Source organism: Aquarana catesbeiana, linkage group LG01 (assembly GCF_042186555.1).
Source record: "Aquarana catesbeiana isolate 2022-GZ linkage group LG01, ASM4218655v1, whole genome shotgun sequence".
NCBI classification, from domain to species: Eukaryota; Metazoa; Chordata; class Amphibia; order Anura; family Ranidae; genus Aquarana; species Aquarana catesbeiana.
In genome coordinates this window covers 438,075,574-438,147,662 of record NC_133324.1, presented here as the reverse complement: position 1 = coordinate 438,147,662, position 72,089 = coordinate 438,075,574, and positions in this window count along the sequence as shown.

Genomic DNA, 72,089 nt, shown 5'->3' with positions numbered 1-72,089 from the left:
GGCAACTGCAGGTTTGAAATCTCCTTTTGCTCACATCCGTTTAACGGCTTCCCTCAAAGATGATTTGGTAGTGTGGGCTGATTTTTTGGCGACATTTAACGGGCGTTCCTTTTTTCAATCAGATTTTATCTTTGCTCCTGATTTTCGTCTGTTCACTGACGCGGCAAGCTCCAAGGGTTTTGTGGCAATTTGGGGATCGCATTGGAGCTGTGGGGCTTGGCCGGAAGCTTGGATTCAAATGAAGGCTACTAGGAACGTTGTGCTGTCAGAGCTTTTTCCAGTTTTAGTGGCTGTGGCGCTTTGGGGAGAGTTTTTTGCCAACCGGCGGATTCTGGTAGAAACAGACAATAAGGGGGTTCTCTTCGCTGTCAACTGTCTTTCTTCCAGCTCTCTCTGGGTGGTTAAGATTTTGCGGCATTTGGTCTTCTTATGTTTAAAATTTAACATCTGGATCAAGGCGAAGTACACGCCGGGGGTTTTGAATAATCTGGCTGACTCTCTTTCCCGTTTCCAGATGCAGCGTTTTCGGGAGCTGCTCCCAGGGGCGGACACGGAAGGAACGCCATGCCCGGCGTACTTGTGGGAGCTAATTTAACGAGAGTGATGGATGCCGTTAAATGCTCAGTTTCTTCCCGTACGTGGGCAGACTACTCCACGGCTTGGTGGAAGTGGAAGCGATTCGCTGGAAATGCGGGTTTCGATTGGGAGTCTCCCGAGGAGCAGGCTGTTTTGGCTTTTTTGGCTTTTCTAATGGAAGGCCAGCCCTCTTATGGTTCTCTGGCTAAGACCCTGGCGGGAGTGTCATTTTTCTTCAGAATGAGGGGTCTCCCGTCCTGCTCTAGTTTTTTTCTGGTAAAGCAGGCCTTGAAAGGCTATCGAAGATCAACTTTTGTCCCGGATGTCAGGCGTCCTATTGGTTTATCTCTGCTTAGGCGCTTGTGCGATGCCACGATGGGGGTATGTTTTAGCGGCTATGAGGCTTTGCTGTTTAAAGTAACTTTTGTGTTGTTTTATTTTGGTGCCTTTCGGGTTTCTGACCTGCTTCCTGGATCCAAGTTGAGCTCCTTGGGTTTGTGGTCGGAGCATGTGCTAGTGGACCACGGTCGCGTACAGGTTTTTCTGAGATGATCGAAAACTGACCAGCTGGGGCGTGGGGAATGGGTGACATTGTCGGCATGGAGTGACGCCTCAGTTTGTCCATTGGCGCTAGTTACCGGTTTCCTCGCTGCACGTCCGGCGGGGGCGTCTCATTTTCTCAGTCATCGGGACCAGTCTCCTTTAACTAGGTACCAATTTGCTTATGTTCTAAAACGCTGTCTTGGAAAATTGGGTTTAAAAGATTTTACGTTTTCCTCACATTCATTCAGAATAGGGGCAGCATCTGACGCTGCTGAAAAGGGGTTGCCAGCCAAAACCATAATGGGTTTGGGAAGGTGGAGGTCAAACTGTTTTAAGAGATATATCAGACCTAACTTGTCACTTTAATTTTCCAGGTTTTCAGCATTGTGTTTGGACTCTGGGCCACTCATACATATATTGGGCTCGGAAACGTGCGGCTCAACGCAGGTATTCTGTCAACCTATCGTTAATGCCGGAATCTTTCAATCTGTATTGGAAAGGAATAAGAGGTTTGCGGTGGCAACATTTATTTTTTCATTTGTCTCAGTTACATCAGGTTTGGCCACCGCCTTCAATTTTGATAGTCCATCTAGGAGGCAATGATTTGGGTTCAGTTCGTACTTTAGACCTTTTATTTATGATTAAGCAGGATCTGTATAGGTTTCATTTGACTTCCCCGGGTACGATCATTGTATTTTCAGAAATTGTTCCCCGTCTCGCTTGGCTGTCTTCCCCGTTTTCCAAAGTAATGGAGAAGATGAGGAAGAGGGTCAACCGGGCGTTGGCAAAATTTATGCCACTTTTGGGGGGGATTTTCTTATAGGCACGTGGATCTGGAAGGGGGCATCCCAGGTCTTTATAGGCAAGATGGGGTCCACCTTTCAGACGTAGGTGCAGATATCTTTAATCTCGGCTTGCAAAGCAGCATTGAGAGGGCCGCGTATTTGGGGTAGGCCGGCCTGGTTGCACAAGTCCGGCTGGTAGGGACGTATTTCTTTGTAAATAAAGGTTGAGTAGCCCGTGTTCTGAAAACTGGGCAAAGGTTTTGCTGTTAAATATTTACTTTCATTTGGAAAATTGGAATTATTATGTTTATTTATATGAATTTTTGTAACCAATAAAATTACCATGGCCAATTTTTGCCATATATGATGTATGTGTGTTTTTCCTATCAATAAGTTTTTATGGTGGTACCTAGGGAACTAAGGTTAGGGGCAAGGTGTGGCCTGCTGTCCCATACTTAAAAGGGGGCGCACCATTAGAGCCCCCTTTTTTGGGATGGCGGTCACCCAGCCCTGGTGATAATTTAGGTTAGCAGGTATTTAGTGTGCTGTGCCTTTAAATGCATACCTGAGTTACAGGTGGCCCAATCGGATCCCAGGGAAGGTTCTGGTATTCCTGGGAGAAGTGATAAAAGGGGCTGCTGAGGGTCTGTACTTCCTCTTGCAGCAGCTGGAACCGGAAGAGAAGAAACTCCCTCCCTCCCCGTCGCGGTGTATTTTATGTGGTTGGGTCACCCCGGATTCCGGGGGGACGTATTTCTTTGTAAATAAAGGTTGAGTAGCCCATGTTCTGAAAACTGGGAAAAGGTTTTGCTGTTAAATATTTAATTTCATTTGGAAAATTTGAATTATTATGTTTATTTATATGAATTTTTGTAACCAATAAAATTACCGCGGCCAATTTTTGCCATATATGATGTATGTGTGTTTTTCCTATCAATAAGTTTTTATGGTGGTACCTGGGGAACTAAGGTTAGGGGCAAGGTGTGGCCTGCTGTCCCATAGGATTGAGGGTGCTGCAGCTGCCAAAAGAGGAAGGAGGGCTGGCAGTGCCACATCCTTGGAGTTATTTTTTGGCATCGCAAATGCAACACCTGAGGGCCTATAATATCCCAGAGGGGGGGAGATATGAATAGGGAAATTATGCATAATTCATTAATGGAGGCATTGGAGGCTGAATCCTTTTTGTTTAATACCCCCACTTTTATGTTGATTAAAAAAACATGGGAAATAAGTAAAAAGATATTAGGATGCCAGGGCTATACAGAATTTTCCCCTATATGGGATAAAAAACATTTAAAAGAAGTGGAAAATGTAAAGAGGAGCAAGTAATGGGAAAGATGTGGTTTGAGGAGACTAGCTCAACTGTACAAAGATACAAATCTTAAGTCATTTCAGGAGCTAAGAGAAGAATATGGCATACCAAGACAGTCCTTCAATAAATACCTACAAATAAGACATGCGTTAAACACACAATTGAATGAAAAGCCGTTGGAATGGAGTAAGAGTGTAATTCTTCATAAAGTAGTAGATGCACGCTAGTCTAGAGGGTTAATAGAAGTTTATCGTAATGTATGTAAAGTGGCAATAAATGGGGAAAAGGAACTCCCTTGTAAATGAAGGCGGGTAGAAGATTTATGAGTTGTAACTAGATCCTGGACCAATGGTATCTTTGTCCCCATAGCAGAGAATCTCGCATTTGATGTTGCTTCATAGATCATATTATACCCCCCGAAAGTTATTTAAAAATGGGAGAAGATCAGATGCTAACTGTCCACGTTGTGGAGATCTTATCCATATGATGTGGAGATGCTCAAAACTTTTTAGATATTGGGGGGGGGGGGGGGGATTTTGGAAACCATAAAACAGACTTTTGGAGTGGCCCTCGAAGTAGATCCAATTGTGTGTATACTGGGTTATATAGGGGGAGGAGGTATAATTAGAAAAAGGCGGATAGCAACAATTAGATGTCTGTTTTTAGCAAGGAAACTAATAGTGAAGAGATGGACAGCAAGGAGCCCACCGACACATACAGAGTGGTTAAAAGAAGTAGATATCACAATTAAGAGAGGGAGTGCTGTATGTACTAAGAGAAGGAATAACGATGGATTTAAGAAGATATGGGGACCCTGGCTAAATAAGGCAAACTAAGAAAGGAATAGATAAAGGTTAATAACTAGGAGAGATGAATCCCTCCCCTCTTTTATTTATTTTTTCTCCCTCCCTAAGTAAGAGATATAAGCAAAAAATAGAACAATAGGGATGAGCTTCGTGTTCGAGTCGAACCCATGTTCGACTCGAACATCGGCTGTTCGATCGTTCGCCGAATTGCGAACGTTATGGGCCGTTCGCGCTAAATTCGTGTGGCGCGTCACGGCCCATAATTCACTGCGGCATCGCAGTGCATTGCTGGCTGATGATTGGCCAAGCATGCACTATGACCCGCATGCTTGGCCAATCACAGCGCTGTCAGTAGAGAGAGCTGTAATTGGCCAAAGCCAGGGTGGCTTTGGCCAATTACGGCTCAGGGCATTTAGTACACACCCCACACTATATAAGGCCGCCTGCACGGCGGCCCTGTGTAGTGTGTGTTCCGGTGTGCTGAGAGATAGAGAGAGAGAGAGACAGTGTCATTTGATTTGAGTTAGATAGATTAGGCAGAACAGTCAGTCAGTTAGCTGCACTTACAGTGTATTGTGTATATATATGCATCCCAGGTGTTGCATATATATATATACACTGTATTCAGTTTAGCTAGATCCGTTCCTGTTATCTTCTATCTAGACTATTTACATTTAATGCAGTGCGTCCTGCTCACAGTGTTCAGCTAGATCCGTTCCTGTTATCTTCTAGACTATTTACATTTAGTGCAGTGCGTCCTGCTCACAGTGTTCAGCTAGATCCGTTCCTGCTATTTACATTTAGTGCAGTGCGTCCTGCTCACAGTGTTCAGCTAGATCCGTTCCTGTTAAATTCCTACTGACCGGCAGGCTTGTCTGGTTACAGTATATAAAGCTACCTGAAGAAAATTACAGGTGTTCTATTTGATCCTATTAGTACCACGGTCAGGCAGCTAGACTATTTACATTTAGTACAGTGCGTCCTGCTCACAGTGTTCAGCTAGATCCGTTCCTGTTATCTTCCTACTGACAGGCAGGCTTGTCTGGTTACAGTATATAAAGCTACCTGAAGAAAATTACAGGTGTTCTATTTGATCCTATTAGTACCACGGTCAGGCAGCTAGACTATTTACATTTAGTACAGTGCGTCCTGCTCACAGTGTACAGCTAGATCCGTTCCTGTTATCTTCCTACTGACAGGCAGGCTTGTCTGGTTACAGTATATAAAGCTACCTGAAGAAAATTACAGGTGTTCTATTTGATCCTATTAGTACCACGGTCAGGCAGCTAGACTATTTACATTTAGTACAGTGCGTCCTGCTCACAGTGTACAGCTAGATCCGTTCCTGTTATCTTCCTACTGACAGGCAGGCTTGTCTGGTTACAGTATATAAAGCTACCTGAAGAAAATTACAGGTGTTCTATTTGATCCTATTAGTACCACGGTCAGGCAGCTAGACTATTTACATTTAGTACAGTGCGTCCTGCTCACAGTGTTCAGCTAGATCCGTTCCTGTTATCTTCCTACTGACAGGCAGGCTTGTCTGGTTACAGTATATAAAGCTACTTGAAGAAAATTACAGGTGTTCTATCCCAGCTTAGTGCAGCTACAGGCCATTAGTATGTCTGGAAGGCCAAGAAGGAGAGGCAGACAGTCACAAGCCAATAAGAGAGGGCAAGCAGGCTCTGTGTCTAGTGCTGGTCGTGGAGACGGTGCATCCTCATCAGCACGTGGCCATGGGACACGCTTGGCCTTTTTTTCGGCAGCTGGCCATGTTGAGCCGCAACATGCGGAAGACTTGGTCGAGTGGATGACCAAGCCGTCCTCATCCTCCTCATCCTCTCTCACCCATGCCCAGGGTGCTTTGTCTGGCAAAGCAGCGGCCTCTTCCCTCAGCTCAATGTCATCAGTGACTCCTTCCCTAGCTCCACCATGTCCTCATGAGGATTCCCTCGAACTGTTTGACCACAGTGTTGGGTACATGCTCCAGGAGGATGCCCAGCGTTTGGAAGGCTCTGATGACGATACTGAGCTCGATGAAGGCAGTAACATGAGCGCGGACAGAGGGGGTGCCCAAGAAGGACAGCAATCTGGCAGTCATGCTCCCCCTGCTGCAGCATACTGCCAGGTTTGCTCCAGTGATGAGGAGGGAGGGGATGATGAGGTCACTGACTCAACGTGGGTGCCTGATAGGAGAGAGGAGGAGGAGGAGGAGGAGGAGGAGGAGGAGGAGGAGGAGGCGGCAGCACATCACCAACGAGGCAGGATGCCCTCCAGGGGCCAGCCTAAGGGCAACACATTGACTGCATCACACCCCAAAGCTCCACATGTGCAGGGCGCTGCAGTCTCTGCGCGTTATTCAAAAAGTTCTTTGGTGTGGGCCTTTTTTGAGACGAGTGCATCAGATCGCACCGCTGCTATTTGCAACATATGTCTCAAGCGTATCTCGCGTGGCCAAAATATCTCCCGCTTGGGTACCACATGCTTGACCAGACATATGTTGACCTGCCATGCAGTTCGTTGGCAAGCGTATCTAAAAGACCCACACCAAAGAACAAAGAGGATCTCTCCTTGCTCCTCATCAGCTGAGATTTCCAACCCCACTAGACCTTCAGTCCTCTCTGAGACCTGCAGTGAGAGGAATGAAGGTGTAGAATTAGGTGTGTCACAGCCAAGTACTTGTGGGCAATCTGCTTTTGGTACACCGACGTCAGATTGTACCAGGCAAATTTCCCTGCCCCAGCTGCTGCACCGCCGAAAGAAGTTTGCTCCCAGCCATCCACATGCCCAGCGGTTGAATGCTAGCTTGGCAAAATTGCTAGCACTTCAACTGCTGCCTTTTCAGTTGGTAGACTCTGCCCCCTTCCGTGAGTTTGTGGAATGTGCGGTTCCTCAGTGGCAGGTACCCAAACGCCACTTTTTCTCACGGAAGGCGATTCCGGCTCTCTACCGGCATGTGGAAGGCAATGTCCATGCCTCGCTGGACAGGGCGGTCAGCGGTAAGGTGCATATTACCGCTGACTCATGGTCCAGCAGGCATGGACAGGGACGTTACCTAAGTTTCACGGCGCATTGGGTGACTCTGCTGGCAGCTGGGAAGGATGCAGGACAAGGTGCAGTAGTGTTGGAGGTTGTTCTGCCACCACGCCTCCAAAATGCTGATTGTGACACACCTCTCTCCTCCACCCCCTCCTCTTCTTCTTCCTCCATGGCCTCTTCCTCGGAACCAGCGGTGCTCCGTAGGCGTTCAAGGGGCTACGCAAGTACGCAGGCCAAAAGATGCCATGCGGTGCTTGAGCTGGTGTGCTTGGGGGACAGGAGCCACACTGGGGCAGAGGTTCTGTCAGCTCTGCAGGGGCAGGTTCAGAGGTGGTTGACGCCACGCCAACTTAAGGCAGGAATGGTGGTTTGCGACAATGGCACCAACCTCCTCTCTGCCCTCCGACAGGGACAAATGACCCATGTGCCCTGTTTGGCTCACGTCCTTAACTTGGTGGTGCAGCGGTTCTTGGGCAGGTACCCGGGCTTACAGGATGTCCTGAGGCAGGCCAGGAAAGTCTGTGTGCATTTCCGCCGGTCATATAATGCCAGTGCTCGGCTGACGGACCTCCAAAAGGAGTTTAACCTGCCCAAGAACCGCCTAATCTGTGACATGCCCACCAGGTGGAACTCAACGTTGGCCATGCTGCAGCGGCTGCACACGCAGCAGAGGGCCATCAATGAGTACCTGTGCGACTATGGCACCAGGACAGGGTCAGGGGAGCTTGGTTTTTTTTCCCCACGCCAGTGGGCCATGATCAGGGATGCATGCACTGTCCTGTCACCATTCGAGGAGGCCACGAGGATGGTGAGCAGTGACAGTGCATGCATCAGTGACACTGTCCCCCTTGTCCACCTGTTGGAGCACACGCTGCGTGGAATAATGGACAGGGCACTTGAGGCAGAACAGAGGCAGGAAGAGGAGGACTTCCTTAGCTCTCAAGGCCCCCTTTATCCAGACAGTGTTCCTGCGTGCCCGCCGATCACACAGGAAGAGGACGAGGAGGAAGAGGAGGAGGAGGAAGATTGTGTCAGTATGGAGGTGGAGCCTGGCACTCAGCATCAGCAGCAGTCTTTAAGGGATCAGTCCCAAGAAACACATGGACTTGTACGTGGCTGGGAGGAGGTGGCTGCGGACCATGTCGTTCTTAGTGACCCAGAGGACTCCGGACCGAATGCCTCAGCAAACCTACGCTGCATGGCCTCCCTGATCCTGCAAAGCCTGCGTAAGGATCCTCGTATTCGTGGTATCAAGGAGAAGGACCAATACTGGCTGGCAACCCTCCTTGATCCACGTTACAAGGGTAAGGTTGCGGACCTTATCTTGCCATCGCAGAGGGAGCAGAGGATGAAACATCTTCGGGAGGCCTTGCAGAAAGGTCTGTGCAACGCGTTCCCAGAGACTGGGAGGTTACAAACTCCTGTTTCTGGACAACGTGTTGCTGAGGCTTCGGTCAGTCAAAGAAGGAGCGGTGGAGAAGGTGGCCGTCTGACCGATGCGTTCAGACAATTTTTTGGTCCGCAGCCCCAAGGTATGATCGGTTCCAGCAACCATCGCCAGCGTCTGTTTTACATGGTGCAGGAATACCTAGGGGCAAGATCAGACTTGGACACCTTTCCCACCGAAAATCCTCTGGGTTACTGGGTCTTGAGGATGGATCACTGGCCAGAGCTTGCACAGTATGCAATTGAGCTACTGGCCTGTCCTGCATCCAGCGTTCTTTCGGAACGCACATTCAGTGCTGCTGGAGGCGTGGTAACCGATCACAGGGTGCGTCTGTCCACCGACTCGGTCGATCGGCTGACCTTCATAAAAATGAATGAGTCTTGGATCACCACCAGCTACCAAGCACCTGATGCTGATGTAACCGAATAATTTTTTTTGAAATCTCAGATCCCTTCAAAGACTGCCTATGCTGATGCTGAGTGACTATCCCTGAGTAATTATCCTCTTCCTCCTCAATCATCACGCTGATAGCTTGTAAGAACATTTTTGGTTCTGGGCGCCACCACCAGTGCCTAAGGCACAATTTTTCAGCCCCTGTTTAACAGGGGCGTGTAATTACAATTTTTGATGTAATACTTTGCAGCAGGGCTCGTTCCTGCATTCCAACTAGAGTGTCTGTGAGGGGTTGCAGTGTTGTGGCACCAGCACCAGTGCCTAGGGCCCAATTTTTCTGCCCCTGTCTAACAGGGGCGTGTAATTACAATTTTTGATGCAATACTTTGCAGCAGGGCTCGTTCCTGCGTTCCAACTAGAGTGTCTGTGAGGGGTTGCAGTGTTGTGGCACCAGCACCAGTGCCTAAGGCCCAATTTTTCTGCCCCTGTCTAACAGGGGCGTGTAATTACAATTTTTGATGCAATACTTTGCAGCAGGGCTCGTTCCTGCGTTCCAACTAGAGTGTCTGTGAGGGGTTGCAGTGTTGTGGCACCAGCACCAGTGCCTAAGGCCCAATTTTTCTGCCCCTGTCTAACAGGGGCGTGTAATTACAATTTTTGAAGCAATAATTTGCAGCAGGGCTCGTTCCTGCGTTCCAACTAGAGTGTCTGTGAGGGGTTGCAGTGTTGTGGCACCAGCACCAGTGCCTAAGGCCTAATTTTTCAGCTCCTGTTCAACAGGGGCATGTAATTACAATTCTTGATCTAATATTTCACAGCAGGGCCCTGTGAGGGCTTACAGTGTTGTGGCCACAGCAACACCTAAGGCCCAAATTTCTGCTGAGTATATAGGGCAGGACCCTACTTTCAAACATCTAACTTACAAACGACTCCTACTTGCAAACGGAAGGAGACAACAGGAAGTGAGATGAAATCTACCCCTAGGAAGGGAAATTCTCTCCTGTAAGAGTTAATATGGGAAAACAATTTCTCCTTTCCACTGATGCTTTCCAATCCTTGTTCCACAAAAAAACCCAAATTTTCAAAAAACATTTTTCATTGGGACAAAAAAGTGAGGTGAAATCTTCTGAAGAGGAGGAAAGACAGCAAAACAAATGTCACAGGGGTGATAACCCTTCCCTATGTTTTCCAAAAAGCTTAGAAAAGATTTTTTGGCTGGAGCTAAACACGTTAAAAATGTTCAAAATTACAAACAGATTCTACTTAACAACAAACCTACAGTCCCTGTCTTGTTTGCACCGCCTGTATACTGCTGTTCAGAGTATATAGGGCCTGGTGGCCCCACACCTTTCCTTATTTTAATTTGGGTGCGGGGTTCCCCTTAATATCCATACAAGACCCAAAGGGCCTGGTAATGGACTGGGGGGTACCCATGCCGTTTGTCTCACTGATTTTCATCCATATTGCCATGACCCGACATGACATTAAACCCGCAAGCAGTTTTAAATGAGATTTTTTCCTTTAAAAATGACATTTGGTGCAGGGACTGTTCTAAACATGGGAAACACGCGTCACTTTACAGGCATACTATAGACACCCCCCAGGTACGATATTTAAAGGAATATTTCACTTTTTTTTTTTTACTTTAAGCATCATTAAAATCACTGCTCCCGAAAAAACGGCCGTTTTTAAAAGTTTTTTTTGCATTGATACATGTCCCCTGGGGTAGGACCCGGGTCCCCAAACCCTTTTTAGGACAATACCATGCAAATTAGCCTTTAAAATGAGCACTTTTGATTTCGAACGTTCGAGTCCCATAGACGTCAATGGGGTTCTAACGTTCGTGCGAACTTTCGGTCCGTTCGCGGGTTCTGGTGCGAACCGAACCGGGGGGTGTTCGGCTCATCCCTATAGAACAACAAGGTTGAAGTGGTTTATCAATGTAATAAATGTAATATTAAGAAATGTAAAGACATAAAAGTAGTGCAGTATGTTTATAATTATATATGTAAAGTGTTTAGGAGAGAGAAGATGAATGAATGTGCTTTTTGTAAAATGTTAAAATTTTCAAATAAAAATTACACGATTAAAAAAAATAAATAAAAAGTGTCAAAAAGTAATAAACACAAGAGACAGTTAAAAAAAATAGTGTCTCTCGATGTAAATTGATCAAAAATCACGCTGCCCGCCAACCCAAAAAAAAACAAAAAACAAAAAAACAAAAACGCTCCTGCCTCCTGGAAGGGCTGATCCACCTAGCTACGTCACCCGGTGGCACCATCTCATTATGACATCACCAGGTTACGTAGCTAGGTGGCCCACCCCTTACCTATATAAGAAATGTCAAAGCGCAGAGCAGGCATTCGGTGGAAAGCCTTCCAGGTGGCGAGAGTGATTTAATTTTTTTTTTTTTTGCATTATCAGGCGGCGTGATTGATGATGGATTTACATCGAGGGACGCTATTTTTAAAATTTTTATTTTTTAATAAAGGATTTGTTAAAAACTGTCTCTTGTGTTTATTACTTTTTGCGGACTGGGTAGGGGTACTATGTAGTGTGATACATGGAGGAGATTGAGAGAACTTGAGCTAGATTAGGCAGGTTAGTTAGTGGCATGCAGGCAGTTTAGTATAATATATATATATGAAGCCAAGTATGGTGACCTGAATTTATGGGAGGAGCCCGGGGGGTATTTAACCAGCCCGTTTGCCTGTGCTCTTCGTCGGTTTCCTGTGCGCGATACCACGTCACTAGGCCGACTCTTCGAAAACTCATTAGCGTCCGTGAGTTTCTGTGTTCTAAGTTTTTTGAGGCTCTCGTTTCCGTTCGCAGTTACGTAGAATGCGTCTGGCTCGGCTGTTGCAGGTAGGGTTTTCGGTTGACTTTTTCATTTCACACATTGTTAGATATCTTGTCACTAAACCTCGATATCAACTTACGAATCATTCGTAAAAACCCTACACATAGGCGTCTGCCAATCACTCGCAACGTTATCATACCAAACATTTCTTCATTTTTACGTACTTCACACCGACGCAACGACACTACTTAGTTTAGGCGTGTCTCACTGTTTTATGCTCCACAGACAAATCGATGTCTTTTGCGAATTTTCTGTACACCGATCGGTGCCATATCAAGGCTAAATCATTTCAAAACATTTCAAACCATTTCAAACCAATGCAATCATTTCAATCATTTCACTCTCACGTACTGCGCTCCGATTCGAATCCAGTCGCATCCACGATGCACCGATTCGTTCCGGTGTGCCCCAGTTGTTTGTTGCCTCATTTCAATACATGCTCCAGAGTCCGGTCGTTGTTAGTCGCAGGTTGCGGCTCACCGATTCATGTCTCTGTCATGGCACACCATTTGACTGTCACGTATCACGTTCCGATACGAATCCGGACGCATCCAAGATGCACCAATTCGTACCGGCATGCCCCAGGTATTTTTCAGCCTCATTTCAGTACATGCTCCAGAGTCTGGTTCATTGTCAGTCGCAACAGCGGCACGACCCATTCGTGCCTCTGTCATGGCAATCAATTTTATTTCACTGCCACGTACCGCGCTGCGATTCGAATCCAGTCGCATTCGTGATGCACCGATTCGTTCCATTGTGCCCCAGTTGTTTTTTTGCCTCATTTCAGTACATGCTCCAGAGTCCGGTCGTTGTCAGTCGCAGTTGCGATGCGACTGATCCGTGCCTCTGTCAGGGGCAAACATTTCATTAATTTCACTGTTACGTATCACGCTCCGATTCAAATCCAGTTGCATCCGAGATGCACCGATTCGTTCCGGTGTGCACTAGTTGTTTTTTGCCTCATTTCAGTACATGCTCCAGAGTCCGGTCTGTTGTCAGTCACAGTTGTGGCATGACCAAATCATGCCTCTGTCATGGCAAAACATTTCATTAATTTCACTCCATGGCAAAACATTTAGTTAATTTCACTGTCACGTACCGCGATCCGATTCGAATACGATGGCATCCACGATGAATCGATTCATCCCGGTATACCCCAGCTGGCTTGGTTTCATTTCATTCCCTGCTACACAGTTCGACTCGTAGCTTGTCGTCCGACTCATCGTTTATCGCAGTCGCGACATACCGATTCGTGGCCATATCACGGCAAAACATTTCACTCATTTCCTTTCACACACTTGTCGCTCGAGTCTAATCCACTCAAACCAACAACGCATCGATTCACACCCGTCGTTTCAGCCTTACAGGTATCGTTCGCATGTTGCCTGTCATTCCCCCCAAGTCCGGCAGTCACTTCATATTGAATCCTTCGTGCATTTTCTATTTTCGTAAACATGAATCCACGGATGTTCGACCTCTGATGCCTCTACAACACAAAAAAAAACCCCACGCCCCGTCCTCCTTCGAAGTTCAGTCATGGTCTCGATTCATTCGTTAAAAATCTTCACCTCACTGCTACTTCCCCTTATAGTTGCACAATCCCATTCATGTTGGTTTCATTACATACACTTTGCAATCGATTTGTATCAGGATTCATTACATACAATTCACAAAAGATTTGTATCGGTTTCATTTCATACTCTCCACAGTCCGATTTATATCGGATTAAATTCATACAGTCTATTACCGGTTCGTATCAGATTCATTTCATACAAACGATTCGTATAGGATTCATTTCATACTTACAACCGATTCATACCGGATTAATTTCATACACATCCAAGCACAACTTCTTACAATCATTACAAACACGCATCCAATCACAACTTCTTGCAATCGTCACAAACACGCATCCAAGCATAACTCCGTGCAATCGTTGCAAGCACGCATCCAAGCATAACTTCTTGCAATTGTTGCAAGCACACATCCAAGCACAACTTCTTGCAATCGTTGCAAGCATGCATCCAAGCATAACGTCTTGCAAACATTGCAAGCATACACCCAAGCACAACTTCTTGCAATCGTTGCAAGCACACATCCAAGCACAACTTCTTGCAATCGTTGCAAGCACGCACCCAAGCATAACTTCTTGCAAACATTGCAAGCACGCATCCAAGCATAACTTCATACAATTGTTGCAAGTACAACTTCTTGCAATTGTTGCAAGCACGCATCCAAGCATAACTTCTTGCAAACATTGCAAGCACGCATCCAAGCACAACTTCTTGCAATCGTTGCAAGCACGCATCCAAGCATAACTTCTTGCAATCGTTGCAAGCACACATCCAAACATAACTTCTTGCAGTCATTGCAAGCACACATCCAATCACAACTTCTTGCAATCGTTGCAAGCATGCATCCAAGCATAACTTCTTGTAACCGTTGCAAGCATACATCCAAGCATAACTCCTTGCAATCGTTGCAAACACACTTTCAAGCACAACTCTTGCAGTCTTCGCAAGCACATGCAGTAATACGAACTTCTCACAGTCACTACAAACATATCTTCAGTGACATAAACTCCCTTGCAATCGTTGCAAGCACACCTTTAAGCACAACTCTTGCAATTGTTGCAAGGCACGCAACTTAGTATCAATGTGGGAAGGTTCCGTACTACGTGGAATGATATATCAATGTTTATACCGTCAATATTGCACATATCACCCCAGGTAGTGACAGATGCCGCAGCCTCCACAGGCTTCGCTGCAATTTTTGGCCACCATTGGTTTACAGGACCATGGCCTCCAGAGATACCCCTAAATACTTAACCAGTGTCCAGCACTTTCCGGCCTTACCAGATCCCCCAAAACCATCTTTAGTTGCATCCCATACGACCTGAGCCTCCTTACGCAGCATCCAAAACGACAATCCATGAGCAAGGCCAAAACGTTCGCCTATAACAAATGCCATCTTCCGGGATATGTCTACTATCCTGGCTAGTTTGCCATTTGGCCTTCTCCCCAGCCTGGTCGTACAAACGGCCATCTACCTAGCTTACTATGGACTCTTGTGGCCTAGCAAGTTTACTCACAGCAACCCCGCCGGCCAAGTTTTGCATAGATGTCACCTGGCTCGCTACCAAGACCATTTCATCCTTCACATTGCAGTATCTAAAACCCAGTTATCAGGCTCCGGGGTAGACATTCACCTCTATAAGACAAACAATGTCTGGTGTCCGGAACCATACTTTACCGCCTACTGTCACTCCGACCGGAACAGTCAAACTCTAGTCCCCTACTACCTTTTCCGACCAAACCCTTGAGTGCCTGCCAGTTCATCAAAACATGTGAGGATTCTTCTTCTCAACCTACACCTCAACCCCAGTCAGTACTCTGATCACTCTTTCCGTATCGGAGCACCCTCGACCACGTCTTGGTATGAGGTCTAAGTTCATGTCATTAAGACACTAGGCAGCTGGAAGTCTGCCTGCTTCGCCTGGTACCTCCCCAATCCTCAGGTGGAAATGGCACAAGCATTCACCAAACTTGCTGAATTAATAACACTGAAAACTAATAATACTACACCCCTACCTGAATGTTTTTGCCCCCTTATTTTGGCATACCGTCCATCAGACCATGGCACACTTTAGGTCCATTTCATGTTGTAAGTTTTATGGTAAGTCTATCTTGTTCATATCCGTATCGGCCATAGGGCTCCAACCATAAGTAAGAAGGCCAGTATGGTGGCCTGAACTTATGGGAGGAGCCTGGGGGGTATTTAACCAGCCCGTTCGCCTGTGCTCTTCATCAGTTTTCTGTGATGCCCACCCTCCCGACCGCTTTTCAGGGCATTTCTCAATTAATTTCTCTTCACAACATCCATTTCTAAACCTTGGGTATGCCCCCTTATTTTGGCATACCGTCCATCAGACCAGGGGACACATCAGGTCCATTTCATGTTGTAAGTTTTATGGTAAGTCTATCTTGTTCATATTCGTATCGGCCATAGGGCTCCAACCATAAATATATATATATATATATATATATATATATATATATATATATATATATATATATATATATATATACACAGTATCAGTGTAGACTATATATACAGTGCAGGCAGTGTATTAATATATATATATATATATATACACAGACTCCATTCAGTGTAGACTATATATACAGTGCATTCAGTGTAGCTTATATATACAGTGCAGGCAGTCTGGTATATACAGTATTGCACAAAAGTGAGTACACCCCTCACATTTTTGTAAATATTTTATTATATCTTTTCATGTGACAACACTGAAGACATGACACTTTGCTACAATGTAAAGTAGTGAGTGTACAGCTTGTATAACAGTGTAAATTTGCTGTCCCCTCAAAATAACTCAACACACAGCCATTAATGTCTAAACTGCTGGCAACAAAAGTGAGCACACCCCTAATTGAAAATGTCCAAATTGGTCAAATTAGCCATTTTGGTGTCATGTGACTCATTAGTGTTACAAGGTATCAGGTATGAATGGGGAGCAGGTGTGTTAAATTTGGTGTTATCGCTCTCACTCTCTCATACTGGTCACTGGAAGTTCATGGCACCTCATGGCAAAGAACTCTCTTAGGATCTGAAAAAAAGAATTGTTGCTCTACATAAGAATATATATAGAAGATATATAAGAAGATTGCCAAGACCCTGAAACTGAGCTGCAGCGGTTTAACAGGACAGTTTCCACTCAGAACAGGCCTCGCCATGGTCAACCAAAGAAGTTGAGTGCACATGCTCAGCGTCATATCCAGAGGTTGTCTTTGGGAAAGAGACATATGAGTGCTGTCAGTATTGCTGCAGAGGTTGAAGGGGTGGGGGGTCAGCCTGTCAGTGCTCAGACCATACGCCACACTCTGTATCAAATTGGTCTGCATGGCTGTCTTCCTAGGAGGAAGCATCTTCTAAAGATGATGCACAAAAAAGCCCTCAAACAGTTGCTGCAATCAAACAGACTAATGACTTGGATTACTAGAATCGTGTCCTGTGGTCTGATGAGACCAAGATAAACTTATTTGGTTCAGATGGTGTAAAGCGTGTGTGGTAGCAACCAGGTGAGGAGTACAAAGACAAGTGTGTCTTGCCTACAGTGAAGCATGGTGGTGGGAGTGTCACGGTCTGGGGCTGCATGAGTGCCGGGAGCTACATTTCATTGAGGGAACCATGAATGCCAACATGTACTGTGACATACTGAAGCAGAGCATGATCCCCTTCCTTTGGAGACTGGGCCACAGGGCAGTATTCCAACATGATAACGACCCCAAACACACCTCCAAGACGACCACTGCCTTGCTAAAGAAGCTGAGGGTAAAGGTGATGGACTGGCCAAGCATGTGTCCAGACCTAAACTCTATTGAGCATCTGTGGGGCATCCTTAAATGGAAGGTGGAGGAGCATAAGGTCTCTAACATCCATCAGCTCTGTGATGTCGTCATAGAGGAGTGGAAGAGGACTCCAGTGGCAACCTGTGAAGCTCTGGCGAACTCCATACCCAAGAGGGTTAAGGCAGGCCTGGAAAATAATGGTGTCCACACAAAATATTGACATTTTAGTGTCAATTTGGACATTTTCACTTAGGGGTGTACTCACTTTTGCTGCCAACGGTTTAGACATTAGTGTGTTGAGTTATTTTGGGGGGACAGCAAATTTACACTGCTATACAAGCTGTACACTCACTACTTTACATTGTAGCAAAGTGTCATTTCTTCAGTGTTGTCACATGAAAAGATATAATAAAATATTTACAAAAATGTGAGGGGTGTACTCACTTTTATGAAATACTGTATATATATATATATATATATATATATATATATATATATATACATACACACATACAGCACAGGCAGTGCAGAGTATATAATACAGTGCATTGAAGTGGTTAAGGGCAACCCTATGACAGAATTAAGAAAACAAAATGGCAGGGGCCCCCCCAAAATCCATACCAGACCCTTATCCGGGCAAGCAGCCTGGCAGGCCAGGAAAGGGGGGGGGCAAGCGAGAGCGCCCCCCCTCCTGAACCATATCAGGCTGCTTGCCCTCAACATGGGGAGGGTGCTTTGGGGTCCTCCCAAAGCACCTTGTCCCGAAGTTGATGGGGACAAGAGCCTGTTCCCGACACCCCTGGCCATTGGTTATGGGGTGGCGGGCAGGAAGCTTATTGGAATCTAGAAGCCCCCTTTAACAAGTGGGCACCCAGATCCTGCCCCCCCCATGTGAATGGATATCGGGTACATTGTACTCCTACCCAGTCACAAAAAAAAGTGTTAAAAAAAAAAAAGACAGTCTTTAACAATTCCCTTATTAAAAAGAAAAAAAAAGTGTCCCACGATGTCCATTCATTTTTCAATCATGCTGCGGACCCGAAAAAAAAAAAAAAGCTCTGTCTTGATGGGAGGCCTTGCGACCACTGCTGTCTCTTAGCTGTGACAGCTGTTATATTGGCAAGGGCGGGGCCAACCATGAGGTAACCAGGTGACCATGCCCCTTCTGACATCATGTGAGGTCAGAAGGGGCGGGGTCATCTGGTGATGCCTCGATGGGAGAGGCCTCCCATCGAGGCAGAGTTTTTTTTATTTTTTTCCTATTTTCTGATTCCGTCGGGTGGCATGATTGATGATGGATGTACATCGTGGGACATTTTTTTTCTTTTTTAACCACTTCAGCCTCAGAAGATTTGCCCCCTTAATGACCAGGCCATTTTTTGTGATACGGCACTGCATCGCTTTAACTGACAATTGCACAGTCGTGCGAAGCTGTACCCAAACAAACTTGATGTCCCTTTTTCCCCACAAATAGAGCTTTCTTTTGGTGGTATTTGATCACCTCTGCGGTTCTTATTTTTTGCGCTATAAACAAAAATAGTGAAAATTTTGAAAAAACACAATATTGTTTACTTTTTGCTATAATAAATATCCCCAATTAAAAAAAAAAAAACACATTTCTTACTCAGTTTAAGGGGATATGTATTCTTCTACATATTTTTGGTAAAAAAAAAAAAAAAATCACAATATGTGTATATTGATTGGTTTGCGCAAAAGTTATAGCGTCTACAAAATAGGGGATAGATTTATGGCATTTTTATTATACTTTTTTTTTTACTAGTAATGGCGATGATCAATGATTTTTATTGAGACTACGACATTGCAGTGGACAGAACGGAAACTTTTGACACTTTTTTGGGACCATTGACATTTATACAGCAATCAGTGCTAAAAATAGCCACTGATTACTGTATAAATGTCACTGGCAGCGAAGGGGTTAACACTAGGGGGCGATCAAGGGGTTAAATGTGTGTCCTAGGGAGTGTTTCTAACTGTGAGGGGATGGGACTGCCTGGGAGAGGAGACCGATTGCTGTTCCTAAGCAGTAGGAACAACAGATCTGTCTCCTCACCCCTGACAGAATGGAGATCTGTCTGTTTACATTGACAGACCTCCGTTCTGTCTCTCTCAGGAGCGATCACAGGTGCCCGGCGGACATCGCGACCGCTGTGCAGAGCATCAGCTCTGTCATAGCGCCCCCTGGTGCTCTTAAAGCGGCTGATGTACAGCTACCATGGCTTGCCCAGGGGAGCCAACCTGCCACAGTATAACTGCGGCGGCTGGTCCTCAAGTGGTTAATAAAGGAATTGTCAAAAACTGTCTATTGTGGTTTTTACTTTTTGACACTTTTTTTGGTGAATGGGTAGGAGTACAATGTACCCAATACCAACTCACATAGGAGGGGCCAGGATGTAGGGGCCCCCTTTTTAAAGGGGGTTTCCTGATTCCAATAAGCCCCCCACCCACAGACCCTGACAACCAATGGCCAGTGTTGCCGGGAAGAGGCTCTTGTCCCCATCAACATAAGGACAAGGTGCTTTAGGGGGACCCCAAAGCACCCTCCCCATGTTGAGGGCATGTGGCTTGATATGGTCGCTCGCCCCCCCATCTTGTCCACCAGGCTGAATGCTCGGATAAGGCCTGGTATGGACTGGGGGGGGGACCCACGCCAACCTTTTCTTTGATTTCTCATCTATATTGCAGGGAGCCGGCAATAAATTACAGCTGCAAACGACATTTTTTCCTTTAGAAATTTAATTTTGCTGTGGCACTGTTCTACACATTGCGCAGATGTACCACTTTACAGGCAGACTAAGGGCCCCCCCCCCGGCACGAGGAATAGTTCATTTTTATTGTTTCACTTTAAGTATTAATAAAATCACTGCTCCTAAAAAAATTATTGTTTAAAAAAACTTTTTTTAGATTGATACATGTCCCCCAGGGCAGTACCCGGGTCCCCATACACTTTTTATGGCAATAACTTGCATATAAGCCTTTAAAATGAGCACTTAGGATTTTCCATGTTCATGTCCCATAGACTTTAATAGGGTTTGCATGTTCGCTAGAACTTTTTGAAAAGGTTTATGAGTACAAGAATTCCTTCTATATATATTAGATTACTATGTTATCTGTGCTTGCTTATTGACTTATTTATTAAGAATCTTTTTGTATAACATTTTTTGTAAGAAAACCCTCTCATGTACAAATCAGTTATTTTAAACAACATTTGTGTAAAAAATGTTTATTAATTAGTCAAATGGTTATCGTCTGCACATCCATAGAATTTTTTCTGGGTGATATACCGGTACTAGTAGAATGCTGTAACTCTTAACACATTGGAATGGTTAATATGATACGCGATGCTGAGTGCAGCTTGAATATAACATTAAATAATAAAATCAATGTATATTCCTATATAATATATAATAGAATAATCCCACACCCATATATATATATAAACGCATAAATTTGCATGAAGTCCAAATTGATTCAAAACATGATTATAGTCCAAATTCTGTACGCTCCTTCTCCCTTAATGATTTATCTCTGTATCCAAAACAAATAGAAATCTTACCAGGTAAATATGGCCCGTAATTACTAAGCAGGTCGTATGAAGCAAGATGTAATATCTCCAATGGCCACCAAGTACCACTCTCCTCCACCTAAGACTGAAATGTTTCCAATTCCTACTCTACTCATAGCATTCCGCATAGAATAAAACACATTCTCCATAGTGTAAAGTACTCAAAAAGTGCTTTTATTAGTATAAAATATTGCAATCACATTAAAAAAGGCAGCTGGTTGATTCTATACAAAATACTACTTCTGGGTTCCAGGCCCAGCATTTGATGTCACTTCTGCATGTTTTGTCACAAGGACTTCCTTGGAAGGTAGCAATGCTTTCTTCAGGAGGAAGTAATGTTTTGTATGAGATTAACCAGGTGCCTTTTATAACTTGGGAGTACTATTTTTAATGTGAGTGCAATATTTTTATATACATTTATGTATATAATTCAATTTTTTCCCACTCTGACCATTACACTTCTTTGAGTGACACTATTGGAAAGAAGAAAGTTATACATGTGGAACCATTGTGCTTTCTTCAGTAGTACTACTGGAAGGGAGAAAGGGTGAGGGTTTTTTGCATGTTTAACTTTATATGTAAACTAACAAAACTTTTCTAAAAAAAAGGCTTCAGTCACCTGGTTTGGTACCAAAAATGTATTTATTTGATAAAGGTTAGAAATTAGAGAGCGTAGTAAGGGTATGCAGTGCCTTTTTATTTGATAGAACCACACAAAGTGGCACATAATTGTGAAGTGGAAGGAAAATGATAAAACGCTTTTTTTAAATTCTTTACAAATAAATATTTGAAAAGTGTGGCGTGCGTTTGTATTCAGCCCTCGACACGTACACTACTGAAAAATTTGTTGTTTAGTTTTTGTTTCATTTGTTTTTTCATTTATCGGATCATTCATTATGGTCAGCATTCGTTACTTTGGATCATTCATAACTTCGGATGCATTTGTATTCGTTACTTTCACTAATGCCCCGTACACACGATCGGACATTGATCGGACATTCCGACAACAAAATCTATGGATTTTTTCCGATGGATGTTGGCTCAAACTTGTCTTGCATACACACGGTCACACAAAGTTGTCGGAAAATCCGATCATTCTGAACGTGGTGACGTAAAACACGTACATCGGGACTATAAACGGGGCAGTAGCCAATAGCTTTCGTCTCTTAATTTATTCTGAGCATGCGCGGCACTTTGTGCGTCGGATTTGTGTACACACGAACGGAATTTTGGACAACGGATTTTGTTGTCGGAAAATTTTATAGCAAGCTCTCAAACTTTGTGTGTCGGAAATTCCTATGGAAAATGTGTGATGGAGCCTACACACGGTCGGAATTTCCGACAACAAGGTCCTATCACGCATTTTCCATCGGAAAATCCTATCGTGTGTACAGGGCATTACAGTTACTTTAGCCAAATTAGAAAGTAAATTCCAATAAAAATGTAAATGTAATCTATCCCAAATTAGCTGTTATAGATCTAAATAGAAGAATTACTGACTTCAGATATTTTACCAATAATTTAATAGTTTATAATACTAAAAAATAAATAATAATAATAATAATAAAAACTATAATAATAATTTATAATTTAATTACAATAGAAAATACGAAAAACAAAATGATCTCAATGTAATTGATTCATTAAACTCATAGATTTAATTCTTTATCGCTTTTTTGGATTTTTGTATGTTCAGATTTTCATTCTTTCAGATTTTCATTCTTTCTGACAATTTGTTTTCGTATGTATTCATCAAAAGAGTCTTTTGTTTATTCTGATGCTTCCGAATGAACGAATATGCCGAATTTCGCCTGAGAAAAGAATTATTAACTAAATGAATTGCACATGTCTGTTCAGCCCCCCTTTACTCTAGTACCCCAACTAAAATCCAGTGGAACCAATTGCCTTCAGATATCACCTAATTAGTAAATAAAGTCCACCTGTGTGTAATTTAATCTCAGTATAAATACAGCTGTTCTGTGAAGCCCTCAGAGATTTGTTAGAGAACCTTAGTGAACAAAGCATTATGAAAGCCAAGGAACACACCAGACAGGTCAGGGATAAAGTTGTTAAAGAAAAGTTAAAGAAGTAAAAAGCAGAGTTAGGATATACAAAAATATCCCAAGTTTTGAACATCTCACAGAGCACTGTTCAATCCATCATCCGAAAATGGAAAGAGTATGGCACAACTGCAAACCTACCAAGACATGGCTGTCAACCTAAACTAACAAGCCGGGCAAGGAGAGCATTAATCAGAGAAGCAGCCAAAAGGCCCATTGTAACTCTGGAAGAGCTGCAGAGATCCACAGCTCAGCTGGGAGAATCTGTCCACAGGACAACTATTAGTCATGCACTCCACGAATCTGGCCTTTATGGAAGAGTGACAAGAAGAAGGCCATTGTTGAAAGAAAGCCATAAGAAGTCCCATTTGCAGTTTGCAAGAAGCCATGTGGAGGACACAGAAAACATGTGGAAGAAGATGCTCTGGTCAGATGAGACCAAAATTGAACTTTTTGGCCTAAAAGCTAAACGCTATGTGTGGCGGAAAATTAACTGCACATCACCCTGAACACACCATCCCCACCATAAAACAGTGGTGGCAGCATCTTGTTGTGGGGATGCTATGCTTCAAGAGGGATGGGGAAGCTGGTCAGAGGTGATGGGAAAATGGATGGAGCCAAATACAGGGCAATCTTAGAAAAAAACCTGTTAGAGTCTGTAAAACACTTAAGACTGAGGCAGAGGTTCACCTTCCAGCAGGACAACGACCTTACACATCCAGCCAGAGCTACAATGGAATGGTTTAGATCAAAGCATATTCATGTGTGAGAGTGGCCCAGTCAAAGTCCAGACCTAAATATAATTGGGAATCTGTGGCAAGACTTGAAAATTGCTGGTCACAGACGCTCTCCACCCAATCTCACAGAGTTTGAGCTATTTTGCAAAGAAGAATGGGCAAAAATGTCACTCTCTAGATGTGCAAAGCTGGTAGAGACATATCCAAAAAAGACTTGCAGCTGTAATTGCAGTGAAAGGTGGTTCTACAAAGTATTGACTCAGGGGGGCTGAATACAAATGCACGCCACACTTTTCAGATATTTATTTGTAAACAATTTTGAAAACCAGTTATCATTCTCCTTCCACTTTATAATTATGTGCCACTTTGTGTTGGTCTATCACATAAAATCCCAATAAAATACATTTATGTTTTGGTTGTAACATGACAAAATGTGGGAAATTTCAAGGGGTATGAATACCATTACAAGGCACTGTATATTAGTGTGGATCATTTTATTATTTTTTGGTGGGAGGAGGATGTATGCTACAAGCTTGGGAATATAAGGTTATAGGAATTACTTTTTATAACAGTTTAATTTTTTTGGTAACCAGAAGAATATGTTATGTTAGATTATGTAATTATATAATGTTTTACCATCCTTTTTTGGAAGTTGTATGTTTTATATTGAGATGTATTTCATACTTTTTGTTGTTGTGTACTGGAAATATTGAATAAATAAAATATGAAAAAAAGTTGAATCTTGCGCGAAAACATTTATAAATGGACCCCTAAGTGTTCAAACCACAAACACATTTTATATTTAGTTTCCAGAGCTTCCAAAAAATTGTAGAATTGTACTGAAAGAACTTGTAGTGACATCACTCTGTGTCATGCATAGGATCAGAGCTCAGCCTACTTGGGCTATTGGCCTGGCTATGATTGCTACCTACATTGTAATGCTCTTTGCCACTACTCCCCTGTCAGAAGTTTACTTCAGAACCATGTGCAATGGTTAATTCCTATTTTAAGCTATATATCTAACCAAGAATGATTGTAAAGAGTGAACTCACTTTATAAAGTGTCAACTCCCGTGGATGGTACTGTCCTCCAGCCTTTTTCAACCAGGGTGACCAGGCACCCTGTGGTGCCCTGAGGTTTCTTCAGGCAATGCCTAAAGATTACCCAAAAATTGTATACAAGGCAGCGTGTGGATGAAGGCTGCCTTTTAATTACACTAAGTCACAGGTTTTCATTGTGCACCATTGCAACCTTCTAGCTGTCGGCGTTCTAAAGATCAAAGGCATCATCAGTTGATAAGGAGGATGTCAGTTGCCTGCATAGTATCCTTGTATGTCCCTCCCCTGCCAATCGCCATCAGCGGTGGGGTCACATTAGCTGAGTGATAGAGAAACATTGGAATACTAGTCAATACCAGTTTGCAAAATTGTATTTGGTTTGGAAGAGTAAATTACCTCTAACGTTGGGTGTCCCACTTGGACTTGTGGATGTTGCTGCATTATGTAAAACTATTAGACATGTGCATTTGTTTTCGTCCAAATGCATTTTCGTTTGAATTTAGGGTATTTTCGTTATCGTTTTAAGAAACGATAACGAACGTGCAGAATCCGAAAACCGAAAGATCCGACATAAACAAATGCTTTATTTTCATTTTCGTTGTGAAACAAGTTCGATATAGATAGGAGATTCGACATGACGCTGACAATAGCGATCTGTGTCCATCGAACCTGTGGTCGAATGTTTGCGAAATGTAATAGTGAATCCGCGCAACGGGAATGAATAAATAGAGATAGGTGAGTGGATGAATAGAAATAAAGTGCTTGGATAATGTAATGGACTGCTGCCTCCACAAAAGCAATCTCCATCGAAGTGGAGAGAACTAAACGTGAATAAGGAGTTAATATGTGGGTGTGGCGCTGTCCTCATTAACGTGTACCAATTTAAATAAAATAAAATGAAATTAAATCAATCTTCTAATGTGATAAATTACCTAAGACCAGTAGTACACGTGAACTCTTACCATATGAAAAATTACCATATAAAAAGTGATCCACTCTATGTGGTGAGGAAAAAAGGGGGGAGGGGGTGAAAGGGGGGGGGGGCTCGGTGCAGCTTTGGTGATATTTAAACAATCCTTATAAATTTCTTGGCATTTCTTGGCATTAAAAAAATATAAATTCAAACACATATGATTGGCTTATTTATTATCAAGTCACGGTTTACATTAATAAGCCAATCATATGTGTTTGAATTTATATTTTTTAATGCCAAGAAATTTATAAGGATTGTTTAAATATCACCAAAGCTGTACCGAGCACCAGTCACGGCTTATCTCAATAAGTTAATTATATGTGTTTGATATCATATTGTTACATGGAGCACAAGTCACTTTAATTAGTACCATTCCTTACCCTACATCCATCTCCTGTCCCCCCCTTCCCCCCCCTTTTTTCCTCACCACATAGAGTGGATCAGTTTTCATATGGTAATCTTTCATATGGTAAGAGTTCACGTGTACTACTGGTCTGTGGTCGAATGTGCCTAACCTTAGCTCTATTAGTCCAAGATTATTCGACATAGAGAGAAAATATTCAACATGAAGTTTCGACAAAGCAGTCGCCGCTAGCAGACATTTATGGTCATATACTCCGCCCATAGGCTATAGAAGAAATCTAATGTTGGTTGACTAGTAATAATGATTAATAAATATAATTATTACTAGTGCCATACAACATTAGAATTCTACTATAGCTTGTAGGTGGAACATTCCGTACGATTGCAGCGTTGAAAAGTTTAGCTGCTCTATCGAATCTCCTTAGAACATTCAACAGACACCATAAGCCCTTAATGGCAGATTCGACCTTAATTATTTTGGATTTTGGGATGAATGCATTTTTTAACGAAACAAAATAAATAAAAACGAATTTCGGGAGTAACTAAATGCATTTATTTTTCAGACGAAAACGAAATTCCGAAACGAAATATTTCAGTGTGCACATGTCTAAAAACGATTAGAATAGATTTTACATTTTAGAATGGGATGCCTTGAGACTGTCAATAATTTTTAAAGGGTGCCTTGAGATTAGGGTTGCACCGATACCACTTTAAGACCAAGTACAAGTACGGATACTTTTTATACTCGCCGATACCGATTACCGATACTTTTTTTAATGTCAAGTGAGAGTTTTCAAAGCACAATACAGACTAACAATATTGTACTGATTTGGGCACTAATTTGCAGCACTGATAAGTGCTAGTTAGGTGGCAATGACTGATGGACTCTGATATGCGGCACTGATGGCTGGCAATTACTGATGGGCACTGATATGCGGCACTGATGGCTGGCACTTATGGGCACTGATAGGTGGCACTGGTATGAGGCACTGATTTGCAGCACTGATAGGTGGCACTTATGGGCACTAATAGGTGGCACTTATGGTTGGCACTTATGGGCAATGATAGGTGGAACTGTTTGGTAGGCACTAGGCAGCAGCACTGAAAATAATGCATTAATTGCTTGCAGCCTGGCATGATAAAATAAAATCGACAGTATGTGATGACTGAGTATACAATAGCCCATCGTGAACTATATGGGCTGGATGTAACAAGATGTCCACTGCCGCCTTTTGACTGCAGACTACTGAGGCCGAATTCAGGGTGTACCAAGATGGGCATTGCCGTGTACAGCCTCTGACGGAGACTCGGGCCATCACTTCCGTTAACGATTCTGATGGCCCAGTCACCGATGCTGATGGATGTACATGGCTGCACACGGCTGTGACCCACACCCCTGCCCACAGGCTTACCTTCCTCCGCTGCACTGCAAGGACTCTCACTGTGCCAGGACTCGCGCTCCGCCTTCTCCCACCCACTCCGCCCGCCCACTGACTTCCGGGATGCAAGGTATCAGGTGAAGCATCGGGAGCATTTGCCCGAGTACATGTACTCCGGCAAATACTCAATATTGGCACTGATACCGATACTAGTATCGGTATCAGTGCAACCCTACTTGAGATTATCCATCATTTAAAGGGTGCCTTGAGATTGTACATAACTTTTAAAGGGTGCCTTGACTGAAAAAAGGTTGAGAAACATTGTCCTAGACTAATGGCTTCAGTGTAACAAGATAAAAAGAAATGGACCTTAATCTCAATCTCCACATCTTTCCTTTGTAAAACTGTTGTCATTATACAGTGGGGACGGAAAGTATTCAGACCCCCTTACATTTTTCACTCTTTGTTGTATTACAGCCATTTGCTAAAATCATTTACCGGTAAGTTCATTTTTGTCATATTGACAGAAAACCACAGAATTGTTGAAATTTTTGCAGATTTATTAAAAAAGAAAAACTGAAATATCACATGGTCCTAAGTATTCAGACCCTTTGCTGTGACACTCATATTTAACTCAGGTGCTGTCCATTTCTTCTGATCATCCTTGGGATGGTTCTACACCTTCATTTGAGTCCAGCTTTGTTTGATTATACTGACTGGACTTGATTAGGAAAGCCACACACCTGTCTATATAAGACCTTACAGCTCACAGTGCATGTCTGAGCAAATGAGAATCATGATGTCAAAGGAACTGCCTGAAGAGTTTAGAGACAGAAGTGTGGCAAGGCACAGATCTGGCCAAGGTTACAAAAAAATTTCTGCTGCACTTAAGGTTCCTAAGAGTACAGTGGCCTCCATAATCCTTAAATGGAAGACGTTTGGGACGTCCAGAACCCTGTAAAAGAACATTTTGCATTGATAACTTCCATATAAAAACCTGCCTTAACCTTTCCATAAAAACAGAAAACAATTAAATTTCACTTGCAATTAGTTGTACTAGTAACGATATATAAACAAATCCAATAAGGCAGACTTGCTTTTAACATGTACTTGTATTTTTTACAGTGCCTTTAAAACAACAAAAGCCAGGAAACGGGTCTAAATTACTGACTTAGATAAATAGAAATGACCCCCCCCCATGTATGAAGGTAAACCTTCTAACATAGACAATGCTTTTAAAAAATGGAATATTATGCTTCCACTGTACACTCGTTAAAAATCCTAATTTTAAAAGCAGCGCAGAGAGAATTTAATTCACAGTTAGGTGCTGATATACTGTGATGTCTACAAGTCTGGTGTTAGATGATTCAGAAGAGAAAAGTTCAGTGTTTGATCACTATTCTAAGCTTGGTGTCTGCAAGACCAGCCAACAAATTCCACAGACACTGTTTCTAAACATATTTGGCACTTGCCATTAGGACACATATTGAAGATAAAATCAGCCTGTGTTTTGAAGACAGAGATGGAATCTCACATTGTTTGAATTGCATGTTTGAAATATTATGTTGCGTAAATGTCTCGCCATGCTCTTAATACTGACAGTCTTTATTGAAAGAGAACAGTTTGGTCCTTGACAAAGATAAGAGTAATTCTAAACTAGTTCTGTGTTTACCCTGTTTATTATTTTGGAAATGATCTCTCTCTCCTATTTCAGCAAGGGTACAATAGTTGAATACTCCATAAGTGATAATTAAAGCGGTAGTAAACCGCCGTGTTTTTTTTTTGCAAACTGCAAGGTAAAGCCATAATATGCTAGCATGCATCACATACTAGCACATTATGTGAAACTTACCTTAGAAGGAAGCCTGTCACCGCTGGCAAGTCTTCCATCTTCACCCAGACTTCATCAGCCGCGGTGAAGTCGCGCATGTGCATGGGAGCCTCTGTTTACAGCACAGGACTTTGAAGGAATGGCCTGTAGTGATATATTATATTGGGTGGATAATTAATTAGTAGTTATTATAATGATGATGTAAGTACTCTTCCGCAGCAACCCAATTCTTCCAGAGAGATGCACTTTATTGACTTCCAACACAGAACAAGGTCCAAAGTCCACAGATGACAAAAATCCAACAGAGTTTAATATAATTTAGAGTCCCATTTTCCCTAGGTTTGTACCTTCATAGTCACACACAGACAAGACTGACTACCAGCTTGAATAGTCCCCCCTGAAATACTAGTACACTAGGAGGGAGTTTCTGCTAGGTCAACCCAAAATACTCTTTGATCTTATTGTTACCCCCTCAAGTCTAATTACCATCAATAAATACTTCTTCTATGGTCCTTTAAACAATGTACCCTTTGAAATGTTCAATTAGGTTAACAGGCCATACCTCACACACCTAGGTAGACTTGCATAAGATTAACACATCAAAGGGTCTTTAGCTGTCCCCTTGACATGTTAAAATTCAGTTGGCTTGGACAACTCAACTGAATTTCTGGTCAACATGGCACTCCAATACAACATTATACATAAATCGGCCAAGATATTACAACATATACCCCCACTTGGGTCGGTTCTAACTACTAGAACTGACCCATAAATCAAACAAAAAAAAAAATATTATTATGATTTAAGGTACTGAATGGTTTACAATGGCTCAAATAAAATATGACGTTGAAACTGGTTACATCTCTCTTCACCAGCCTCTAAAATATCCCCATGAAACAGTTATTAGATAAAATAACTTTTAGACCATGACTGGAAAATGATTTGGTAAACATCAGTGGCCCATATAGCTGTTAGGCCTTATTATATCACATCAAGATCTTGAATATTGCGTAAAGACGAGCTGATGTCACAGTCCATTTTTCGGTCTGACTTCATCACATCTCTCACCATCTCACTGAAAGTAAATTTGGTATGCTCTGGGAGCTCCAATCCACATAAGTCCAGGATTCTCTCATCTCCAAGCTCAAGCTTTTCATTTTTTTAAAGATGCTTTTACACAAACATTCGACTTTCATCTTTATAGTAAGAAGAACTATCAATGTACCAGCACTCACTTTCAAGGTCAAAAAGGTTTGGATACGGCAGTAAAAACTATGCTGCAAACTATTTCCTTGCACTTGACGTTCAGGAGTCCATCTTGCAAGCATTTTACAATTCACATCTGCTTCTTTCCATTTCCTATTTGAGCAATGATGACCGGTTGTGTACCTTTCAAGTACCAGAATTTGTTGATTGCCAGCCACAAATTGCTTTTGTAATTTGCTGTAGGCCGACCCCTCATTGCCTTCAATAGAGCAGTTACTTGGATCATTCAGTCCATAATTACACCTGAATGGTATACCAACTTATACATATACCCCCACACGATGGCTCAGATAGAATCAGCTTGACATCAGTGTTTATCAGATCTTCTATCCAGACAAAGTGGCAGTGGAAATTCTTGCCAGTATCCTCACCATGAAAGGTAGAAAGATCTTTTTCATCCATATATGTCATAGCCTTTAGCATATTATAAACAACTGATTCAATAAAGTTTCAAACCATGACTGGAGTGATGAATTTCACTCACCCCTCTTATAAATTTAGGAAAACCACCCAACATACTATAATTTATGCTATGCCAAGCCATTGTGCAGCATCTCACCTTAGATGTCAAATATATTGATCAATACGCATTATGTAATATGTACAGATGTTATGAAAATTATTTTAGGTTTAAATGCTTCTCTTTGGTTTTAAGATAGAGTTCAAGAAATAAAACATAATGAAAATAAAAAATGAAAAGCAAAATATATCAGCAAAAGGGAGAAAAATAAAAAATTAGGGCATTGAAGAAAAAAGAAAAAAGGTCCATTGCTTGATGAATATTGAGAGAGTCCGTGAATTCTTTATAATTCCTTGTATAATGATATATTGTCTATTCAGTGTATCGCCCTCACTAGCCAGCAATGTCAGATACTTCTAGTTCTTCTGCTATTCACATGCAAACGAGCATCTCCGGACAAATATCTGAAAGACAAAAACTCTCCAACAAAAACTCATTAGCAATGTCCTTAAACTTTGTTTGCAGTTAAAACAAAGCACTATTTACACGTTTACAGTTTGAAGCTAACTCACCCCCACTGCTAGACAAGTGTCATTTGCATTCAAAAACAGATCTGGAGAATGTACATCCTGTACCCCCTTCAACTGCTCTAATAATGCATCACGTTCCCCTCTCATCTTGTCATACTCAATCTTCAGGTGGTCATATTTCTGTTTTAACTGAGAAAACGGTATCCAGGTCTTTGACCTTTTCTTATTATTATTTTGGTCAGCTCTGTTTTTCATATTAATATCACCTATATTTGACCCGGTGTCTCCTCTCTGGGTGTTATCATAAGATATTATCTTTTGATCTTTAGGTTCAGTATTTGTCCTAAACAATATGGCTAAATCAATTTATAGGGCGTACACATGGTTGGACTTTGTTCGGACATTCCGACAACAAAATCCTAGGATTTTTTCTGACGGATGTTGGCTCAAACTTTTTTTGTCTACACACGGTCGCACAAAGTTGTCGGAATTTCCGATCGCCAACCACGGGGTCACGTACACCACGTACGACGAGACTAGAAAAGGCCGGTTCAGAACCAAGCGCGGCACCCTTTGGGCTCCTTTTGCTAATCTCGTGTTAGTAAAAGTTTGGTGAGAGACGATTCGCGCTTTTTCAGACTCGTGGCTTTTAGATCGTTTTCTGCCGTTCAGTTTGTGCTTGTGGGTTTGTATCTGCTCTTCAGTGCGTGCAAGCAAGTTCCGCGTGACTTTAAGTAGGCATTGTATTCTTGTTCGTTCGTTACTGGTTTTCAGGTCGCTCTTCACAGGCCTTGCTGTTCTTCAGTGCGTTCTGTTACTTCGTTCTGAGCAGCCGACCGTTTTCTAGCCATGTTGCGTATACGTACTCCTCGTAGAGTTCGTGCTGTGCGGGGGCTTGGTGTTGGGGTCCTGACCTTGACACAAGTCCAGTCCATGAACAGGGTGGGGAGGAGTTCATGGACCAAGAATTGGTTGCTTCAGCGTGACCAGTTCTCTCATATGCCTTTGCTCCGTGAGATCAGTGAGAATAATCCTGATGTTTTCAGGAACTTTCTCAGGATGACGGACCCCGTGTTTCACCGTTTGTTGGCTTCGCTGACCCCCTATATCAACAGGCAGGATACCTGCATGAGGCAAGCCATCACTCCGGAGCAGAGGTTGGTCGCTACCCTGCGGTATTTGGCGACAGGGAGAAGCCTGCAGGACTTGAAGTTCTCGACAGGCATCTCCCCCCAGGCTCTGGGTATCATCATCCCAGAGACCTGTTCTGCCATCATCCAGGTCCTGCAGAAGGAGTATATGAAGGTAAGATTTTTATCCTTTTATATCACATTTTATTGTATTGAATGTTTGCTAATATATTGTATTTCTTTCCTCATTCCCTAATTACCATGATTGTAATATGCTGTGAATGTCCCCTTTGTCCTCATGCATGCTGGATTTTTATGTAATTATTATTTTAGGTCCTTCATACATATTTGCCCTTCAATAACCTCCCCAGCATGGTGTCTCCTGGCCTATATTCACCTCATGTAGTCACTTAACAATGTATTTTATCAGCTCTATAGTAGTGCTTTACCCCAAACACCCCCTAAAATGTTTGGAAATGTTATTTTTGATTTAAATTCTGGCAGAGTGCCAGAGGCTTTTTTTTGTTGGTATCCCCAAATAATTTTTTGTAACCCTCCCTCCCCCAACTGCTAAGTCAGCTGATCCCAATTCTCTATGTATCCTCAATCATCTATCTGCTGACTTTGCCAAACCCATACACACTATACCCACCTCTTTACTGGTCAGATTTATGGATGAATTGCCCAAAGCATGTAGTGCAAGGGCCTGCCTGTATACTTTCCAATGGTACTGTTTCAAGTTTTTGTATTCTATTATTATCTTGATAGGTAATAGCAGAATGTCCAAATGTCCTCAAATGTGTACAATGTGTATTTATATCTTTGTATTATGACACTTCTTACCTGTCCAGTGGTCTGCCAATAGCGTAACTAAGGAGGGGCTGTTCCGAATAATACCCATTATTTAGGCATTCAGCTCTCAATGAAGTGAAGAGGGTTACCTGTCCAAGATCCCCCCCCCTATAATGTTAGAAATGGCCCATGAGAGGTGGGGAGGGGGAATATGATAGGTGTACCTTATACTTTGGCCTTGTTAAATTCCCCTTACTAAATGCTATCTGGAGGTTGCCACATAATGTTTGTGCCTAATCTGCTTCCCATGTTTCTGTGAAAAAATAGTAATGTTTATTGTTTTTTACTCAACAGTTTCCTTCCACGCCACAGGAATGGCAGACTGTGGCCTCCCACTTTGCCCAGCGGTGGGACTTTCCTAACTGCGGAGGGGCAATTGATGGGAAACACGTCCACATCGTCCCACCACCCAACTCGGGGTCGTACTATTATAATTACAAGGGGTTCAATAGTATAGTGATGTTGGCGGTGGTGTCGGCTAACTACGACTTCCTGTATGTGGACGTGGGGAAGAATGGCCGGATGTCCGATGGTGGGGTCATCGCCCAGACGGAGTTTTACAGGCGTCTCCAGAATGGCAGCTTGGACTTGCCAGCTCCAGAGGACAATGTTGAAGGACTCCCATTTGTGTTCGTTGCTGATGAAGCATTTGCGCTGGGGGACCACCTGATGCGGCCATTCCCAATGAGGACCCTCACCCTGGAACAGAGGGTTTTTAATTACTGGCTGGCCAGAGCCCGAAGAGTGGTGGAGAACACATTTGGAATCCTGGCCAGCCGGTTCCGACTATTTCTGACACCCATCCATATGGCGGAGTATAAACTGAACCATATTATACTGGCGTGCTGTGTTCTCCATAACTTTTTAAGGAAACATTCGGCCAACTATGCTGGCTCAGTTGGGCCTGAGGCCGGAATCCTACATCAAACCACACTGACGGCGCTTGAAAGTGGCCGTCCTGGCTTGCCCTCCCTGAGTGCCCGTGATGTCCGGTTACGCTACCTGGAATTCTTTGCGGGTAGGGGGGCTATCAATATGCTAGACAATCTGTGAAGCCTTTTTATAATAAAAAAAAAAGAAATTCTTGGTGGACATTTACTGCTTGTGTTTGTTTTAGCTGACCCTGACAGAAATGTGTTGAGTCCAGAGAATGTCGTGATTGTGTAACCTTAAACAAAGCACTGTTGGCTGTTATTTCCTAAATGCAAAAACACATTTCACTACAAGTGCACTTGCAACTGCACTGAAACTGCACTTGTAGTGCAAAGAGGATTTGATCTTAGGAAATAACACCCATTTTTGCAGAAAACAGCAATTACATCACCCCAAAAGTGTTGTATTGTAGTGTTGAGACAATAATCCACACATTCTTGAGTAAGCAACTTTTTTATACCTGCACAATCACATGTGCATTTACCAAAGGTTTTTAAAACAAACCAACATGTTTGTTGTATAACAATTTTTGCAGTAGCATTATCAAAAATCGAAATGTCCATTTCAGATAAAACAGGCCTGTGTAAAACCAACAAGAAAGCCAAAAAACTTGAACTTACAAAGTTCACATTAGGTAAAACCTGAAGGCTATATCAGACATCAGTATTTAGGAACTGGGTTTGATATAGCGTTCAGATGGGGGGAAATCACCCCTGGAAAAGCCAAATTTGGAAGATGCACACCAATTTACGAATGTCAACATGTGCTATCTGCCATCAGGGGGGATCAAGGGACGTGTTTTGGGGGAGCAAGCCCTTCCTCAACGCTACTTTATAATTGAGGAAGGGGTTGCACCCCCAAAACGCGTCCATTGATCTCCCGTGATGGCAGATAGCACATGTTGGCACACTGTGTGCATCCTCCAAATTTGGCTTTTCAAAACATTGCAAAAATATTTAAAAGATTGGACCACAATCCAAAAAGTGATTTTGTGGGGTTTGAAATTCGCCCCAAAACATCAATGATGTTATTATTTTTTTTAATAACATCATTGATTTTTTGCTGTATGTTTTGCAGTTCGACATTACACCCCATGATCTCCCCGATCAGGATCTGGGCACTTTCTGATGTGAAACGTTCTGGATCCCTCACATCACAATCACCTAAAAAGAGAGAAAGAAAACAAAAACAGGTCTCAAAAATCTGCCACCATCCATCTCTCTTACCTGAGTCTGTGGTCGCAGACACTCACCTGTTGTGGTGCCAATCTCCACCACATCTTCTTCTTCCTCCTGCTCTTCTTGGGTTGGTGTTAGTTCCCCTTCTTCCAGAGGTGGAGGGTCTATGGTCTCCTCGGATGAGGGGTGTCCTCCGAGTCTTTTCTCCCCTATGTAAAACAAAAATGGTATAATTAGCACACAGATATTTGATGGCAGAACTAGAAATAGGAAACATTGCTTGGAAGTGGGGTACAATTGTCTATTTTAGCCGAGTTGCAAGATGTATTTTTTTTATTGGCCTTTGTCAAGCTGCAATACTTTACCTGTTTAGTACAAGCTTCACAGATGGAGACCCCCCTATAGTATACACTGGAGCACCTGTGTGGCCCCCTAATAAAAATGGTGTGTCCCACACTAGTGCTCCAGTGTCCAGATATGAAAACAGCTGCTCAGTGTCCTCTCCTTACACAGAATCTAGTTAGCATTTCATTGTAGTAACAAACCCATCTACACAAACAACTATTTGGCATCCAAGTAGGACCAAAAAAAATGTGGGAAAATGCATATGGCCTAAACAATGGTGTTTTAGAGGCCGAAAGAAAAATGTTTGATACGAACGAATAATGGGCCCATAAACATTAAAGTTGCCCTTTTAAACTGTACAATTAAGAAAAGCATATGGAGCAGCACAAACGCAATAAAGACAGAAAGAATAGGAACACAGCACAACTACTTACTTTTTTGCAGCACTCTCCGGATCTTTCTGTACTGCTCTGGCTCTCTTAACTTCAGGTCCGACCACCGCTTCCTGAGCTGATCTTTCGATCGTTGTACCCCGAAATTCTTGTGAAGGCTTTTGACCACTTTTGCCATGATCTTTGCCTTTCTGATGTTGGGGTTGGGGTAAGGCCCATACTTTCCGTCATAGTCGGACTTCTTCATGATGTCGACCATCTCTAACATCTCCCCAAAGGACATATTTGTGGCCTTAAAACGTCTCCTTCTGGATCGGGACGTGTCCGGATCCAGGCTTTCCTCCTCCTCCTCCTCGTTCCTGCAATTAGCACGCACCTGCTGTGACTCCGCCATGTGCTCTTCCCCCACTGTGCCGAACGAAAAGGGGCGGGGAATAGACTAGAAAGAACGTCAGGGGCGGGCGGAGTTACACACATGCGCAGTGTGTATAAAGCGTAACACGCGTGCGTATTATGTACGATCTGTGAGCGGAGCAAGGAGCATTGGACACGCCGATCGTAAGAACGAAGGTAAGAGACAAACTTGTGCCTATACTGCTTCTACATTGAAGCCTATATTAGGAGATTAGGAGAGTTTTGTCTGACATTAGGCTTTGTCTTGTGTTGTGTCTTGCAGTGAACATGGATATCTTAGTGAAAGACAATGACTTCATGTCAGTATTCATAGATATCTTAAGGGAGCTGCCATGTCTGTGGGAGATTAAACACCCCCATTTCAAGAACCAAGCAAAGAGGAAGGCAGCACTGGAGCAATTGTGTGAAATTGTGAAGCAGGTGATCCCCACGGCAGACATCACCTATTTAAAGATCTTAATTGGTGGCCTGAGGAGCACATATCTAAGGGAGCGCAAGAAAGTCCTGGATTCACAGAGATCCGGAGCAGCAGATGACATCTATGTCCCCAGGATGTTGTACTACGACAGGCTGCATTTTCTGGCAGGCCAGACTGAACCCAGGCCATCCCTCTCCAGTCTTCCTTCCACGCTTCCTTCCCCCCCCGGCTGAGGCTTCTGACGCCCAACCTGGGCCTTCCAGGCAACATGTGGAGGAGCCCAGATTGAGCCAGGTATAGCATTCCTCTAAATATTTCTGCTTGTCCAATCAATGATGTTACCTAGATGTTAGTTTGGAGTACTAATTTAGGATTGTGATTGATGAAGCAAAACATTACAACCATGTCCCTTTTTCATACACAGGGAAGTCTCAGCCAGGAGGTGGCTGGGCCGAGCCGGCTGGCTGATCTGCAGGTCCCTCCACCCCCCCTGAAAAGAGAAAGTGGCAGTAGGAGGAGTGCCCTAGAGGAGGCTACCGGAGGACTCTTTTGGAGGGCTACAGAGGTCCTGGGAGCACGACAGACCATGGAGGAGGACATTGCTGCCGTCATTGCATATAAAATGCAGAGGATGGAGGAGGGCCAACAAGTCTTGTGTGAGGCGCTCATATTGGAGGCTCTTAACAAAGGTATGAGGGGCCAAATGACAGCTCAGACACACCTTTGTGATGGTCCTCCTCCTCCTCCTGCAGGTCCTCCTCCTCCTTCTCCTCCAGGTCCTCCCAGTCCTCCTCCAGGTCCTACTCCTCCTCCTGCCACATCTCCAACTGCACAGCCACAGCCCGGAATGAAGCGTGAAAGGAAGACCAGAAAGTGAGGACCCTGGATCCAGTCTGGTCGGCCAAAAAATGCAGCCTCTTGTGGAACCACAGCCTGGGGACACACATGTCATCTGCTGCTATCCGGATCTCTGCGAATTCTGGACCAGACTGCCCTCCCTTACATATGGACTCCTCTGGCCACCAATTTTGATGTTCAAGAATTGATGTCTGCTCTGGGGGTCCCAGGCTTCGCTAATTTCTCCTGTTGATCCAGTGTTGCCTTCCTCTTTGTTTGGTTCTGAGCCCTTAATAAAGGATTTTTGTTTTGAATTATACTCTCCTATGTGTTTTACTTCAAAAAGGACAGTTGGTTTGTGAGGATTCAGGTACATTTCAAATATACAATGTGAAATGAACAAGGGACACCAACACCATAAAATCTCCTTGAGATTAAATAATAAAAGATATCAATGGTGTTGGGGTAACTTGACACACAAAACACACACAAAAATATTCTGGAGTAAAAAAAAAAATACTGTAACATTGAACAAAGATCAGCCTTTGAAAAAATTCAAACCTTAAAAAAATAAAAGGCTTAAAATCCCCCAAAAAATTAAATAATAAAAAAAATTCAGTCAGATGTGACAACTAATAACAATATATTCAGGGAATCCCAATAAAAAAACAAAAATAAAACTTTGTGAGAAGTGTGTGTGAATATGAGCAGCAAAACTACTTAATTCTTGTCACATTATAAAGAAGAAGAGAGTGCGCTGTATTAAACCATTTTTAACATTGCAGCGTGACGAAAGTGCTGTATCCATTGCGAACGCTAAGTTTACCAGAACGAGCTGTTCCGTCTTGGAATTTCTTCTGAGCATGCGTGGCACTTTGTGCGTCGGAACAGGCCACACACGGTCGGAATTGACGCGATCGGATTTTGTTGTCGGAAAATTTTATCTCCTGCTCTCCAACTTTGTGTGTCGGAAAATCCGATGGAAAATGTCCGATGGAGCCCACACACGGTCGGAATTTCCGACAACACGCTCCGATCGGACATTTTCCATCGGAGAATCCGACCGTGTGTACGGGGCATTACAGCCTGCTCATTTGACTTTCCCCATAAATGGTCTGCTCTCAACAATATGTCTTTTAAATCATGAGGATTTGGGGTAACTAATAAAATATTTTTGTATCAAGAAATGGGGGTGTGACCTGTCCACAGACTTGTAAAGGAATGCACCAACATGCCTCCATCCCAATTAGATAGCAAATAGAGATAGAGAAGAAAAGCAGGACTTTGCGTGAGGCAAGTTGGTGGAAGTGTCAACTGGATAGTATATGCTGAAGTAAAGTATCTGAGGTAGGTCCTATACATGGGTATGTGCACAAAAAGTAAACAGATAGTAATAGTATAAAAGTTTAATTACATCTGGCACCAAATACAATCATTAATAAAAACATCATAAGCAACATTTCAGCATGTTATGGACAATATATTGGAAGGCATAACACAGACACTGGTTGTATAGTTACGAGAAAGAATACATTATATACTAGATGGATATGTGCATCAATAGTTATTAACTCAATGTGTTTCTTGGCTTATAGCCAATCATCAGGAGTCCGATGCAATGTCAGCTACATTAAAACAATGGAACATGTATTAATATGTGAACAAAAATATAAGAGAAAGATGCAAAAGAATTCAAATTTGCATTCCTACTCACGAACAGTGTCTTGATCTGTGATAACCTGAATCCTAGAGCGCAGCATTGGTCTGGGTCTCCAAAGTCTCCCCCGGGGTTGAGGCAGAAAGCTCGCCTCAGGAAACCATCGGCAACAGCCACCAAAGTGACCAGGGTAGCCATAGGGGCCGCCAGGCAGGGACAAACAACCAGGCCACCATGCCCTGAGATGGCTGTGAAAAAAATAGAATGGGTGTGTAATCATGGGACTAAACGTGAAATATAATGGGTGACACCATAGTGAGAAACCAAAGAGTGAATGGATATACATGTGACCGGAGCCAGAAGGGACAAGGAAGAGAAAATGAAGTGTGTAGTGAGAGTGAAGGAGAGGGAGTGTGTACAGCTAGGAGGCCAGTGGATCATAGTAGAGGTGTACAACAAAGTTACCTGTGTGGTGAAAGAGCCGGGCCAGGCCAATTGCCCCACATCCGTAGCGAAACCTACATGCACCCGGCCAAAGTCGCCGTTATATGCCGCGGGCCAGGGGCGTGCACCCGCCAACGTCATGTGCGGGCGTGATTACGCCATGGGGAGGGACAGACAGCCTAGACACAATTGCGGCCACCTCCCATCCCCGCAGCGCAAAGGCCCAGGGGTGGTATATCACTAAACTCCCGCAAAGCGGCGGCACTCCAGTGCAAGAGTCGCGTATCTATTTTTGCATATATATTCCTTTATATAATATCCATTCTAGTGAAAAAATTCGGAATTAATTTTTTCATTTTTTCATTTCTTAACCCTTTTTACATTTCTTTCCCTTTGTTGTTTCCCTTTAGTCAGATAAATACTGATTCAATTCAGGGCTAAAGTCTTTTGTGTTTGTTTTTGTTTTTTCCTTTAGTCATAAAAATACTGATTTAATTCAGGGCTAAAGTTTATGTTTTTGTTTTTGTTCCCTTTAGTCAGGTAAATACTGATTCAATTCAGGGCTAAAGTTTTTTGTTTTTGGTTCTATTTTTCTTTAGTCATACTTACACTGATTCAATTCAGGGCTAAAGTTTTTACATTTCACACTCTTTTGCATAGTGATTAATTCAGTGCAAAAGTTAGTGTGGATTCTGTTACGGTCCTTGCCGAATATTGATCCTATTTATAGCAACCTATGTTTGTCCCTGTTTTCCCATCTCTACTTTTTTGGTTTTCCTTTTCTTTTTCCTCCTTCGGTTTGCCTCCTTTACTCTTTATTTTTTATATTTTACTTTTTATTCCTTTACCGATATTTTCTCATATAACTGGCTCATACACCCTATTCCACTACTCCCTAAGCGCAGTTGGTACTGGGGTCAATCAGGTCTATTTCCCGGGGTTGCGATGCGCCCAGTTCTCGACCTGTCACCCGTCTCGTCACATGACGGGGGCGGGCCTTGACCTTGGCGCATCGGCGTCATGTTCCCACGCCCCGCATGCGGCGCCGTGTGCCGCCGCTTTGCGGGAGTTTAGTGATATACCACCCCTGGGCCTTTGCGCTGCGGGGATGGGAGGCGGCCGCAATTGTGTCTAGGCTGTCTGTCCCTCCCCATGGCGTAATCACGCCCGCACATGACGTTGGCGGGTGCACGCCCCCGGCCCGCGGCATATAACGGCGACTTTGGCCGGGTGCATGTAGGTTTCGCTACGGATGTGGGGCAATTGGCCTGGCCCGGCTCTTTCACCACACAGGTAACTTTGTTGTACACCTCTACTATGATCCACTGGCCTCCTAGCTGTACACACTCCCTCTCCTTCACTCTCACTACACACTTCATTTTCTCTTCCTTGTCCCTTCTGGCTCCGGTCACATGTATATCCATTCACTCTTTGGTTTCTCACTATGGTGTCACCCATTATATTTCACGTTTAGTCCCATGATTACACACCCATTCTATTTTTTTCACAGCCATCTCAGGGCATGGTGGCCTGGTTGTTTGTCCCTGCCTGGCGGCCCCTATGGCTACCCTGGTCACTTTGGTGGCTGTTGCCGATGGTTTCCTGGGGCGAGCTTTCTGCCTCAACCCCGGGGGAGACTTTGGAGACCCAGACCAATGCTGCGCTCTAGGATTCAGGTTATCACAGATCAAGACACTGTTCGTGAGTAGGAATGCAAATTTGAATTCTTTTGCATCTTTCTCTTATATTTTTGTTCACATATTAATACATGTTCCATTGTTTTAATGTAGCTGACATCGCATCGGACTCCTGATGATTGGCTATAAGCCAAGAAACGCGTTGAGTTAATAACTATTGATGCACATATCCATCTAGTATATAATGTATTCTTTCTCGTAACTATACAACCAGTGTCTGTGTTATGCCTTCCAATATATTGTCCATAACATGCTGAAATGTTGCTTATGATGTTTTTATTAATGATTGTATTTGGTGCCAGAACCTATGTAACTAAACTTTTATACTATTACTATCTGTTTACTTTTTGTGCACATACCCATGTATAGGACCTACCTCAGATACTTTACTTCAGCATATACTATCCAGTTGACACTTCCACCAACTTGCCTCACGCAAAGTCCTGCTTTTCTTCTCTATCTCTATTTGCTATCTAATTGGGATGGAGGCATGTTGGTGCATTCCTTTACAAGTCTGTGGACAGGTCACACCCCCATTTCTTGATACATCAATATTAGGGTGGCAAACACCCGTTCTTGGTGACCTGATCCACCTACGAAGTCTGCACATACCCTTTGTAACTAACTTTTCATTTATTTCCATGTAACCCAACTACACCCTATTTCATTTTCTATTTTTCTATCTCTTATCTCAACATTATTTGTTTGTTCTTTTCCTCCCCCCTTTTTTAATTTATACTAGATAGAGACCTATGGTCCCCCCCCTTGTTCATTGGTTATCTCCAGTGCAAGAGTCGCGTATCTATTTTTGCATATATATTCCTTTATATAATATCCATTCTAGTGAAAAAATTCGGAATTAATTTTTTAATTTTTTCATTTCTTAACCCTTTTTACATTTCTTTCCCTTTGTTGTTTCCCTTTAGTCAGATAAATACTGATTCAGTTCAGGGCTAAAGTTTTTTGTGTTTGTTTTTGTTTTTTCCTTTAGTCATAAAAATACTGATTTAATTCAGGGCTAAAGTTTATGTTTTTGTTCCCTTTAGTCAGGTAAATACTGATTCAATTCAGGGCTAAAGTTTTTTGTTTTTGGTTCTGTTTTTCTTTAGTCATACTTACACTGATTCAATTCAGGGCTAAAGTTTTTACATTTCACACTCTTTTGCATAGTGATTAATTCAGTGCAAAAGTTAGTGTGGATTCTGTTACGGTCCTTGCCGAATATTGATCCTATTTATAGCAACCTATGTTTGTCCCTGTTTTCCCATCTCTACTTTTTTGGTTTTCCTTTTCTTTTTCCTCCTTCGGTTTGCCTCCTTTACTCTTTATTTTTTATATTTTACTTTTTATTCCTTTACCGATATTTTCTCATATAACTGGCTCATACACCCTATTCCACTACTCCCTAAGCGCAGTTGGTACTGGGGTCAATCAGGTCTATTTCCCGGGGTTGCGATGCGCCCAGTTCTCGACCTGTCACCCGTCTCGTCACATGACGGGGGCGGGCCTTGACCTTGGCGCATCGGCGTCATGTTCCCACGCCCCGCATGCGGCGCCGTGTGCCGCCGCTTTGCGGGAGTTTAGTGATATACCACCCCTGGGCCTTTGCGCTGCGGGGATGGGAGGCGGCCGCAATTGTGTCTAGGCTGTCTGTCCCTCCCCATGGCGTAATCACGCCCGCACATGACGTTGGCGGGTGCACGCCCCCGGCCCGCGGCATATAACGGCGACTTTGGCCGGGTGCATGTAGGTTTCGCTACGGATGTGGGGCAATTGGCCTGGCCCGGCTCTTTCACCACACAGGTAACTTTGTTGTACACCTCTACTATGATCCACTGGCCTCCTAGCTGTACACACTCCCTCTCCTTCACTCTCACTACACACTTCATTTTCTCTTCCTTGTCCCTTCTGGCTCCGGTCACATGTATATCCATTCACTCTTTGGTTTCTCACTATGGTGTCACCCATTATATTTCACGTTTAGTCCCATGATTACACACCCATTCTATTTTTTTCACAGCCATCTCAGGGAATGGTGGCCTGGTTGTTTGTCCCTGCCTGGCAGCCCCTATGGCTACCCTGGTCACTTTGGTGGCTGTTGCCGATGGTTTCCTGGGGCGAGCTTACTGGCTCAACCCCGGGGGAGACTTTGGAGACCCAGACCAATGCTGCGCTCTAGGATTCAGGTTATCACAGATCAAGACACTGTTCGTGAGTAGGAATGCAAATTTGAATTCTTTTGCATCTTTCTCTTATATTTTTGTTCACATATTAACCACTTAAGGACCGCCTAACGCCGATTTACGTCGGCAAAGCGGCACGGGCAGGCAAAATCACGTACATGTACGTGATTTGCCTTCCGCGGGTGGGGGGTCCGATCGGACCCCCCCCCGCCGCCCGAGGCGGTCCCGTTCTGTTCCCCGGCGATCCGAGATGAGGGGGAGGCCATCCGTTCGTGGGAACATTCCTTTGCTGCTGTATGCTAAACAGCAGCAAAGGAAATGATGTCATCTCCCCTCAGCTCGGTATTCCGTTCCAGCGCCGAGGGGAGAAGACATCAATGTAAGTGCACAACACACTACACACACGGTAGAACATGCCAGGCATACAAAACACCCCGATCCCCCCCCCGATCGCCCCCCGATCCCCCCCCAATCACCCCCCCCCTGTCACAAACTGACACCAGCAGGTTTTTTTTTTTTTTTTTTTCTGATTACTGCATAGTGTCAGTTTGTGACAGTTACAGTGTTGGGACAGTTAGTATTACCCCCCTTTAGGTCTAGGATACCCCCCTAACCCCCCCTAATAAAGTTTTAACCCCTTGATCACCCCCTGTCACCAGTGTTGCTAAGCGATCATTTTTCTGATCGCTGTATTAGTGTCACTGGTGACGCTAGTTAGGGACGTAAATATTTAGGTTCGCCGTCAGCGTTTTATAGTGACAGGGACCCCCATATACTACCTAATAAATGTTTTAACCCCTTGATTGCCCCCTAGTTAACCCTTTCACCACTGATCACCGTATAAACGTTACGGTTGACGCTGGTTAGTTCGTTTATTTTTTATAGTGTCAGGGCACCCGCCGTTTATTACCGAATAAAGGTTTAGCCCCCTGATCGCCCGGCGGTGATATGCGTCGCCCCAGGCAGCGTCAGATTAGCGCCAGTACCGCTAACACCCACGCACGCAGCATACGCCTCCCTTAGTGGTATAGTATCTGATCGGATCAATATCTGATCCGATCAGATCTATACTAGCGTCCCCAGCAGTTTAGGGTTCCCAAAAACGCAGTGTTAGTGGGATCAGCCCAGATACCTGCTAGCACCTGCGTTTTGCCCCTCCGCCCGGCCCACCCAAGTGCAGTATCGATCGATCGCTGTCACTTACAAAACACTAAACGCATAACTGCAGCGTTCGCAGAGTCAGGCCTGATCCCTGCAATCACTAACAGTTTTTTTGGTAGCATTTTGGTGAACTGGCAAGCAAGCACCAGGCAGCGTCAGGTTAGCGCCAGTAGCGCTAACACCCACGCACGCACCGTACACCTCCCTTAGTGGTATAGTATCTGATCGGATCAATATCTGATCCGATCAGATCTATACTAGCGTCCCCAGCAGTTTAGGGTTCCCAAAAACGCAGTGTTAGCGGGATCAGCCCAGATACCTGCTAGCACCTGCGTTTTGCCCCTCCGCCCGGCCCGGCCCACCCAAGTGCAGTATCGATCGATCACTGTCCCTTACAAAACACTAAACGCATAACTGCAGCGTTCGCAGAGTCAGGCCTGATCCCTGCGATCGCTAACAGTTTTTTTGGTAGCGTTTTGGTGAACTGGCAAGCACCAGCGGCCTAGTACACCCCGGTCGTAGTCAAACCAGCACTGCAGTAACACTTGGTGACGTGGCGAGTCCCATAAGTGCAGTTCAAGCTGGTGAGGTGGCAAGCACAAGTAGTGTCCCGCTGCCACCAAGAAGACAAACACAGGCCCGTCGTGCCCATAGTTCCCTTCCTGCTGCATTCGCCAATCCTAATTGGGAACCCACCACTTCTGCAGCGCCCGTACTTCCCCCATTCACATCCCCAACCAAATGCAGTCGGCTGCATGAGAGGCATTTTCTTTATGTCCTCCCGAGTACCCCTACCCAACGAACCCCCAAAAAAGATGTTGTGTCTGCAGCAAGCGCGAATATAGGCGTGACACCCGCTATTATTGTCCCTCCTGTCCTGACAATCCTGGTCTTTGCATTGGTGAATGTTTTGAACGCTACCATTCACTAGTTGAGTATTAGCGTAGGGTACAGCATTGCACAGACTAGGCACACTTTCACAGGGTCTCCCAAGATGCCATCGCATTTTGAGAGACCCGAACCTGGAACCGGTTACAGTTACAAAAGTTAGTTACAAAAAAAAGTGTCAAAAAAAAAATATATATATAAAATAAAAAAAAATAGTTGTCGTTTTATTGTTCTCTCTCTCTCTATTCTCTCTTTATTGTTCTGCTCTTTTTTACTGTATTCTATTCTGCAATGTTTTATTGTTATTATGTTTTATCATGTTTGCTTTTTCAGGTATGCAATTTTTTATACTTTACCGTTTACTGTGCTTTATTGTTAACCATTTTTTTGTCTTCAGGTACGCCATTCACGACTTTGAGTGGTTATACCAGAATGATGCCTGCAGGTTTAGGTATCATCTTGGTATCATTCTTTTCAGCCAGCGGTCGGCTTTCATGTAAAAGCAATCCTAGCGGCTAATTAGCCTCTAGACTGCTTTTACAAGCCGTGGGAGGGAATGCCCCCCCCCCCACCGTCTTCCGTGTTTTTCTCTGGCTCTCCTGTCTCAACAGGGAACCTGAGAGTGCAGCCGGTGATTCAGCCAGCTGACCATAGAGCTGATCAGAGACCAGAGTGGCTCCAAACATCTCTATGGCCTAAGAAACCGGAAGCTACGAGCATTTTATGACTTAGATTTCGCCAGATGTAAATAGCGCCATTGGGAAATTGGGGAAGCATTTTATCACACCGATCTTGGTGTGGTCAGATGCTTTGAGGGCAGAGGAGAGATCTAGGGTCTAATAGACCCCAATTTTTTCAAAAAAGAGTACCTGTCACTACCTATTGCTATCATAGGGGATATTTACATTCCCCGAGATAACAATAAAAATGATTAAAAAAAAAAATATGAAAGGAACAGTTTAAAAATAAGATAAAAAAAGCAGAAAAATAATAAAGAAAAAAAAAAAAAAAAAGCACCCCTGTCGCCCCCTGCTCTCGCGCTAAGGCGAACGCAATCGGCGGTCTGTCGTCAAACGTAAACAGCAATTGCACCATGCATGTGAGGTATCACCGCGAAGGTCAGATCGAGGGCAGTAATTTTTGCAGTAGACCTCCTCTGTAGATCTAAAGTGGTAACCTGTAAAGGCTTTTAAAGGCTTTTAAAAATGTATTTATTTTGTTGCCACTGCACGTTTGTGCGCAATTTTAAAGCATGTCATGTTTGGTATCCATGTACTCGGCCTAAGATCATCTTTTTTATTTCATCAAACATTTGGGCAATATAGTGTGTTTTAGTGCATTAAAATTTAAAAAAGTGTGTTTTTTCCCCAAAAAATGCGTTTGAAAAATCGCTGCGCAAATACTGTGTGAAAAAAAAAAATGAAACACCCACCATTTTAATCTGTAGGGCATTTGCTTTAAAAAAATATATAATGTTTGGGGGTTCAAAGTAATTTTTTTGCAAAAAAAAAAATAACTTTTTCATGTAAACAATAAGTGTCAGAAAGGGCTTTGTCTTCAAGTGGTTAGAAGAGTGGGTGATGTGTGACATAAGCTTCTAAATGTTGTGCATAAAATGCCAGGACAGTTCAAAACCCCCCCCAAATGACCCAATTTTGGAAAGTAGACACCCCAAGCTATTTGCTGAGAGGCATGTCGAGTCCATGGAATATTTTATATTGCGACACAAGTTGCGGGAAAGAGACACATTTTTTTTTTTTTGCACAAAGTTGTCACTAAATGTTATATTGCTCAAACATGCCATGGGAATATGTGAAATTACACCCCAAAATACATTCTGCTGCTTCTCCTGAGTACGGGGATACCACATGTGTGAGACTTTTTGGGAGCCTAGCCACGTACGGGACCCCGAAAACCAAGCACCGCCTTCAGGCTTTCTAAGGGCGTGAATTTTTGATTTCACTCTTCACTGCCTATCACAGTTTCGGAGGCCATGGAAAGCCCAGGTGGCACAAACCCCCCCCAAATGACCCCATTTTGGAAAGTAGACACCCCAAGCTATTTGCTGAGAGGTATAGTGAGTATTTTGCAGACCTCACTTTTTGTCACAAAGTTTTGAAAATTGAAAAAAGAAAAAAAAAAATGTTTTTTCTTGTCTTTCTTCATTTTCAAAAACAAATGAGAGCTGCAAAATACTCACCATGCCTCTCAGCAAATAGCTTGGGGTGTCTACTTTCCAAAATGGGGTCATTTGGGGGGGTTTTGTGCCACCTGGGCATTCCATGGCCTCCGAAACTGTGATAGGCAGTGAAGAGTGAAATCAAAAATTTTCACCCTTAGAAATCCTGAAGGCGGTGATTGGTTTTCGGGGTCCCGTACGCGGCTAGGCTCCCAAAAAGTCCCACACATGTGGTATCCCCATACTCAGGAGAAGCAGCTGAATGTATTTTGGGGTGCAATTCCACATATGCCCATGGCCTGTGTGAGCAATATATCATTTAGTGACAACTTTATGCAAAAAAAAAAAAAAAAAAAAAAAAAAGTGTCACTTTCCCACAACTTGTGTCAAAATATAAAATATTCCATGGACTCAATATGCCTCTCAGAAAATAGCTTGGGGTGTCTACTTTCCAAAATGGGGTCATTTTGGGGGGTTTTGTGCCACCTGGGCATTCCATGGCCTCCGAAACTGTGATAGGTAGTGAGGAGTAAAATCAAAAATTTACACCCTTAGAAATCCTGAAGGTGGTGATTGGTTTTCGGGGCCCCGTACGCGGCTAGGCTCCCAAAAAGTCCCACACATGTGGTATCCCCATACTCAGGAGAAGCAGCTGAATGTATTTTGGGGTGCAATTCCACATAGGCCCATGGCCTGTGTGAGCAATATATCATTTAGTGACAACTTTTTGTAAATATTTTTTTTTTTTTGTCATTATTCAATCACTTGGGACAAAAAAAATAAATATTCAATGGGTTCAACATGCCTCTCAGCAATTTCCTTGGGGTGTCTACTTTCCAAAATGGGGTCACTTGGGGGGGTTTTGTACTGCCCTGCCATTTTAGCACCTCAAGAAATGACATAGGCAGTCATAAACTAAAAGCTGTGTAAATTACAGAAAATGTACCCTAGTTTGTAGACGCTATAACTTTTGCGTAAACCAATAAATATACGCTTATTGACATTTTTTTTACCAAAGACATGTGGCCGAATACATTTTGGCCTAAATGTATGACTAAAATTTAGTTTATTGGATTTTTTTTATAACAAAAAGTAGAAAATATCATTTTTTTTCAAAATTTTCGGTCTTTTTCCGTTTATAGCGCAAAAAATAAAAACCGCAGAGGTGATCAAATACCATCAAAAGAAAGCTCTATTTGTGGGAAGAAAAGGACGCAAATTTCGTTTGGGTACAGCATTGCATGACCGCGCAATTAGCAGTTAAAGCGACGCAGTGCCAAATTGGAAAAAGACCTCTGGTCCTTAGGCAGCATAATGGTCCGGGGCTCAAGTGGTTAATACATGTTCCATTGTTTTAATGTAGCTGACATTGCATCGGACTCCTGATGATTGGCTATAAGCCAAGAAACGCGTTGAGTTAATAACTATTGATGCACATATCCATCTAGTATATAATGTATTCTTTCTCGTAACTATACAACCAGTGTCTGTGTTATGCCTTCCAATATATTGTCCATAACATGCTGAAATGTTGCTTATGATGTTTTTATTAATGATTGTATTTGGTGCCAGAACCTATGTAATTAAACTTTTATACTATTACTATCTGTTTACTTTTTGTGCACATACCCATGTATAGGACCTACCTCAGATACTTTACTTCAGCATATACTATCCAGTTGACACTTCCACCAACTTGCCTCACGCAAAGTCCTGCTTTTCTTCTCTATCTCTATTTGCTAATAAAATATTTTGTTTGATATCTTCATGCAAAGCATCTAGAAACATACTCATATGTATCAAGCCACCAATGCAAGATTATTATCGACCAACAATTCCATAATAGTTGCTATCCTGTGTGACAATTCATAGGGAGATTCACTTTGCATTTGTTGGATCTTCCCATGAATAGTAACATCAGAACGTACACCATACAAAACACATAATAATTCCAGTAATATGTCCCTTGTCCTCAGAGGCTGAATACAGATCTGTTTAATTCTCATCCAAAGACCACTTCCTATAGAATGTTGCAAAACTCTTTGTAAGTCAGATGGGTTGAGGTTGTACATATCTCTGACCTGCTGCACGTCACAAAACCATTTTAAAGATCTGTTTAAATCATGGTAGGGAACCATTCCTATTTCTTTAAGAATTGTGTCTAATTCTTTTGGTTTCAAAGGCTTCATTACAAGCTGAACTTCACCTATATTATTATTATTATTATAAACTGTGGTGGTCACAGTGGGTGCGGCTGGCAATGAATTGTAACTGTTTCATCTGATAGAAAGTTTGTGTTTGTATTTTGCTGCAGATTGCTGAATGAAGATTTGATGCATATCTGCATTCTTGAGATCCCTTCTCTAATTCCATAATTCTTAATTTTAATCTCTCATTTTCCTCTGATAATTCATCACAACGTTTCAATTTCTCAAGAAAAGCTCCCCCAATGGTAACTGCATGCAATTTTAAATTTACTGTATCAGTTTCTGGTTTTGTAACGTCTGACAAACCTTGTTGCTATTATCAACTGCACTCTGTAACTGCGCAATTTCCTCAACCTTACCCTTCAAAGAACTTTCCATTGTTAAACAGCAAGATAACAAGCCCTGCACAATACAACCTTTTCTTTTACTTTCTGAAATTTTGCTATCAAAAACATTTTTCTCTAAAAATTCCTTCATCATAGTCCACGTCTGCTTACATTTTTCTGGAATGTCATATGAATCGCCATGGCGCTTAATACATTTTAATACCCATCTGTTAACTATCAGAACTGACACTAGCTTCACACTGAGTAAGCATTTTGACTATATTATTAATAATTAAAAAAAAAAAGAATATATTTTATATATTTTACTTACTGCATTAGTTACTCCTTCAGCTTCCAGTTCAGGTCTTCTGGTACATGATACAGTCCTTTTTTTTGTTGTTGTTTCCAGTCTCCAGATAATAATTATGGGGTTGCCAATTTTTTAAATTTTGTATATCAGACTTATGTCACAGCCAGACAATAGAGTCACAGCACAGCTCTTGGTTCTTCATCAGACTTCTGTCCACCTCACAGGATTGTTGTCACCACGACTTCTGTTACTAAGTCCGAAAATGCTCTTCTGGTCACTTGAACGGCACCAATGTAATGATATGATATATAGTGGGCATGATAATTAATTAGTAGTTATTATAATGATGATGTAAGTACTCTTCCGCAGCAACCCAATTCTTCCAGAGAGATGCACTTTATTGACTTCCAACACAGAACAAGGTCCAAAGTCCACAGATGACAAATATCCAGCAGAGTATAATATAATTTAGAGTCCCATTTTCCCTAGGTTTGTACCTTCATAGTCACACACAGACAAGACTGACTGCCAGCTCGAATAGTCCCCCCTGAAATACTAGTACACTAGGAGGGAGTTTCTGCTAGGTCAACCCAAAATACTCTTTGATCTTATTGGTACCCCCTCAAGTCTAATTACCATTACTTCTTCTATGGTCCTTTAAACAATGTACCCTTTGAAATGTTCAATTAGGTTAACAGGCCATACCTCACACACCTAGGTAGACTTGCATAAGATTAACACATCAAAGCTGCTCCTCTCTCATTCTTCATTCTTGTTTTTATTTTCTCATTGCTCCTAGAGCTTCCGTTTTACACATCCCCCCCCCCCCCCCATCCCGATACTCCTATAGACATGAGTCGCCTGTGTGTGTGTCTTCTTTTGTTCCACATGACACACACCAGACCGGCTCATCCACTGCCAAGGACTCCGCCTGGAGCTCCTTTCGTCTCCAGGCACTGACAGGAGTTAGATCATGTGACCGCCCTTGGAGCGCATAACCACGCCCACCCACCTGACGGCGTGCGTTCCATTGCCGGCCACACCCCCCTAGTCTCCCATTCATCCCATCCACTTGCAGCCCATGCTCATATCCGCCCCCACAACCGGCTTATAATCCACAGGAAACCATCCTCATTCTGCTATCCTCTTTTATCTGAGGCAGAGAGACAGCTGCAGACACACTTGGCTGCAGTAACCTCTCAAGAGATCTTCACCCCCCTCCATCCTCTCTAATACAGGACAGCACTCTCCCAGGAGGACGCAGACGGGCTGAATAATCTCTCTTTCATCCAGCCCGTGACAGGTACACAGCCTCCCTATTCATTAAGCTATATGCCATGATGTGTCTGCCTGTCAGTGTCCTGAGGGATCTCCCCCAGGTCACAATTCTGGTTTGTTTTAACACAGTGCTTCCTCTCTCCCTCCCCCCTCCTTCAGGTCCACACCATCCTACAATCCCTTCTCTACAAATTTAAAAGAAAACACACACGCCATCTACTACCACATAGGTAGGTGTATTTTCACATGACAAGTTACCAGTTCGCCATCTCCCTACTTACCTTCTCCACTTACCAACATATATGTCGTTTTAATTTAAAATAACATCTTAAAAAACAACACCCTTAGGTCATACATATTTGCTTATCTATATATATACATATATATTATGACTTTCTTGTTTGTTACTTCAAGGTCTATCATTGACCACTCATCTATGTTATTTTTGGACACCGAATCCCCTACCAAGTTCGGATAGATATTGTACCTTTTACCAATTCTCTGTACACATATGTGTTTCCCGTCTATTATATCCATCTATTGATCTATGTATTTATATCCACTTATTGATTTATGCATTTTTACTCACCATGCGTTTCCTGTGTTGCACTTACTTGCCATGTGCTCCATACTGTATTTTTAGCTGAAATTCTGTCTCTATATATTTATATATATAATTTTTATATCTATATTGTCTGTACATACGTGTGTGCTTGGTTATGTGTATATATATGCACACATATTTATATATGTATATACATAAATATATATATATTTTTTCTGATTTCTGCTCCACCTAGAACGCTTATACGTGGACTGGTATGGAACACAGAAAATCATATTTCCCATTTCAGGCCATCTTTTCCAACTAGCCATTATGTTGATGTACAGATTTTGGCCTACTGGCCCATAGAGACTGCGCCCTGGTTCTCAAAGGCTCTGATGAAGAGGTTATCCTCGAAACGCGTCAGCCAACTCTAAACACCCGCCTCAATATGGGCTCATGATACTTTTAACCCATTTTTATCTTTAAATTTCCATGTTTTTTATATTTTGTTACCTGTTTGTATTGATACGTAGTATTGGCATTATTTAATTGCTTTTATTTGCCTTTATTGGCTTCTATTTTCATATGAATACATTTTATACGTTTTGATGTGAGCAATTGATCACGCGCCCTTCATCCATCACTCTCCATATAGCCTTACCTGACCACCCCGGGGTCATTTTCTGGGCAGCGGGACATGCAACACCATCTCTTTCAGCTTTGCTATAGTTCACAATACTACTTTTCTCAAACCCAAACAGACCCTCACAAGCGCAGGAGTAATCTTTCCTTGTCCACAAGCTGCTCCTCTCTCCCCTGGCTGGATGACTGACTTTGATTGACAGCTGCAGGAGCCAATGGCGCCGCTGCTGTGTCTCAGCCAATCAGGAGGAGTGTCCTGGACAGCTTAGACCTTCTGTCTTTACAATTCTTTTAAAGCGGAATTAAACCTTCTTATTGTTTTCAGCTAAGGAAGTTGCCATCTTGGGCTCTGTTTGACCTTCAACTGCCATGATGCTGCATATGTGATCAATTATGAGACCAGCCATTTGATGACACGTGCCAGGAATATAACTGTTTTTTGAAACTGTTAAATCGATAGGTTTAGTTCCGCTTTAAGAGATAATGGGGTCTAATGGGATTCCGCATAAATTACTGAAAGTGGAGCTAACTTAAAAAGTGAAGATTTTCTATGCAATAGGGAACGTTTTGAAATGTTAAAGCGGAGTTCCACACAAAAATGGAACTTACGCTTTTCGGAACCCTCCCCCCCTCCAGTGTCACATTTGGCACCTTTCAGGGGGGAGGGGGGTGCAGATACCTGTCTAAGACAGGTATTTGCACCCACTTCCGGCATAGACTCCCATGGGAGTCTATGCCTCTTCCTGTCAGTCCGTGCTGTCTCCTGGGAAACACACAGCTCCCAGGAGATAGCGGGGACCAGTTACTTCCTGATTCCCCCACCTAGGATGGCGGCGGCAGCTGCCGAGAACCGAGCGGGTTCTCGGCGTCGCCTGCCGACATCGCTGGACCCTGGGACAGGTAAGTGGCCATGTATTAAAAGTCAGCAGCTGCAGCATTTGTAGCTGCTGGCTTTTAATATTTTTTTTTTGGCGGTTTAGGTGGACCCCCGCTTTAATTGTGTCGAAGCAGTTCCCTGAAAAATGTACCTACTGAATGTACACCACATATGGCAATACTGGGGACCAGGGCTGAATCTAGCCTGTCTGATGTGGGGATTCAGTAAAAAATGGCATGGGGGCAGAGGATGGGAGGTCAGCAGAGCAGAGGACAGGGTTAGCAGCTTCTAGGGCAGTGTACAGGGGTCAGCAGGGTGGAGGACAGAGGTCAGCAGTAGGTGGGGCAGAGTTCATGAACCCCTGAAGTAAGAGGACAGATTTTGCATAACAGTGGAAGGGGGATGATTAAACAGAATCTGTGCCTAGTCACTGTATACACTGCATACATATACCCCAGCCCTTATACCCACAAAATACTCCGACTTACTATGACACAAGTGAAAATCTTACAGATACACATAAACCTCAGAATGAAGGGTAATTTTTAATTATTTAAACCTTTTCATTGTATATGCTTTTCTGCACATGGAAAGCAATCACTTTGTCTAAGCCTACCTTAAAGAAAAAACTTCATCAATACCAGCAACTGTTGGGACAATGAACACTTAGGTCAGGACTGTTAAATGTACAACACAATGTATAGAGTGCAGGGGTCAGGAGAAACATACAAAACAGCATATACCGTATACCATATAGAGTGCAGTAGTCAGGATGAGCTCACCTGTTCACATCAGATTCCCCCCTTACATCAAGAATTCACATCAGAGTTCCCCCTCAGACAAAGGCCTTTAATTTAACACTTCACTTCTGTGCATTTGTTTACTTGACTACTGTTACAAGAAGAGGGAGAAGAGAGCTGATTGAGCTTCAAGTGTGTCTCTGTGTGGAGAGGCTGCGCCTGGGGCATATGTTCCTTTTGACCCATCCTTATCCCAGCCCTGGGAGAAGAAGTTCAGTGGCTTGGCACAGCATCAGGGTGAAGGCAGGCAGGGCCACCATTAGAAATCATGGGGCCCTATACAGCCTACCTGGCAGGGCCCTTCTGTTGGGCAACCAAAGGAAAATTATGAGGGGGTGTGTGGATAAGGCAAAACTGCGGTTAAACGGTAGGAGCAGTGGCGGCCCGTCCATAGGGGGCACACGGGCCGCCCCCCCTGCAGTAAATAAAAAATACTTTTTTTCCTAAAGTGCACTGTGTTCGGGCGCTGGACACAGTGCACTATGGGAAGCACCACGTCAATCCAAGCACGAGATTGCAGATGAGGCGCTTCATTTGCAGAATTTTTACCTGCTTTGTGGCACATTCCTTTGCGCCGAACAACTTCCGCCCGTAGTATCACTATGAGCGGGTGCTTTATTCTTCGAGTTAAGACGTTACTTTCGGTTTTCCTGTGCCAGAGGGAACCCGGAAGTGACGTCAGAAGTTCAGTGGAATGCATGGCTCGAGCGGAGATGGTCCAGTAAGGCTCTAAGGCTGCAAAATAGGTGAACTGCGAGCGCCATGCTTGGCGCTTGCAGCCCACTCAGCTGTGTTAGGAAAGCGAATGACTATTCGCTTTCCTAACACTGAACCGCCTCTCCGCCAATCAGGTGCTCGGATCTGTTACCTGTCACTTGATTGGCTGAAACAACAGGCGCTGCTATTGGACGCCTATCAGGAGGAGAGGACGGGAGATGAGACAGGAGAGGAGACGCATGAAGGACCCTGCTCGTCGTCATCACCCGCTGCCCCACAGACACAGGGTAAGTACCGGGCAGATGGTGAGCGGGCAGGGGGCACACTGGCAGCATTTGATGAGCACACTAGCAGCGTTTGATGGACACACTGGCAGCATATGATGGGCAGTTGGGCACACTGGCAGCATTTAATGGGCACACTGGCAGCATTTGATGGGCACACTGGCAGCATATGATGGGCAGTTGGGTACACTGGCAGCATTTGATGGGCAGTTGGGCACACTGGCAGCATTTGATGGGCACACTGGTAGCATATAATGGCCAGTTGGGCACACTGGCAGCATTTAATTGGCACACTGGCAACATTTGATGGGCACACTGGCAGCGTTTGGGCACACTGGCAGCATATGATGGGCAGTTGGGCACACTGGCAGCATATGATAGGCAGTTGGGCACACTGACAGCATATAATGGGCACACTGGCAGCATATGATGGGAACACTGGCAGCATTTGATGGGCACAGTGGCAGAATTTGGCACAGTAGCTGCGTTTGATGGCACAGTGGGTGCATTTGATGGCACAGTGGCAGCGTTTGATGGGCACAGAATGTAACTATATTCCTGCACTATTATGTGAATATACAGTGGCTTGCGAAAGTATTCGGCCCCCTTGAACTTTTCAACCTTTTGCCACATTTCAGGCTTCAAACATAAAGATATAAAATTTAAATTTTTTGTGAAGAATCACCAACAAGTGGGACACAATTGTGAAGTGGAACGAAATCTATTGGATATTTTAAACTTTTTTAGCAATTAAAAAACTGAAAAGTGGTGCGTGCAAAATTATTCGGCCCCTTTACTTTCAGTGCAGCAAACTCACTTCAGAAGTTCAGCGAGGATCTCTGAATGATCCAATGTTGTCCTAAATGACTGATGGTGATAAATAGAATCCACCTGTGTGTAATCAAGTCTCTGTATAAATGCACCTGCTCTGTGATAGTCTCAGGGTTCTGTTGAAAGCGCAGAGAGCATCATGAAGACCAAGGAACACACCAGGCAGGTCCGTAATACTGTTGTGGAGAAGTTTAAAGCCGGATTTGGATACAAAAAGATTTCCTAAGCTTTAAACATCCCAAGGAGCACTGTGCAAGCGATCATTTTGAAATGGAAGGAGTATCAGACCACTGCAAATCTACCAAGACCTGGCTGTCCCTCTAAACTTTCAGCTCAGACAAGGAGAAGACTGATCAGAGATGCAGCCAAGAGGCCCATGATCACTCTGGATGAACTGCAGAGAACTACAGCTGAGGTGGGAGAGTCTGTCCATAGGACAAAAAATCAGTCGTACACTGCACAAATCTGGCCTTTATGGAAGAGTGGCAAGAAGAAAGCCATTTCTCAAAGATATCCATAAAAAGTCTCGTCTAAAGTTTGCCACAAGCCACCTGGGAGACACACCAAACATGTGGAAGAAGGTGCTCTGGTCCAATGAAACCAAAATCGAACTTTTTGGCCACAATGCAAAACAATATGTTTGGTGTAAAAGCAACACAGCTCATCACACTCAACACACCATCCCCACTGTCAAACATGGTAGTGGCAGCATCATGGTTTGGGCCTGCTTTTCTTCAGCAGGGACAGGGAAGATGGTTAAAATTTAGGGGAAGATGGATGCAGCCAAATACAGGACCATTCTGGATGAAAAAATGTTATATCTTTATGTTTGAAGCCTGAAATGTGGCAAAAGGCTGAAAAGTTCAAGGGGGCCGAATACTTTCGCAAGCCACTGTAAATACTATAACTGCTGCAAACTCCGAATGTGGGTCAATCCATAACCATACACAAAAATATTAAAAGAGATGGCTGGTGCTGTGCTGTTTAAACAAAAAATAACTCAAACCTCATAGAATATTGAAAAGCACTGTGTAATGGTGCTAAAGGTATATGTGCAAAAAAGGTAAATAATAATCACATAAATAAATACTGACACATAAAGTGATATAAAAACTATTCCAATGAGTGTACCAATGCCGTGACTTATTTCCAAGTGCAAAGTGACAGTGAGAAAATATATTGCAAGATTCAAAAGTGCTAAAATGAATAATAGTAATAGTCCTCTTCAATGAATGGAACAATTGCAAAGTGCAAATAGATTGTGCAAAAATTAATAAGTCTCTTCTTCTGTGCAAAAAAACACAAAGTGCAAAGTGCTGGAAAAAATTATTTCCTCTTCGTGTGGAGACACACTAGTAGAAATGGCCTCTTACCTTGCGTTTATGAGGCAACCGCGTGTGTGTAAAAAATGAGATCTGTGTTCACATTGCTAGCCTCTACATACCATGCTCCTGGGCCAGTAGTGTGAATCTGTTATTATAAGTGGTCTTTTTCTCCCAACAGGTGCATACGCAGTGTAGGAAAGAAGAAAGGGGAGAATTCCGGATAGTGTAGTATGTAAACCAAATGACTTATTATAAAACAAGCGATGAACGTACTCACATTTTGTTACTAACATATAAACAAAACTCCACGAGTGGCGAGCTCGTATGTAAATGTCAGTTCCGGTGCCTGTCCGTCCCAGTTGGCTTTACCAATTTAAAAACTTGGTCTGTTTGAAAGTCATTCATGTCTCTAATATACTTCTTGCTTTTCCTTTGTTGTACTTCTTTATCCTTTTTAGTAAGATCCTTATTTAGCTGTGCTGTGAGTGTTTTAAACTCGGCTGTCTCTTTATGCACTTCCAGTTCCTCCCTTATTTCACCAATGATTTGATCAACTTTCCTAGTCTTTCTTTGTTTTCTTTTGAGTAGGAATGTTAGCAGTTCCAGACATTTCTCATTGAAGAATTTAAACCATTCGTCAATGGATTCCTGGTCTAACAGACCATCATTAGGTGGTACATCCCATCTGAGTCTTCTTGGGACAATATTATCTTTAACCACTTGCCTACTGGGCACTTAAACTCCCCTCCTGCCCAGACCAGTTTTCAGCTTTCGGTGCTCTCACACTTTGAATGACAATTACTCAGTTATGTAATACTGTACCCAAATGATTTTTTTGTCATTTTTTTCATACAAATAGAGCTTTCTTTTGGTGGCATTTGATCACCTCTGGGTTTTTTATTTTTCATGCTATAAATTAAAAAACAAACAAAAAAAAAAAAAAAAACGCATTTTTCTTTGTTTCTGTGATAAAATTTTGCAAATTAATAATTTGTCTTCATAAATTTTGGCCACAATTTATACTGCTACATATCTTTGGTAAAAATAACCCAAATTAGTGGATATTATTTGGTCTGTGTGAAAGTTAGGGAGTCTACAAGCTGTGGGGCAAATCATAAAAAATTGATCACACCTGATATACCGATCACTCCTGATGTTCTTGTGACCCGAACAAGCCAGGAAAGTACAAATACCCCCCAAATTACCCCTTTTTTGAAAGTAGACATTCCAAGGTGTTTAGTAAGATGCATGGTGAGGTTTTTGACATTGTCATTTTTTTCCCACAATCCTTTGCAAAATGAAGATTTTTTTTATTTTTTTTTTCCACCAAATTGTCATTGTAATAGGTTATTTCTCTCACGTGGCATGTGTATACCACAAATGACACCCCAAAATACATTTTTGCTTCTCCTAAGTATGGTGATACCACATGTGTGGGACTTTTTCACAGCCTAGCCACATAGAGTGGCCCAACATGCAGGGAGCACCATCAGGTGTTCTAGGAGCATAAATGACACATCTAACTTGTTGACTACGTATTACACTTTTGAAGGCCCTGGAGCACCAGGACAAAGGAAACGAAAGTGACCCCATTTTGGAAAGCTAACACCCCAACGTATAATCTATGAGGCATAATGAGTTTTTTGAATGGTTAATTTTTCCCCAGAAGTTTTTGGAAAATGTGCGAATGTGAAATGAAATGAATGAAATGAACACACATTTTTTTTTAACACAAAGTTGTCCATTTATAAGATATTTCCAACACATAGCATGTACATAGCAAAAATTACACCCCAAAATACATTCTGCTGCTCCTCCTGGGTATGGTGATACCACATGTGTGAGACTTTTACATAGCCTGGCCACATACAGAGGCCCAATATTGAAATAGCACCTTCAGGGATTCTAGGAGCATAAATTACACATCTCATTTCTCAACCACCTATTACACTTTTGAAGGCCCTGGAGCACCAGGACAATGGAAACGCCCACAAAATGACCCCATTTTGGAAAGCTAACACCCCAACGTATAATCTATGAGGCATATTGAGTCTTTTGAACGGTTCATTTTTTTCCAGAAGTTTTTTAAAAATGTAGAAAAAAAAAATAAAAACGCATTTTTTTTTACGCAAAGTTGTCCATTTATAAGATATTTCCAACACATAGCATATACATAGCAAAAATAACACCCCAACATACATTCTGCTACTCCTCCTGAGTATGGCGATACCACATGTGTGAGACTTTTACACAGCCTGGCCACATACAGAGGCCCAACATGCAAGGAACACCGTCAGGTGTTCTAGGGACACTTAGCATGCACATACCAAGAATTACACCCCAAAATACATTCTGCTGAGCAAAGGGTAAACAAAAGATTACCTGTGGTTTTAGTAGTGCAGTTGTCCACAGGAGGATAGCACTGGTCCAGGCAGCAGGCAGGGACTTGGTCAGCAAAAGAGAACGCAGTTGTCCAGGCAACAGGCAGGAATACTGTCCATAGTCAGTACAAGCAGCAGGCAGGGATACTGTCCATATATAGTCCAGGGTCAGGGCAGGTAGAGATTGTCAGCAGTGCCAAAATATTGGTCCTGGTAGTAGGCAGGAACATGGTCCATGTGGTGTGGTCAGTTCATGCGACAGGCAGAGGCATGATGGCATAGGTCCTACAGGCAGCAGGCAGAAGTAGGGCCTCATTCAAGACAGAATGGGGACAGGGGTAGAGGCTTCTCCCACCCAAATCTCTTTGAAGCCTCCGAGTCTCTAGACCTTATTCTAGGAATGAGAAAACAAAAAAAAATTGTTTTCTTCATCCAGAAAAACAATTCTGGAGCTCCTCACATATGTGGGACCCCATGTGTTATGAATCCCACTAGTCCAGTGGCAGGGTACAAGATCAGTGCAAGAGGCAGGCAAAAAGCATGGTCAAACAGTCCAGGGTCAGTTCCAGATCAGGCAGAGGTATGTACAGAATTGGTAGGCAGAAGCGTGGTCGAATAACAAGCCAGGGTCAGTTCCAGATCAGGCAGAGGTATGAACAGAATTGGTAGGCAGAAGTGTGGTCGAATAACAAGCCAGGGTCAGTTACAGAGCAAGCAGAGGCATAAGGGGTGTGAAGGTAAATGGCAGGAAGTGAGGGTTGTATTTACCGTACTTCACTAATAATTTAGTGAAGTATGGTAATGGCGGAAACAGTCAACTATGCAGTAGCTTGGTTGGGAAGGACATTGGGGGCAATGATAAGTGGTGTCTCTACTAACACCTCCTCTGGTGCACATGGAGTATTTTTTCTGACGTTTTTGGCCTGTTGGTCTGGGAGGGATTTTATCGGGAAAGTGGCGCTCAGAGAGTCTGCTAATCACATTGGATCGAATGTTTTCTGGTGGGCAGTTCGGGGATATAAGGGCAGTGGTGATCTCCTCCTGATAGCCAAGGAAGGATTTGGGGCTTTCAATGGAGTTGCGATAGATAATATGGCTGTTGTATATGACCAAATTAAACAAATAAATTGAAACTTTTTTATACCACTGGTATGTTCGTCTTGTGGCAAGGTAGGGTTTGAGCATTTGGTCATTGAAATTGACACCCCCCATGAACATATTGTATTTGTGGATACATGTTGGCTTTTGGATTGGGCCATTCCTCCTAGTGATCTCAACGAATGTATTGTTGTGGATCGAAGAAAGCATGTAGACATCCCTTCTGTCCCTCCACTTCACAGCCAGAATTTCCTCATTCCGTAAACTCACCATCTCCATTCTTCTTAGCTTCTTGTTGACGAGGCTTTGAGGAAAGCCCTTCCGGTTCGTCCTTACGGTGCCACATGCTGGAGTGTTCTTTCTGTGAGGGTTGCAGAACAGGGGCAAACTTGTATAAAATGTATCTATGTACAAATGGTAGCCTTTCTCCAGGAGTGGGTTTATGAGTTCCCAAACAAATTTACAGCTTCACCCCATAGTGGGCCCTTTTGGTGGGAATAAATTGTTTGAAGCCCAGCCTGCCAGTAAATTTGATAAGGGACTCATCCACGCATATGTGTTGGTCTGGGGTAAACAACTGGGGGAAGATTTCAGAAAAATAATTTAGTAGTGGCCGAATTTTATAAAGCTTATCAAAATTTGGGTCATTTCGGGGAGGGCACTGGGTATTATCATTATAGTGTAGGAAACTCATAATCATGAGATATCTGGTTCTGGGCATTACTGAGGAAAAGATGGGCATGTGGTGGATGGGAAGGGTTGAACATTATGAAAGTAATTCATTTTTTTTGGTTAGTCCCATACAGAATGTAAGGCCCAAAAAAATTTTAAACTCCTCCACTGTTAGGGCTCTCCACTTGTAGGGACGGGCATAATAGGACATTGGGTTACTTGCTATGAATTGTTGTGCATACAGGTTGCACTGGGCCACAATTGATGCTAGCATGTCCTCAGTAAGAATTAAATGAAAAAAATCTAATCAGGGAAAAATTTTCTGTATCCACCTGGACTCCTGGCTGGGCAGTGAAAGGGGGAATGTTATCTTCTCCTGAATTAGGAGGAAGCCACAAGGGGTTCTGAAGGGAATAGGGAAGGCTGGCATGGGACCTAACCCTTTGGGACTGAGGTGACACCCCACTGATACGTGGCCTTTCTTGCCGAGGTACTGCGGTGCTGGTGGATGGCATTGCGGTGCTGGTTGATGGCACTGCCTCCTCACCAGAATGCCTTCATCTGGCAGGTGAACTCTCATCCTCCTCTGAGGCTGTCAGTGTTCCACTGCTTAGGACAGGCTCGTTGTCAACGTCAAACTCAGAATCTGAATTTGAGGAGGAATGCGAACCGGAGAGCTCCCCGTTGCTCTTGTCGGCCGCAAGAATATTGTACGCCTCCTCGGCTGAAAATAATCTTCTAGACATTGTTGGTGATGACAAAAGGCACGACACGTGACACTGATGACTGATGACAGAAGGCACTGATGACACGTGACACTGATGACAAATGGCACAGATTACACATAGCACTGATGACACGTTACACTGATGACAGATGGCATTAATACGTGGCACTGATGACACGTGACACTGATGTGGCACTGATGACAGATGGCACTGATGGCAGATGGCACTGATACTTTGCACTGATGACACGTGACACTGATAACAGATGACATGTGACACTGACAGGTGGCACTGATGACAGGTGGCACTGATGACAGATGGCACTGACAGGTACTGTGGGCACAGTATTTACTGTTTTTTTTTTACTGTTGTTACTCACAAGCTGCAGCACAGAAGCTCACCTTCCTCACACGCTGTCTCTGTGTGAGAAGGGAGAGCCGGCAATGAGAGATGATCTCATATGTTTACACTTGAGATCATCTCACATTGGACACACTGATCTAGTGCTAAATGACCGCTGTGATTGGCCATTTAGCACGATCTGTGATTGGCTGTGTCCAAGGGACACGGCCAACACAGATTTTCCCTGATGCGCACCCGCGGCAGCGCACAGGGAAGGAGTAAACAGGAGGACGTCCAGGGACACCCTCCCGGCAATTGACTCCAAAAACACCTTAGCGGAGGAGGGGGAAGAGAGCACCAGGGACGGACGAACTTAGGCAAAGATGAAGATGTACAGTGATGTGATATTTGAGAGGATGCATACAATATTCTGGACAGATTAACTCTGAAGGGGAGAGGGAAGGGAATTCATCTGTTTCTATGGTTGAAATTATGTTTCTATGGTTGATGTCGATGGTTCAGACATCGTACTTGCTTTATTATTATTATTTTTTTTCTTTTTTTTATTAAAAAAAAAAAAGTGCTAAAACTCAGGTTGGAGGAATGAAAGGAGAGTCTAACAGAACCCAGGAGAGCTACTAGTAGCAAATGTTGATGTTACTCATACGAAGAGACAATCTGATGTCATTAATGTAATGTATGCCAACCTAATATTTGAAGTGTGAGATGTAACATGACAATATGCTCAATAAAAAAGTTATTTAGAAAAAAAAAGAGTTAATTCAGTCAAGATGACTCTGCTTGTGAGGTACCTGTGATAGGTAGTGTCCGAATTGGAGCTTGTGTGCTGAGGATTCAGGCGAAAACTTAGTCAGGCAGATCAGGATGGCAACAGATCAGGTAAAGCGGTACACGATCAAAATCCAGAGATTGGTCAGGCAGGCAAAGGTCATACACAAGCTGGCGGTGAAGCACAAAATCAGCAGGTTAGAGAGTAGTCAGAAATTCAGGCAGAAGTGCAAATACGATATTCAGAGTCACAAAGCAGTCAAAACACCCAGGAAGCTAGTCCAAACAAACGGGCACTGAGAGATAGGAAGTGCTGCTATTTATGGGCTGCTTTGATTGTAGATTGTTCACAGCTGGCAGCAGGTGGGGCTAGTGAGTCCAAGGTAATGCATCAAACTAAGAACATAGCTATAACTCCAGAGCTCCTCTGTGGCACAAGTAAGACTGCAGCTGTGGGACCAGGAACATCCCGGTTCAAATACACCCAGGTACATGACAGGGCCCCCTCCCCAGTGGACCCCCCTGGGGGCCTAGCAGGGTTTAGTGGAAAAGGAGGCATGGAAGTCTCAAATAAGAGCAGGCGCATGCAAATCTTTGGCTGGGACCCAGGAACGGTCTGTGACGGGATATTTCTTCCAATGAACCAGATACAGTAGGCCACGACCCTGTCTTCTAGAATCAAGAATCTTAGAAATTTCAAACTCATTTTGTCAATCAACAAGAACAGGAGGAAGTAGCTGTTGCATTCTGGAGTAGCGATTGAAAATGGCCTTCTTGAGGAGGGCAACGTGGAATACGGGGTGAATCCGGAGAGAGGAGGGCAATTTCAACCGATAGGAGACTGGCCCGACTCGAGCAATAATTCTGTAAGGCCCGATGAATCGAGGGCCCAATTTGGTAGAAGGTTGTTTCAGTCTCACGTATTTGGTTGACAGCCAAACTCTCTTCCCGACCACATATGGAGGTACATGGCGTCTTCGTTTGTTGGAGAAAAGCGCAAACTTGCCTGCTGACTTCTGTAGTAATAAGCAAATCTTTTTCCAATGTAACAGAATATTTTTCACCTGCAGATTTGCTGCTGGTACACCAGAAGAAGGCTGAAGGGGAAAAGTGAGGTTGATAGCCTAGGGCTGCGTAGAATGGTGTGGTATGAAGAGCACTGTGCCAACGGGCATTAATAGCGAACTCAGCCAAAGGCAAATACTCAGACCAGTTGGAGTGTAAGGCATTGACATAATGTCGAAGATAGGTTTCTAGGGTCTGGTTCATGTGTTCAGTTTGACCATCTGTTTGAGGGTGATGTGAGGTAGAGAGTGAGAGCGTTACTCCCAGTTTCTTGCAGAATGCTTTCCAGAATCGGGAAACAAACTGGGATCCGCGGTCTGAGACGACATTGGTAGGTATGCCATGATATCTCACAATATGGGAAAGGAAGAGGGTAGACAGTGCTTCCGCTGTAGGTAATCCCGGGAGCGGCACAAAATTAGACATTTTGGAAAAGCGATCCACTATGACCCATATAGCAGTCTTGCCCTTGGACTTGGGTAAGTCTGTAATGAAGTCCATAGTCAAATGGGTCCAAGGCTGGCAAGGTGCCAGAAGTGGTTGTAACAATCCAGTAGGCAATGTGCAAGGTACTTTATTAGCAGCACAAGTTGGACAGGCAGCCACATTGTCAGTAACATCCCTTTTCATATGAGGCCACCAGACATAACGTTGCAAGGTCTTAAGAGTGATGGTGACACCAGGATGACCGGATAAGACACCATCATGAGCCCAAAGGAGTACAGGATGTCTGAGGCTAGAGGCTACGAAACAGGCGACCTGGTGGTATCTTCAAGCCTTGGGGAACACAATTCTGGGTTTCTTGTAACTGTTGGAAAAGAGCCGTAGAGATCTGTGCGACAATTTTGTGAGGTGGGATTATATACTGCTCAGTAGGTTTATCTTCTTCAGAGGTAGGAACTGTCTGGAAAGAGCATTGGCTTTCTTGTTTTTATGTCCAGGAACATAAGAAAGAACAAAATTAAAACAGTAGAAAAACAGAGCCCATCGAGCTTGACATGTGTTCAAACGTCTTGCAGCCTGAAGATACAGCAAATTTTTATGGTCAGTGAAGATAGAAAAAGGCTTGGGAGCCCCTTCCAGAAGATGTCACCATTCAGACAATGCCAATTTGATGGCCGGTAGTTCTCGATTCCCAACGCCGTAATTCATCTCCACTGTAGAAAACTTTCTAGAAGAATAACGCTACTGGATGGATTCTAGCGGACTTAGGCTGTCTCTGGCACAGCACGGCACCTGCTCCTACTTCGGAGGCATTAACCTCAACTATGTACTGGAGATCGGGATTTGGATGCTGAAGAATTGGAGCCTTGCTGAACGTGTCTTAATTGCTGGAAAGCCGATTCTGCTTTTGAGGACCACACCTTGCAATTTGTACCTTTCTTAGTCATAGCAGTAAGGGGGGCCGCAATGGAGGCAAAACCTTTTATGAAGTGTCTGTAGTAATTTGCGAACCCTAGAAAGCTTTGGAGCTCTCTGAAAGTGGTCGGTTGGGGCCATTGCAAGACAGAGGAAAGTTTTTGAGGGTCCATTTGGAAACCTACAGCACTTATAATGTATCCAAGGAAAGGAATACGACTTTGATGGAAACTGCATCTCTTAATCTTCGCATAAAGATGGTTTTCTCTCAGTTGTTGTAATACCTGCTTTACATGTGAGATGTGCTCTAGATGAGTCTTGGAAAAGATTAAAATGTCGTTGAAGTATATGATCACAAAACTGTTGCTGAAATCATGAAAAATGTCATTCATGAAACGTTGGAACACAGCAGGGGCATTACACAACCCAAATGGCATAACCAGATATTCAAAATGTCCATTATGAGTGTTGAATGCTGTCTTCCACTCGTCCCCGTCTTTAATTCGAATCAGATTATAAGCCCCTTGTAGGTCCAGCTTAGAGAAGATAACGGCTCCCTTAAGTACATCAAACAGTTCAAGAATGAGAGGCAAAGGATAGGAGTCTTTTACAATGATTTGATTTAACCCTCGATAATCTATGCATGGTCGAAGACCCCCATCTTTTTTTTCAACAAAGAAAAAACCTGCCGCTACTGGAGAAGAAGAGGGTTGGATAAAACCTCTTTCCAAGTTGTCTTTCACGTATTCCTCCATGGATTTTTGTTCAGTCAAAGACAGGGGATAGGTCCTTCCTTTGGGAAGAGGTGCTCCAGGAATCAAATTAATTGCGCAATCAAAAGAACAACGGGGAGGTAAAACTTAAAAAATACATCTGCAAACTCATGGTATTCACGAGGCAAGGTAGGTGGGATGGCCACGGAAGCCAACAGACAACCAGAAAGTCTTTTGGGTTGGGACAAACAGTTTAGATGACAGAACGACCCCCAAGAGGTTAGTTCTCCATTTTCCCAATCAAAAGAAGGGTTATGTTGTTGTAACCATGGGTAACCAAGGATAACAGGCAGAAGTGGGGAATCAATAGGAGACAAGACAACTTCCTCTTTTGTGGTGTACGCATACCTGAAGGGTGGTAGTCGTAGTCTAAAATTTTACAATGCCATCTCCCAAGGGTTGTCCATTCAGGGTGCAGATGTTCAGGGGTCTAGACTTTGGAACAAATGGGATTTTATTTTTTTTTAGCAAAAGTGCAGTCCAAGAATATGCCAGCAGCTCCAGAATCCACAAAAGCCTCACAGGAGACAAGTTTAGAGAGTAAATGAATAATTGCGGGAACGGTCATCTTGGTCTTGGAGGATATGCCTGTAAGGTCTAACCCAGCTCCTCCAACACTGGTTAGACCCTGCCTTTTACTGGACAGGAAGAGAAGACAGATACCAAATGTCCTTTAAGTCCACAGTACAGGCATAGGCCCAATGCACGCCTCCTTTGTTTCTCCGACTCAGCTAGGTGGAGATGGCTTACTTCCATGGGTTCCACAGGTGCCTGGGGTTCAACTGAGATTTCAGGTTCTGGCTGAGGTGGTGCTTGGAAGCTGGGGGCCAAACGGTAAACTGACCTAGGAAACTTGCGAGTTCTAAGTCTCTTTTGGCACCTTTCATGATACCGGACATTCAGACAAACACACGGCTCTATGAATTTCTCAAGGTCTTCTGGGGAATCCTTATAGACTAATTCATCCTTGATGCAATCTGTAAGACCTTTTCAGAAGGTTGCACGTAATGCCCTAGAGTCCCAATTAGTCTCAGCAGCCAGGGTACGGAACTCAATAGCATATTGTGCCACAGACCTGGTATCTTGTTGTATGTCCAAAAGTGAGTACTCAGCTGCAGAAGCTCTATCTGGCTTGCCAAATACAGTCTGGAGAGCAGCCAGAAATCTGTCAGCGTCAAGCAGCACAGGATCATTGCGTTCCAGGTAAGGAGAGACCCAGGCCAGGGTCTTCCCCTTTAACAAGGATCTTACGAAAGTCACGTTGGCAGACGAAGTGTTTAAAATCCCAGGGTTGTTGCGGAACTGCAAACGGCAAACATTTAAAAAGCCTCTGCAGTCCTCAGTATCACTACTAAATTTTTCAGGCTGGGGAAGTTTGGGTGGTACAGAAGAGGTGGGTTGGATTGGAGCAGGAGTCTGGAACGTTGCAGAAGGATCAGGCAAGCAAGATTTAAGCATAGTACAAAGTTCATATAACTTGGCGTACAGGAAAGAAAGATGCTGTTCATGAGCTCCAATCAATTGTCCCTGAGGTGAAATCACCTTAACAGTCTCAGCGGGGTCCACTGCCATTGTGGCCCGTTTGTAATGTAAAGTACCTGTGATAGGTTTTGTCTGAAGTGGAGCTTTTGTGCTGAAGATTCAGGCAAAAACTTAGTCAGGCAGATCAGGACGGCAACAGATCAGGCAAAGCGGTACACAATCGAAATCCAGAGATTGGTCAGGCAGGCAAAGGTCATACACGAGCTGGCAGGGAAGTACAAAATCAGCAGGCTAGAGAGTAGTTAGGAATTCAGGCAGAAGTTCAAATACGGTATTCAGAGTCACAAAGCAGTCAAAACACCCAGGAAGCTAGTCCAAACAAACGGGCACTGAGAGATAGGAAGTGCTGCTATTTATGGGCTGCTTTGATTGTAGATTGTCCACAGCTGGCAGTAGGTGGGGCTAGTGGGTCCAAGGTAATGCGTCAAACTAAGAACATAGCTTTAACTCCAGAGCTCCTCTGTGGCACAACAAGTAAGACTGCAGCTGTGAGACCAGGAACATCCCGGTTTAAATACACCCAGATACATGACACTGCTCCCCAGAATACTGTACCTATTTCACTCACTGCCAATTCCTATTAGAAGAGATCATCTCAAATCCTTTCAGGGGAAAATGGTTAAATTCATATGGGGCAAGATGGAATATCGTTTCTCCCAACGCATCCTCTTTAGCCTCCAATCCTAGGGTGGGCTGGGTCTTCCAAACTTAGTCTGGTACTTTCAAGCAGCTAGGTTGGCACAACTGTACACTGTCTATTCTAGATTAGAGAAGCCCGACTGGGTGCAAATGGAGAGGCAGGCAGCACCATCATTCACGCTGGACTTCCTTCTTTGGTGTCCCCCGAAGAATAGACCCCCAGTTATGTTCCCCAATCTCACTCTCTATCCCTGTGGGATACAATGTGGGATACAATGTGACATCTTCCCTCTTTGGTCTCGGAAATCCAACCCCTAGCTCACATCTTCCACAATCCCCAATTCAAGCCTGGCATGGACATTAGATCCTCTAAATGGTAGTTAGACAAGGGCATGTACCGTATTGGACACTTTTTACCTGCAGGAGCCCACTTACACTCATACATTGTGAAAACAAACTAGAACTCCCAATCTCTGAAAAACTTAGGTTCCACCAAATCTCACATTATTTACAATCACTATGGAGAAACAAATGGAACCCTCCGACGTTTATGGATTATGAGCGTTTGTGTGGCCAGGTCATGGAGCAAAGGGGAGGCATCTCCATAATCTACTCATCACTTGCAAGGCGTACTGCTAAACTTCCATATATGGAGGCATAGGAGGAAGATCTCCAGGAAGTCTGTGATTTGGAGGATTGACATAAATCCTTCTCCAGATCCTTCAAAGGAATTTTCAGTTCCTCTCTATTCGAAGCCAACCTCAAGGTCTTCACCAGATGGTACATGGTCCCTACAAGACTAGCTGCCATCTATCCCTCCTCCTCCCATTATGCTTCAGAGGATTTCACATCCGTGGCATGATGATACATGTTTGGTGGGAATGCCCAAAAATTGGGGGGTTCTGGGACAAAATTTTCCACCTCATCTGCAGGGTCACTGGTTGCACAATTTCAAAAATCACATCTGTAGCGCTGCTTAACTGTACCATCCTGAAAATTCCCAAACATTCCCAAAAACGAATCCTCTTTATGCTGCTGGGAGCCAATCTATAGCTAATGCCTGGAAGCAACCCAGGGTTTCAATCTTTTCAACTAATATAAAGATTTCTTGGATAATAGCCCAGGAAAAGATAGTAAGCACGATCCTAGATACATAAAAAAATTCAAAGCAATCTGGAATCTTGAGCTCAACATGTAGGCATCTCCTTGCTACCTAGATCCAGCAACACTTGAGTGGACGTGAGGGCATCCTGGAGGCTGGCAAGTATCTTTTCATTCTTCTCCATTCTAACTCTTCTTTCTCTTTCTCCCCTAGTCTTCTTTCTCTTCTACATATACGATTACATACACACATGACAGTGTCTCTACAGTTTTGAGTTCCTGATCTCTGGTCAGAACCGAGAACTCTGTTTGTTTGTACAACCATACTGGCCCTCAAAGTGACTTCTTATATATACACTGCACATCAGGAACTACAAATCAAAAAACTCCCAAGTATACACCAAACGGAACTCAGATAAAAATTTTTAGCTAATTTTTATCTGGTTCCCATTTTTTATCTGAGTTCCGTTTGGTGTATACTTGGGAGTTTTTTGATTTGTAGTTCCTGATGTGCAGTGGAGTGTTGCTATGAACATTTGCAGTGGAAAGAATTGTTTTAAAGTGACTGTGAAAGAGATTTTGAATAAATCTATAAAACACATTTGCACTATGGAGCCCTTTTCGTTTTATTCCCACTGAGGTGTATCTTCTGTATGGATGAACTAATATTTTGAAACCGGATACATTGTATCAGTGAGGATAGATCTGCCTGTGTATTGGAGCGCAGTGGCTAAGGAAATCTCCCAGGAAAACGCCCAGATCTGCCTGTGAATTGGAGCACAGTGGCTGAGGAAATCTCCTAGGAAAACGCCCAGGTGATAATCTAAGGCCGGCAGGCTAATGCAACATGCTCATCTGATCTCACTAACCTGAGATCCATCTGATCCGGTAAGCGGCCTTTTTTTACCATATTTGTGAAAAGGAGGACTATTGGTGTGTCTCTTTCTATAAAGAAGATTGGTGCTAATATCAACCTAGCATATTTGCATCAAGGACTGATCATTGTTTCTACATCTAAGATGTTCAAGGGGAATAAGTGAACATTTTTAGTACTAATTTGGATATGTATGTTGTTCACCACATTGTTGCGAATTGATAGTCACAAGTAACATTGTTACTAGCAACATATGTTTCAGGGTGCTCACTACATTGTTGCGGATTGATTTTCATAAGTAACATTGTAATTAATAACACATGTTTTGTTTCACTGTTGAACACATGGTGTGAGTATAGGATTTAAATGTTCCTAATATAGGAAAATAAGTCAATTTCACGATTTTTTAAATATATGTCTATAGTAATAACGTTTTTCATGAGTTTGTGGCCGGATTGAAATGGCTTTAAGTGTGGTATACCAATAGTAGTCATAACTATCGGG